This window comes from Ammospiza nelsoni, chromosome 6 (genome assembly GCF_027579445.1).
Source record: "Ammospiza nelsoni isolate bAmmNel1 chromosome 6, bAmmNel1.pri, whole genome shotgun sequence".
NCBI classification, from domain to species: Eukaryota; Metazoa; Chordata; class Aves; order Passeriformes; family Passerellidae; genus Ammospiza; species Ammospiza nelsoni.
Window position 1 is genome coordinate 5,698,004 of NC_080638.1, and position 72,089 is coordinate 5,770,092.

At 39.3% G+C, this 72,089-nt stretch overlaps 1 long non-coding RNA gene across 1 annotated transcript; it reads left to right on the forward strand.

The window, feature by feature from the left end:
- Positions 1-6,468: 6,468 nt before the first annotated feature.
- On the forward strand, positions 6,469-40,087 carry LOC132074923 (uncharacterized). Its single transcript, XR_009418673.1, has 3 exons — positions 6,469-6,535; positions 37,505-37,664; positions 38,674-40,087. It is a non-coding gene; the product is annotated as an uncharacterized LOC132074923 (long non-coding RNA).
- Positions 40,088-72,089: the final 32,002 nt, after the last annotated feature.

Sequence of the window (72,089 nt, forward strand, 5' to 3'; positions counted from 1 at the left end):
TTGAAATGTAACAGGCTTCCACTAGTACTGTCCCTTTTTGTTTCTCTCAGTTAATCCTTTAAAGTTGACAAGCTGAGGAAATAAAAGTAAAATATATTTAGATGTGCAGCCTGGCTCAACTTTAAGCTGGATAAAAAGGCCATTTGGTCTTCTGTGTGGTGGCACATGGAAACAGCTGCATAGATTGATAATATTGCTGGTACTGCACTTCCTGCTGTCACTTCTCCCTAAAGATGTCACAAATAAAATATCATGGGATGTCTTCCTAACACAATGAAAGGAAAAAATCCCTCAGTAAATCAGAGCTCTTAATGAAAGCAAAAAAAAAAACCTCAAAACCCATAGCATTTAGTTTTAAATGAAGTGAACAAGTTAGTACTCACACAATGTCTTGCAAACGCAGAATTTTCTTCCAGGTAACTCTAACCTGATGGTGGGTGGGAGCTGACATTTGGTATTACCCCAAACATGTGTTACTTTGTCTTCAGCTCGAGGGTCTCAAAGATCTGATGGTCAATCTGAAAAAATTAATGCCTAATTAAGTATCACAGCAAAAACAGTCTTGATTCAGTGAAATGAAAAAAAAATATTTCATAATCAGGTATCTATAGTAAAAGTTGGAAAAAATGCATTTTTGAAAACAATATGGAAGTGGTAAATGCTTTGTAAATCAGAAGAACTTTTAGATGCAGTATAGGTTAATTCCAGTAGTTGTGAATTTGTGACTGGCTCAGAGGTGGCACTGCTATAAAAAGCCACAGTGGCTAGAAAGATGATTTTTGCCCCGTGTTGCCCTTGCCCTCTCAGGCCACCCTGGCCATTTCACATGGGCTCTGCAAGTCCCTGGAAGCTCTGGTAGGGCAGGGAGCAAGCAAGAGGCAGCACTGCTGTGCCTGCTTGTGCTCCCTGAGGAAAAACTAAAGATTCTGCTCATCCCAGATGCTCTGCAGGGCTTTGGCACTGCACAAATGAACTCATAGGACATGCAGAGCACTGTGCTCTATGAGCAGTGGGAGTTGCCCCCTGGAAATCAGCACCACACTTGCTCATCAGCCCTGGGAAATGTCCCTTTGCAATTGAGGTCCTCTTGCCATGGATCAGTAGGAACAGAGACCCTGCCATGGACAAGCCCCATGCCAAAGACATGGTATTCACCACTGCACACCCAGGGCTGTCACTCAGGTGCCAAGAGCAGCCCCACAAGCACAGAGGTCAGTACCCACGTTGCAGTGAGATAGAAATATCATAAAGAAAGGCTTCATAATATCATGCCTGCTCTCCTTGTCAGGTTAGCCCTTTGCTAGTTCAGATGTGAAAGCAATCTTGGTGGGAGCAGTTCCATTAGCATAGCAATCTATTCCTGGGTAAAAAACAACTAGTACTTGTATAAACTGTTTTTACATAGTTAGATTGAAAAAAGAAAATTATGACTCACAAAGAACTTTTCCTGCCCTTCCACACTAGGAGTTTGAATGACCAGTCAATACAGTGTAACTTGTTACTAATCAATAAAGTAATTGGCAAGAAAGCTAGTAAACCATAGGAGTCACATGCGATGTCTGCAAAACTTAATAAAAATGAGTTATGTGACTAAAGAATAAGTGTTTTCCAACATGAAGAAAATGGAATAATTTATTCCAATACACCACACCAAGGGAACCAGTTGCGTCTGACAGCGGGAGATTTCCAGGAACAAAGCATTCAGGGTCCATGCCACCCAATTTCATTGAAAGGGTCTGGGGGGTTCTGCCTGTTTGGTGCGGGGAAGCCCTGGGGCTGGAAGATGACCCATGGGTCTTGCCCTTGGTGTGTGTCAGGTATTGGATGGCCCGGGGCCATTGGGAGTCCCTGAGCTGAGGAGGAGCTGGAGGGCAGGGCTGGCCTGGCTGGGATGCCCTGTGGCACCTGGGACATGCCAGCATAGGTGTCACAGTGGGGGCAGCTGGGCACAGAAGCAGCAGCAGCAGCAGGTGAGGCTGCCCCAGTGCAGCCCTGGCCTGAGGGCAGCGTGCTCGCAGCCAGGAGCCATGCTGAGCGCTGAGCCAGGCCAGGGCAGAAATCAGGGCAGAAACCAGAAACCAGAAGTGAATCCTGGAGATTCACTTCTCACAGGGCATCCAGGGGCCAGTCCCTGGTGGGAGAGCCTTTGGCAGGGCACACTGCTGCTGCTGCTGGGGCTGCTACTGGTGCTGCTGGGGCAGCTTCACAAGCCTGCCAGCCCAGCTGCCTGGGCCCTCTGTGCTGCCTTCACATCCCTGAGGCTCCTATCCCTGCTTCCCTTAGCAGTGCCCCCCTCCCTCTGTCCCTGCCATCCCCAGTGAATCTGCCATCTGCCATTGAGCCCTGCTGAGGCCATGCTTGCCTCGCCCTTCCTGCTGTGGGTTGTGCAGGGCCTGGTGCAGTGGCCGCAGCCAGCGGGCGAGGGGCTGGATGAGGCCGTGTGGGAGCGCATGGGGCAGCGGGCTGAGCAGGAGAAGGCTCGGCTGAGGCAGGAGCTGGAGCACCAAAGCCTGGAGCAGGGCCCTAGTGCCTGGGCAGCCCTGCTGGCCTGGCACTTCTGGGCTCTTGTGGCAATCCTTGTCCTGCTCCCAGCGCTGTGCTTTGGAGTGCAGGCATTTAGACACCATCCAGGCAACAGTGGTCTGAAGGACAGCTCTGGCAGCAACCTGGAGGAGGAAGAAGACAATGTTGTTGCAAACATAGAATGTATGTAAGGATGGAAACAGGGATGACTACAAGGATGGAAATGAAGGCGGCAGTGGTGTTGATGTAAAGGAAAAAGGCCATGGTGGAAACGAAGCAAAACAAGGCTCCAGTGATGCAAAGGAATACTTGAACAATGAAAAGAAGGGAGTGGAAGTGCTGCTGGAACTGATGAAGACAAACACAATGCAACTGAAGGAGACGAGGACCACAATGTTAATAATAACCATGGAGGCCTTTCAGCAGAGCACATCCAGTTGCCTGTTGTGGAGCTGGACAAAGGCTGCTTGGTGATTTGTGACGTGATGGCCAGACTGACAGACGTCTTAGGACAGGGCTTGTCACACAGCTTCTACCCAGTGCCACAAGAAGCCATTGGAGTGGGCAGTACCTTTGAAGGCTGGAGTCCCCATGCAGAAGACGTTGTGGACCAGGTGCTTGTACCCCTGAGTCCCCCTCCAGGACATGCCTTCCACCTGGAGCTGGACACTGCAGGCATGGCCCAGAGGAACTTCTGGGTGCGTGTGGAGCTGCTGTGCACCTGCAGCAGCGGGCAGCTGAGGGAGGACATGCTGGGTTTCCTCTACTACCCTGAGCAGGAGCCGAGAAGGGAACAGGAGCCCAGCCTCCTGCACACCCTGTGCACCGGCTCCTATCTGGATGTGGAAAAAACTGCCCAGTGGTTCTGTCGCTTTGTGAGGTTAGCCTGGATGCTGTTGCCTCAGTCCTGCCACTGGCGTTTAACGCTGCTGCCCTCCAGGCACTCCTGTCCAGTTCAGCTCAGCAAAGAGAAGGAAAGCCTCATGGCTGAGATGATCTTTGGGGTGCAGAGAGGAGACTCTGACATCTTTGTGGGCAGCCAGCCATCAGCAGTAGGCACGGCAAGCACCACGTGGGTTGAGACTTGTGCCGTGGCAGAGGCCAAATTCTTCAGGCACATTTCCAGGCGGGCCCCCCAGGACAGCTGCCACTGCAAGTGCCTGCAGCTGCTCAGCCACAGCCTGCTGGCTGTAGTTTTGTCCAGCTACACCTTGAAGACTGTGCTGATGCACCTGCTGAGCACCATGCCCCTGGCAGGCTGGCACAGCAGGGATTTCCCGTGGTGGATGATGGACATTGTGGAGTACCTGCTCTGCTCGCTGCAGGCAAAACAACTGCACCACTTTGTCATAGGCAATGAGAGGCTTCCTGGGGAGATCAGTTTGCCCTCAAACTTGCGGCTGGCTGAGCCTCCCAACCTCTTCCAGCAGCTGGCGAGTGATCCCGCTGCCCACGGGAAGGCTGTGCAGGAGTGCATTCACCTGCTGCATGGGCTCCAGCAGCTGCTGCTCTGCAACCACTGACGGAGATGCTGGAGCCCAGGGCTGTGCTTGTGGGGCCTCTGGACAGGGTCTGTGTACATTAACCGCTTGTACTTAGGGCCTCTACAGTGTATATTACCTTCCTATAGTTTTGTATTTCTTGTGTGTATTATTTCCACATAGGTAATGCATTTCTTATATATATCAATGTTCCTTATTTTGTGCTACATATATACGTACACTATCACAGAATCACAGAATCACAGAAGTTCAAGACTGGAAGAGACCTATAAGATCATCAAGTCCAGTCGATGTTCTAACTGTTCAACTAGATCATGGCAGCAAGTGCCACATCCAGTCTTTTTTTGAATTCTTCAAGGGATGATGACTCCACCACCTCACTGGGTAAATGATTCCAGTATCTGACCACTCTTACTGTGAAATATTTGCTTCTTAATTCTAACTTACATCTCGCTTGACGCAACTTGAGACTGTGTCCTCTTGTTCTATCTGTTATCGCCCGGAGAAAGAGACCGACCCCCAGCTCACCACAGCCACCCTTCAGGAAGTTGTAGAGAGCGATGAGGTCGCCCCTTAGTCTCCTTTTCTCCAGGCTGAACAACCCCAGCTCCCTCAGTCGCTCTTCGTATGGCTTGTGTTCCAAGCCCCTTATTAGTCTCGTTGCCCTCCTCTGGACACGCTCAAGTAAATCGATGTCCCTCCTAAAGTGAGGGGCCCAGAACTGGATACAATACTCCAAGTGAGGCCTCACCAGTGCCGACTACAGGGGAAGAATGACCTCTCTGCTCCTGCTGGCCACTCCATTTCTGATACTGGCCAGGATGGCATTGGCCCTCTTGGCCACCTGGGCACACTGCTGGCTCATATTTAATCGACTGTCCACCAGCACCCCCAGGTCCCTTTCCACCTGGGCACTATCCAGCCATTCCGTCCCCAGGTTATATCGGTACAGGGGGTTATTGTGGCCGAAGTGCAGTACTCGGCACTTGGACTTATTGAAGTTCATCCCGTTTGATTCTGCCCATGCATCTAACCTTTCCAAATCTCTCTGGAGAGCCCTACACCCCTCTAGCAGATCTACACTCTTTCCCAATTTAGTGTCATCAGCGAATTTACTAATAAAAGACTCTAAGCCCTCATCCATATCGTCAATAAAAATGTTGAACAAAACTGGCCCCAACACAGACCCCTGAGGGACACCACTGGTGACTGGTCGCCAGCTGGATGTGACACCATTCACCACCACTCTCTGGGCCCGGCCATCCAGCCAGTTCTGAACCCAGCAAAGGGTATTCCTATCCAGACCACGGCCAGCGAGTTTGTCCAGGAGTATGCTATGGGAAACAGTGTCGAAGGCCTTGCTGAAATCCAGAAAAACAACATCTACAGCCTTCCCTGCATCCATATAGCGGGGTTACCAGATCATAAAAGGTGATCAGGTTAGTCAGACATGATCTACCCCTCCTAAATCCGTGCTGGCTGGGTCTGATACCCTGGCTGTCCTGCAAATTTTGCATGATGGCACGTAATATAAACTGTTCCATTATTTTGCCAGGTATAGAGGTCAGGCTGACTGGTCTATAATTGCCAGGATCTTCCTTTGCACCCTTTTTGTGAATGGGTATCACATTGGCCAGCTTCCAGTCATCCGGAACCTCACCAGTGATCCATGACTGTTGGTAAATGATAGAGAGTGGCTTTGCAATCTCATTTGCCAGCTCTCTCATTACCCTAGGGTGGATCCCATCTGGTCCCATAGATTTATGAATATCCAAGGATTTCAATAGTTCTATAACAGCCTCCTCTTGGATAATGTGGGGGCCATTCTGTTCTCTAAAACCAACGACCAGCCTAGACGGACGGGAGTCTTGAGGGCAAGTCATCTTCCCATTAAAAACCGAGGCAAAATAGGCATTGAACACTTCTGCCTTCTCCTCGTCTGCAAATACTAACTTCCCACCTTTGTCCAGTAAGGAACAAAGGCTGGTCCTACCTTTCTTCCTACTATTAATATATTTATAAAAACATTTTTTATTATCCTTAACAACAGTCGCTATCCTGAGTTCAAACTGAGCTTTGGCCTCCCTAATTTTTTTCCTGCATACTCTAGCAGCCCTCTTGAATACTTCCTTGGAGACCTGACCCTTTTTCCAACTCTGATATGTCCTCTTTTTATTCCTAAGCTCCTCCAAGATCTCCTTTCCCAGCCAGGCTGGACGTTTGCCCCGGCTATACTATATATATACTACTACTATCTGTAGGGGGATACAATATAAGAAAATAAAGGTGGTGTAGAAAGTAATCTTAGCCCTAAGGAGTTGCAGCTGGGCTAATTATCAAAGATTAGGAACAGGCCTGACTTTAACAGGCCACAGCTGTACCCAATGAGAAGAAGAGTGTTATAAAAGAGTGGGGTGGCTGGCTGAGAAGGGAACTGGAGTGGCTTGGCTGCTTTGTGAAGAAGGAAGTGGCAGTGCTCTGAGGAGATGCCTATGAGAAACACCAAGAAGGTATGGAACTTTTGTGATAAGGAAACAGCTGTATGGAACCCCTGTAGTCATATGTCAACAAATATATATATATTGAGATCCTCTAGTTAGTGCATTCAGATTTCTCAACTTTTGTTTTTTTTTATTTCAGTAAACCAGGGTATTTCATTATCTGGATTGTGCAAGGTCTTCTTCAGTTCACCCAGACCTGTAGTCTGCACACTGACTGTTTTTCAATTTTATTTTTCTAGCTGCTTTAATTTGGTGGGTAAATATGTGTACAGAAATACTGACAATTAGCGATGAAGAAATGATACTTTTATTTATTGGGTCTCAAACCATCTTTGCTTTGGTATAGTTTAATCTGCACATGATCAGAACAGGGCTGTTTTATACAAGTGTGTGATACATAGGGCTCAATTATAGCTACTAATGGGATATATAAAGAATATTTTTGAGCTAATCTGTCTTTATTTCATTAACCCCAGTAATAGATTGCACAAGTTTGTTCATAGTGGGAGCTCAGACATACCAGCCTTTAAGGTCTTTGTGTAAATACAGAGTAAAATGACAAGGTAGAAATTCCTTATGTAGCTTTTGGTTATTAGATTCAAGCTCAGTAGCTTTTATAGATTTATGGATGTCACTGTAGATTTACAATGTGGAAAGATGATAACAAGGTCTAGAAATCTGATGTTCTATGGTGGGTTCAATATCTCAAAGGGATTAGCTGTAAGTTCTGATTTGAAGTAGTGAAGTAAATTAGATATATAATTTTCACTTATCATTCTGCATTGTTTTGTGTTGTGCTGTTTGTACAGAAGATATTTGACCTGGATAATGTATATTGCAACAACTCATGAATCTACTGCTGACACATATATATGTATATTTTATTTTCTGTGTATATATATAGTGTTTGTACAGACACTAACATAGAACACAAACTGGCTGTCTTGATAATAGTAAGGATAAAGTGTTATTAATGCCTTTTTCTTTGAGATAATCCTTAGTTTTGAGATATATTTGCATTGGAAGTTACTCTTTTATATATATTGGAGGCTTTGGTGTTTTCCCAAAGTGCCAAATATCTTAATTGTTTTTAATGAAATTAGGAAATAAGGTTTTCATTAGAGCACTAAATCCCAAGATAGCAGAGGCTATCATTTATTAGTTAATTATTTCCTATTGATTTCCTGGGATGGCAGGCTTTTTAAAAGGCTGTTCCTAATGTCATTTTTGTCTGTCATCCTTTGTGACTTGAGTTGATGTTTCCTTTTAAAGAGTAAAACAGGGTCTTTTTGGAATCTGCTCTTTTATACTGAATTAATCTGCCAGAGGCCTGTCACTCTCCCACTGAGGTAGCTGTTGACATTTACCAAAGCACAACAATGTTTAATTTAATATTTTGGTACTTTATCTCGTATTCCCAAGACAAAAGTTGGCCATTTCTCTCTCCTGATATGGCTGATGACAGCTAAGTTCAGACCCTCCTTTCATTCTTCAGCATTTGGGCTAATTGGGGTTATGTTATTTTAGGGCCTGATTTCAGGGCCCCTGTTTGTGAAGCCTTATGGTGTGAGTAAACCCTCTGAGATAAGCAAGGCTGGGTGCACACCAAGAGATGATGTGTGACATGCAAGGGAGAGCTGCAGCATGGAAAAGGCAGGATTTGGTTGTTCAAGTTTGTAACTGTACAAAGCAAAGAGAAAAATCCATTATAAAATCTCTCTAACTTGCAGGAAAGTCTGGAGGCGCCCAGAGAAACTTTTATTTAGTATTTCTGGCATCGTTCCCCTTTATTCATCCTGTAGGGGATGTGACTAAAACCTTAGGAAGGAATTTACACATCAGCTGAGTGTTTTTACACATCAGCTGGGCACAAAAAGAGAGGATTTGAACAACAAATGGGAGTTTGAAGCGATGCACTGACAAAAGTATAAGTTAAAAAATGACAGATCACTTGCATCTACCAGATAAATAGGGAAGGAGCTGGCATTACACTGCTCAAAGCTCAAATGCCTGAAAGAGAGTCAAGACAACCACAGAGGGTAAAGAGAAGGAACTTTGTAGTGAGGAAAGACTAAAATTGGGGAAAAGGCTGAGACAGCTATGGAAAAACCCCTATTGAATAGACTGATATGGTGACTGTATTGGTGGTTTCCAAATAGAAATTCATAGCACGTTATCAAGAAACAAGGAAAAAATCATGGGGGAAAAAAGTAATGGAAGTGTCTGAGTCCTTTGTCCATCCCTGTTGTGTGTTATCCCATCCCTGATAATTATACTGGTAGTAAAGTAATTCAAGTAGTAACACCTTACTTTTTGGAAGGAATAAAGGTCTTGAGAAATGGGTGGAAAGTTTACCAGCTTCTAGTGAAAGAAACCAATAGCTGCTGAAAAACATAGGAGAGGTGCCAGCTGGTGGGGAATGTTGTTTCTCTGTGGTGATGCTTCAAGGATGGTAACCCCTTCTCATTTGGGCAATTAAAACTGGAGCCAGTAATAAAGCAATGAAGTAGGACCAAGAAGAATGTGTTTTCTTAGCATAAACCTGTGGGGCTATTTTGTAAGAAATAGCTGTATCTGATTGTCTTAAAAAGGAAAAAGAAAAACCCCAAACTCATGTCTGGTAATACATTGGTGGACATTTTAATTAGATTTTATAATTAAAAATGAAATTTTTCAAGGTCCTTCACCTTTAAAAAACTTCGACTTTGGATTGAAGAAATTAACTTTTTTACCTTTAGAGATCAAATTGTTCTTTGGGCTTCGGGAAGGGAAGGATGATTTAAGATTTTTAGAGGCAGCTCAGTAGGGAACCACATTCTGACTCAATGAGCCACCACAAGTTAATCAGTACTTTTTTATTCTGTATTGTTTTCTCTTGCCTTTGCAAGTCTCATGCTGTTCTTGAAATGCCTGGGAATTAAAAGAACCAATTCACTCTCAGTACTTGGAAAAAAAAAAAAAAGATGGTATTTCACAGTGAGAGGAGCCTATATATCCTTCTTTTAAAACTTTTTTCATTCTTTTTTCTTTCAGTATTTTTTTTAACTGTTAAAACCCCCAGGAAAGAGAAATGCTTCCTGTGGAAATAAATGTCTTCCCGTTCCCTGCAGAGAAAATTATTAAGAACAAATTTACTCATAAAGTAATAAAATAAATAAAAAAGAAATTGCCACAAGCAAAAAGTGCTATTAATTCTGAGTTGCTTCAGGCAGAAAGCTGAAATAAACATTCTTAATACTTAAGAATGGCTTAGGACCTGAGCTATTGCTCCTTCTTTTAAAGGCTCAGAAATACCGTAAGAACAGTTACAGCTCTGCATGTGAGTTCTAGATACATTCAGCTGTTTGAGATGCTTACTGTTGGAAGTTTATCTCATTTTTTCTCTACTATTCTTGCCTTTCCACATTACTCCCTCCCTCCCCCAGCTCAGGCTGATGTAAGGAGAGCAGCAATTCTCATAGTACCTTGACACATACTTAGAATAAAAAAGCAAGGTTTGGGGAAGCTCAGAAAACCTAATTTTCCCATTCTTTACAGCACCTAGCCACACTTTATACATTTGCTAACAGCTCCTGAATCCCTATGACCACCCACCCTTAAGGGGAAAGAAACATGTAGGATTCAGAAATGCTCATGATTGAAAGGAACAACAAAAATCAGAGGGGCCACAAACAGAGATTTTTATTGGTAAATTACACCCTTGGCAAGGAAATTGGTGTATTAGTCCCTAGCTCCTGTGCAAGCACATGGCAGTGGGTTCTGGGTTATTGGTAAAAGGAGAGAGAAAAAGGAAGAGAGGTATTAAACGGGAGGGGGAGAGAGAAGAAGAGAGAGGAAAATGGAGAGAAGAATAGGAAGAGAGAGAGAAAGAGATCACCAGTGCAGGTTCCAGCTGAAGGGATGTCAGTCCTGATTTCAGCATCAATCCAGCTGTGCTGGCGTGGCTGAGGAGATGGCCAGGGTCTTGGGGGCCATGCCCAGGCTTGGCACATATTTGTGGACAGGTTTTTCACTTGCTGTGTAAATTAGTTTTCATGCACAGTCTGTTCTTTGAGGTCTTTCTGGAAATGGGTCAGAGGCTTTGGGGGTCTTAATCCTCCCCTCCAGTGCATGGCCACTTCTTGGCCTCATTCCTGCACTTGTGCTCTGCTGGGTTGTGCTGTTCTCCAGGAGCTACAAGGGTGGTGGGAATAAGTTTTCAAGGCTGATGGTCTAAAAACCAGGGTCTCTTTGGACACCTGTTAATTCTGGGCACAGTGATTCTGAGGAGCTCAGGAGCATTTCTCAGCTCATGGTGAGGATGCACCTCCACAGTCCACCCTGTGCATAAAGGCAGCTTCTCTGGGCCTCTACAAACCCATATCCCAGCTCCAACCTGTAATCAAGTGAATAATGATCTGAAAAATGAAGTTTTTCACTCAAGTGGGGTGAGGAGGAGATGAATTAATTTAAGATGCATTATTATGTTTTCTAGAAAAATATAGATATACAATGAAAATTATTTGTAATGTGTGTATTTGTATGCTAGTAGGAGCAAGTGCAGCGACAGAACAGTGGGACTGAAACTGGGGGATTATTTTCAGAAGACAGAGGCTGGACAAGCATAAAATAGCTTTCAGATGGTCCAACCAGTTTCTGTACAGTCTCTGCTTGTGTGCTATTGGTGAAATGATTGACTTTTCCCCCTCTCCTCAACCCCCATCTGGCTTTCACTGCATCACATTGACTTTGGGATGCACAAAACAGATTGAACAAAGCGAGTCATTAAGTTAATCCCTACAGGGTAGGAGTACAAGCAGCTCAATTCCTGAAACCTGACTGAGGCAAGAGGAAATAAATCAAAACAATCACACAAATGTTTTATTCCAGAACATGTGCCTAGGGAACTATCTGCTGGTGGTTGAAAGTCTTGTATTTTATAAAAAGGAAATCATGTAAGCCTGAGTCTTGACTAAATAAAAAACATGAGAATAAAAATCACTACCTGAAAAGTGGAAGGTAGTGATAGCTGAGATGTGTTTTCAGTGCCAGGCAACATTTTGAGGGGTTTGACATAGAATTATACAACCTGTCATTAAGATGATGAGGTGAGATAAGCTTTCATTAAAATTGGCACTTTAAGATATGATACAGCTTCTTCAGTAGTTTCCTATGCCAGTTAGGACGCCTGATGCCTTTGTTGTTTACAGTACCTGGAAGCCATGGAACTGTTTCAGCAGATTGTAAGCTTAAATTCTTCAGGAATAAAAGGGGACTTGTAAAATTCCTGAACTACCATACAAGATAACAACCAACTACACCCAAAAATCCTGTGAGATTTCTGGCATATTTTTATTTGATTTGGAAATTCTCCTGGTAATGACATTAATAGACCTTTTGTATTCATTGCCAATTCAGCTTTGGTTTCTTAGTTTGGTCTTCATTTTAACGTTACTGTTTGTGGGAAGGGTGTTCATGCAAAACGCATGGAGGATTCAGGAGCCCCAGTGCCTCAACTCTGATTTCAATTCATGGCATGAATGAGCTTTTAAAGACTTACAAAGCAGAGATTCCCAACTGAGTACAGTGTTTAAGGATTTCTTGGTGGTGGTGTGTGTGTGTGTTGGGTTTCTGGGTTTGTTTTTGTCAGTGCAGAGGGAGAGTTTTGCTGTAAATATGAAACCTGGGAGGAGTGATGGGACTGGTTTCCCCACCTGCTCTGCTGCAGATGTGCTCCCAGAGATCTGAAAGCTGCTTCATCACTAATTATGGGAGACCTCAGAGCACAACCCAGGGACAGCTTGGGGCCAGCACTTGAGTTCACATTTTTAATGCTGCATCTGCCTCTGCCTCCTCAGAGCTGATTTCACACTAATGTGGGAGGAAGGATGCTCACCGTTGTGATTCCTGCTGCTGGAAAGAATGAAAATAAACAATTTTGTGAGGAGATAGAAGTTACATGTGCGTGTGTATATATTTTTTGGTAAAACTGTGCTAGGCTCTGGTCTTTTTTCTCCTTTGAAAATCTGCACTACTCTTACTGATGCCACTCTTCTTTCTACAGTTTTCCAGAGATAACAACTTGAACCTCCAAAGACTTCTTTTTCACTCAACACCACACTGACTCTTGCCAGGATTTAGTCAGGAAAAGAACTTCCCTGAACAATTAGAATTTCAATATGCTACTGCCTCTTCTGAGATGCAGAAGGTAATTATTTGTGTCTAGATTGTATCAAGATGTACAGACCATGGAGAAAACTTGGGAAAATGGGCCCAAGCTCTGTTTATTCAGCTGTGCATTTTGGAGTCAACTGGACCTGGCTCTGCCCAAGGTGGGACAGCTCCTGCTGCCCTCTCACAGAAGTCACTCCTGCAGCCCCCACTGCCAAAACTTTGTCACATTAACTAAGTTTCTTTGCAAATAGTGCAGCCAGTTATATTTCTGTAGACAGAATTTTTCTCTTCCCATCAGCATCAGGCTGTGATGCTTTGTCATTACGATGACAGGACAAGAAGGGTTTGAGTCTCTGCAGAATTTGAGGATAGGTTGTTGCCAGAAACATCCTCTTCCTTTGTACAGCACAAAATCTCAAATCGAGCATGAAAAGAAAGGGAGTAACAAGTAGGTGACAAAGTGGGTAGCAGGTTTTGAGAAAGCAGTTTTCCTTGTCTGTTTTTGGACTGAGGTAAGGAGCTTTTTGTTGAGAAGAAATTAATTGTGAAATGAATACCCCTTAAAAAACCACAAACTTTATTGCTGTGGTTGGATGTTGCTTTTTGTTGTTTTGCGCAGCTTTTCCCCTTCATTTGTTTTTTAGAATTTCAAAGGTGGGTTGTTTCTTATTTAAAAAATCTTCTGCACTGTTGAATTGTTGGTAAGGAAGAATGAGGTTGCATCTGCATTGGAGTTGGCAAGATTTTTTTTTTTGGTGCTGTTTTGTTGAGGCCTGCAGATCATGATGACATAGAATTACTTAGACACATTTGTCCTCTTGAATGGGATGCTCACTGAGTGCTTCATTCTTGTTGCAGTTCTTTGTGGGGAAGAGGTCCACATTCTGCAGAAAATTCATCTATCTGTTCTCTTAAGCTTGCAAACCACTCAGTGAAATGAACTGGTTTTGCTCCAGTAATCCTGTGTTCTTTGAATAACATCTATTTTCAAGCTGCCATTCATGCTAGGAGAAAATGCATTGAATCAAACTTTTCTCATGAGAAAGCTCAGATTTTTATTTTTAAAGTTCAAATAAATGATGCTGCAGTTTTTAGGCCAGTACATATATGCAAGCCTTAGTGTTAGGAGAATTCCAAATGCCAGAGATGATTTTGTTGCTCTTTTTCCATGAGTTTTTAAATCATGGTACTGCTTAAATACAGTCCTTGAAGTTTTGGTTTGATTGAACCCAAACTGAGCTCTAAGGTAAGTTCATTTGCAGTCCACTTGAGAGCAAGGTATAAAAAGATCACATTTAGACAGAGTTTTTAAATTCAATTACAAGAGATGAGGATTTTATTGATAGTTTGGTAACAGCAGAACACAGAATGGCACAATATTTAGGAATGAAACCACTGTAAGTAACTGATCTGCCAAATAATTCTTTTTTATAAGCTGAAATGTAATTTCAATTCATGCTTTTGTGAGAAGCTGAAATGTAATTTCATTTAAGTATGGAGGTAGGATTGTATTGTTTTGATTTTAATTGGAGCTTGCCCTAGAAGGTTCCTTGCCTTTGATTAGACCATTCCTAGACCATTTTAGAAACTGATCTGTCAGGAATCAATTTTTACACTGCACTAATCAACTAATATGAAAGGTGATTCAGTAAAACACTGTGAATAACCTTGAAGAAATTGCAGCTGAGAACTTCGTAGCAAAGTATGTTCACTATCATTATCAGCTCTTGAAAAAAGCCTGAGATTAAACAGTGTTAAGAGTTAGAGAAAAAAAAATGAAGAAGCAGATAGTCCTTTTTTTTCTATAAATTGATGGCAGATTTGTCAACATTTGTCAGTTTGGATCTTTTCAATAAGTAGCTGCTATTCAGAATACACAAAGTTTAAAAAAAAATATTAGGGAATTTTTCACACAAATCACTGAGCTGAGTGAAGCAATAAAGTCTCTGTATATGGTTCCATCAGTGACATACTCAGGAATGAGCTGAAAAGTTATTTCTGTAATGCAAAGTGGTAGGCTTTTCATGTATTGTTGTTACCCAATATGCTGTGCATATATATGAGCTTATAGATAGTATGCAATAGGTAGAAACTTCATGGCATTTAACCCATCAAATCAGTATGAAGAGAAGATTGTCCAGTAAAACAATTTTGGTGGCTAAGGGGAGGTTACATCAGCAGAAATATGAATTGAGGAGTGGAATCTAGAGGAAACATTGGGACAGTTGCTTAAATCACGTCTTTACATCCTATGGCATTATATATTAACTGAGCTTTTTTGAAGCACATTTACAGTTCCAAAGTTTTACTTGTTCCTTTCCATTCAAGTGCATATGATCTCCATTTCTGCAAATTTGTTCCCCAAAAGCTTTCTTTTAGTTTTTCACTCGTTTTTCTGCTTGCCCTCTTTGCAGTACATCCTGGTTTCTTCCTCCTCTGTATTTGCTGACCTGATGCACACAGATCCTGAAAAATTGTGCTGCTAGATCACAACTGTGTGCTCACTGCCTAGCTCAGGGAAACATAGTGCTTCAAGGTCTGAAGCACAGCTCCCTCAAAGTGCAAATCTTTATTTACAGCTGTTTATTTACATCATATATGATGTATGGGGGTATTGTGTGCATGATCAGGCCAGGGGAACCATAGCTGGTGTATTTATTCTAATCTAAAAATATGACTCCAATTCCTCCTTGATTTACTCTGGCCTTGCTGAAGAGATTATGAAAGCACAAAGGACCTTATGTTTCTCACTCAGGAGAGAGATAATGCTCAGCATTATCTCAGAGCAGAAGTTTGCTGTGAAGGTACCACATGTGATATGACAAATGCTAGCAGTGCAGACAGGGCAGGTGGGATATGTGAAGTAGCTGGGGTGCTGGTCCTTCTGGGCTCACAGAACACCAGGATCCAGGCACCACCCCACCAGTTTATCAGTTCTGCACTTGGTCTCTCTGTAGGTGTGAGTTTCAGTGCTGGTTCCTGGCCTAGGGCTCCTCACAGCAACAGGAGCTGAAATCCTGAGAATGAAACCACGAATGGCAAGAAGCGGCTTTGGCTGAGCCTGTTACAAACTGAGTCACTTGAGTGCTACTCTGAGGCACTCAAGACTGAGGTGTTTGCTATTCTGGACAGATTGTGGGAATCCAGGGCTCTGTGTGGGTGACTTTTCCTCTAAACTAGCTTGTTGCAGCACTTGTCATTGATACAGAAAGACTGATATCTCCTGTGTTCTGGTGGCTCTTTGTGAGCTGAGTCCTTTGCTGTGGGGCAGCACAGGCTGCTCTGCCCTGTTACTCTTCTCAGGTATCATCCCCAGGGAAGAGCTGCCACCATCCCTTGTTCTGTGTATTTCCAGGTGTAGTGGGTCATGGCTGAGTGATGCCAAGGGCTCTGTTCCCTGGGTGGTCCCTTGCTTTTATCATGGATGCTTTCTGTGTGCTTTGGTCTCCCTTCCTCTCTTCTTTAACTGAGATAGTGACTTTTACCAGTCTGCTTATTCTTTGAATCTCATTTTTATCTTGACCTTGAATTAAACTCAAAGTTTTGTATAGCATTTGGCAGAAAGTTATGTGGAGTTTGCTTTTTTAAATTTTTTCTTTTTGCTACGTTTTAACTGAATTCACTGGGATCCTTTCAGACTTCAAACTTGGAGAGGTAAACTATATCAACTCTGAGAAGTATGGAGCCTCTCATGGTCACTGCATTTTATGCAGCTCCAAGTTTCAGCAGTTGGACTCAGATTTGTATATCACTAAATAAAGAGCTGGCCAAATTTACAGCAAATGTGAGCCAGTTTAGTTCTGTAGGCAAGGAGCTTATGCTGATTTATTCTAACAGAATAGCAGGACCCAGCATTGTTTATGGGGTATCAATGGACATAAAACACCTTATGGAAATATTGCTCAAGCTATGAAAACACTAAAGGTTACTTCAGACACTAGTATGAGCTGAAGTCTTTCACAAAACATTCTACAGAAAATAGGGTGAGATAAGGGGAAAAAAGTAAAACTAAAAATATAAAGGGGAAAAAACCCTATTAAATGAAGTCTGTTGCCTACAAAGGCATTTTTTTCCAGGGCATAGCTCAATGATTAAGTAATATTTAAACTCCAACTTGAGGCCTCACATGGAAACTAAGAATGCCTCTTGCTCAATCTCTGCCTTGCTCTTCATCCCTTCTATCAGGGATGAGAACTGTTTGAGGTTATTAATCATCTTAATCACATTGATCTTATTAATAAATATACAACCCTCAACCATATAAAAAGAAATAATTCAAATTTGGTTTCAAAAAACCTGATCAAAGGAGGATAAATGGAAGGGAACTGGATTTTAAAGAAAAAAGTTTACAATGCTTTGTTGTTTGATCCTGAAATCTAAATTGGAATTCTGTAAGCACCAGTGGAGTAGATGTGTGAAGGTTTTCTTTGAAGGAAAATCTATATTGGAGCCTTTAATTAATAGATGCTTGAATGGGACAAGTGGCTTATTTGTAAAACAGAGCATGGTCTGGCTGTTAGAAGTGCAGTCTCAAGTGTTTGTATCCATGTGGGCTGGAGATTTTGGAAAGGAGGGTTTTTCTTCTGCCTCTGCAGTGGGTGGGAGAAGATAGAACACCCACCCCTGCTCTGTTTGTGTGGTTGATTTTAGCTTCAGGGAAATTAGACATCTTTCCAGTTTACTTTTATAAATATCAAAAGAATTTGTAGTAAGTCGGATACAATCCAGAAATATTCAAGTGAACAGGAAATCTTCCTCCTTAAAAATGCCATAATTTAAAAAATAAAACCTATGTTTACACACAAAAATCCGAAAATGTTTTTAGATTATTTCTGCCATGCATGCTCAATCCAGGAATCCAATTGAGAGGCTTGTACCATGAATATTTTATTTCAACACATTTTTCTGAATTGATGAACAAACAGACAAACTGATTTGGCTTACATTTTATGATGATAGACAAATATGTTCACATTTTTAGTCCCTAAACCTTTAATAGCAGTCTAGCTAGTCTTTAATAATCCTTTACCTTTAAAAAATTCAAAACTTCACAAGAAAGTAGCTAAAAAGAATCCTTAAAATCAACTCTTCATTAAAAGTGGACATGAACACTTTCCCTTACCTGTTAAGGTGTAGCCTCTGTCCTTGGCAGCACTCCTTGGAATGTTTGTTTTTTCATGGATATGAATGAAATCATACAATTCCATGTGGATTTTCTTTCTGCAATTCTTTCCTTCAAGTCTCAGTTTAAAACCAAGCAAAAAATCTAAAAGGTGTAGGGTAGGACAAGAATTCTTATAATTCAACAAATTAGAAGTGGGGTCTTTTCTAGTTATATTTTTATGCCAGGTTTTGGTATGTGTGCTGGTGTAGTGTGATTGAATTGGATTTGTAAATGGGCAAAAGTCAGGCATGGTACAGGTACAAAAACTCTGCAAGTAACATCTCTTCCATGGGTGGCTTACACAATTCAGTCAGAGAGCAGTAATTCAGAATTCTGGTGATAAAGAACAAAAGCACTTTAACCTCCTCTTTGCAGAGAGATGAGAGGTGTGAATCCACTGACCTACAGCTACTGGAGAATTGTGGGCAGGAGGCAGCACACTGGCACTCTGTACTCATCTGCTTGCCTCCTTTTTAAGTTGCTTTGCATCCCTGGAAATGGACCACATGAGACTTGATGTTTTTGTGCCAAATGAGGATTCTCCTAATCTTGCAAGGGGTGGATAAACTTGCTTTAAGCTGATTTACTCCTGCAATGTGCTCAAAACAGATGGAGAGGATCAGTGCCTTGATATAAAGTCTCCTAATGAACACTGCCAGGCAAGGAACCCCCTGACACAAAGTCTGCAGAAGCTGCAGTGACACAAACCAGAGCAGTGAGTGCTCAGGACGATTTGTATACTGAGGCAGGTTTTTATCTCTGGTACTTCTCCTGCAGCTGTTGTAAAAACTGGGCAGAAGGTTCATTTTTCCCAATGTGTTTTAGTGCAGGAATGCTCTTGCAAGGTTGTCATCCTTAGTTTACCTGGTTTAGAGGGGTCTAAGAAAGACACTTGCTTTGGAACGTTCTAGACCAAGCCTGTCTGCAGTTAGGAAGTGTGAGGTAAGATCAGTTCAAGAGCTGTCATGTTCTGATTTGATTTGATTTCTTAATATGGTTTCTGCAGTGCATACATATAGCCTATCAAGTAATATAAATAAACATGCATTCCATTTTATACACAGCCAACTAATCATTTGAGGCACTTGCCTTTTATGCTTGATTTCACAAGTAAACTGCTTTATTTCCTATGATAAGACAACAGGGACATTGGCTAATATAATTTTTAAAGTAGTTTTCTTACAAAGATGCAGGTAAAAGATTTTTTTTTAAATTCTAGATTAATAATACAACATGATTAATTATCTTGACATCACACAGTTTGGTGTCCTCTAAAAAGAGAAGAGTCAACGCAGTGTCTAACTATGCTTCAGCAGGTGTATTAGAGCTGGAATTATATTCTCATTCTTATGCTATTGCACCTTAAGCTATTTGTGTGCAGTCTCAGACCTTCCAAAACAATATTTCAAATCAAATTAGCATTTGTGATGTTGGTCATTAACTGCAAATTAATAAAAAAGTTAGGAGGGGAAGACATTCAAGGACAATGTTGGTTTTTACATAGTTTTTCTGTCCTGTTCTTGCCCAGGGTTTTGCATTGCATCCTAGCTATTCTTGTTTCACACTCATGGCTTTTAGGTGATTATACACATGTTGTAAATTTAAATATTTCAAACACCCTTGCTTTTGGAGTCTCCCGGAAGATAGAACCTAAAACTGAACTTGTTACAGTGATGTTACGATTTTTTTATTTAAAGAAAACAATGGCAGCATTGATCTTTTGGGGACTTATTTTTTGTGTGTGTGTGCCCCCACCTCACATTTCTCCCTGTACTCCCCCGAGGGAGGATTAGTGCAAGATGTTGAGGACATTTCTTTTTTCTGTGGCACAATAGCCTGTTGTTCACATGCAGAAGAGATGCCTGTTAATGACAAGTGGAATATTTGTTTTCCCACCAAGGCTGACACACAGTTTCAAAGGTCAAGCACTGTCTGATGCTGCATTTACTGGCTTAAACTTTTCTTTTCCCACAGTGGATGAATTTGTGTAGCTGCCCCAGCTGCTTTTCCATTTGCTGCAATGTGTCTCTAGCAGTTCTCCAGATTCTTTGCTTTGCTCAAAGCTGAACACAGCACAAGCAGCTAATTAGTCTGTCCTAATAAATACAGCAGTGCTTTATGGGAGACTGGGGCAGACCTGGGCAAGCATGAGCAAATGCCTTGGCTTACAAGTTGATTTTTGCTCAAAGGCTCCAATTAAGTGTTTTGATCCTCACTTTGATTAACAGGTGAAAATGCAAAATGAGACCGAGCTGGGGAATTGTGAGTGGGAATTTTCCCCCTTTCTTATATTAGGTCAAGTATTTCCACAATCTATAATGTTTCTAGGACGTGCTCCAATTCAGGGACTTCAAGGAAAAGAATGTCCCATGGGAACAGCTGGGGGATGCTTTTCTGTACCAAAGACCAAATTTTGTGCTGTGTTTTGGAGTGGTTCCCTCCACAGAAAGCACAAGCTGCTGAAAGGAGACTTCTGTCCTTTTGCTGTCCCCCTCATTAAGCAGCAGGTTCTGGCTGAGCACTTTGCACATCAGTCACACAGGGCCTTTTTCCCTTTCTCCATAGCTGTGGCACCAGTGAGATAATGTCCTCTTGTATACAGGCAGGAAAAAACTTGGTGAAGCATAAAATCTGTTCTTTCCAAGCAGCTCACTTCTGATGGAAAGAACAGCTTCCAGTCTCACAGTAAGAGGACTAACTTGTCACTCACTGCAGCAATTTACCTGTTCCAAAAGGCACAGCAATTGTTTCCAAGCATGAAAGCAGCCACTGTTAAAAATAGTAACCAAAAGTGGGCAGAATTAAATTAACATTACTTAGGAATGAGTCACCCTGTTGGTTTTGAAGCTCTCATTGTTTAAAATTTTTGTCCAAAAAGCATCTAATTAGTGACCCAGAGGGGAAAAGGATGGTATTAAAATTAAAAATAAGGCTCAATCACAACTGTATTCAGAAGTACTTCAGGGTAAGATTTCAAGCAGCTAATGTCATGTCAGTGTGTTCCTTTATGCTTTTGAACAGTTCTTCAGTCAGGTGGTTGAGATTATGGTGTTTTTAAGAAAATAAATTATTTTTAGTTTAATTTGTTTTACTGCACATATTTTTGCCATTGAAATGGTGTGTCACTGACCCCCTTTTATAATATTGTTAGCTCAAGTGCAATAATTGCTTTTTCTTGCAGGCTGAGTGAGGCATCGACCTGTGAAGTATGAGTTAAAGTTCAAATTACGCAGCCTTTGTTCTTTACTTCAGACTATCTGCTCTGAATATATAACACAGCCAGCAAGACATCAAATAAGATGTATCAAAAATGTATTTTCCAGTTCTGAGGGTAGATCGGTATCTGGGCAGGAGACAAGTGCAGTATATCTTTTTAAAAAAAAAACCACCAGAACTTTACAGTGAGTTTTAGTGGTGTATCTTATTTTATAGCCTATTTCTTCTCTTTCTCTTTCTTAACCGATTAGCCCGAGTGTTAAATTGTACTAAGAGCAGTTAGAGGTTTTTGTTATGAAATAATATTGCTGCAGACTCCCCCTTAAAGCACCAGTTGATTTATCTGTATGGAGTATGTGGAAGTTCTTTCTGGTCAATAGGTTAAGACAGTAGAAAATAACAAGCAGGGCTCTCACAAGTACAGGGATGAACTATCACAAGGAAAGGTCAGCATTGTGTCTGCTCCAGCAGTGTGGCTTTTCCCATCTATATGAGTTCTATGCCTGTCATCAGAGCCAAGCGGTGCAGCTTAAACAAATGTCTAGCTGAGACTGGATATTAGAGGAAGGCTAGGAAGAAGGTAAATACTGTTTGTATTCTGACAATTCGTTGTGGTTTCCACAGCAGTTTAATAATGTAGGCAGCCCCTTATGTCTTTCCTCTCCCATTTCCAGTAGGATCAGCCAGGCCACTTTCTGGAATATTGTATTTAAAACACCCTAAAATAATCACATTACATATTCAGTAGCATCTTGATTTCCCTGAAGAGCAGAATATTGCCATCCCTAGCGCATTGATATGTTCCACATGTAATCAGATGTGTAGAGTAAGACACTGTTCCTCAGAGTCCAAAACTGTTCTGAAGGCAAAGCCTCTGCACCCACCCTTGTTAATATGCAAATCCTGCCCCTATGGAGTTGTTATTCTGGGCCATTCTTGGCTCCAAGCTTTTCCCAGTGCTGCTGAATGAAGATGATCTTTCTTCACTGTCCAAAGCTGTCCATCAGTGAATTCCTCTGTATCTAGGTAGAAACCTCCACTTCTGTTGAGGATCCTGGGAAATAGGATGCAAGGCTAAAACCCTTTTATGAAAATTAAGTGACCAAGCAGTGCAATACAGCCCTGTCTGTGAGACTGCCAACTACTGCCAGCTTTGGTCAACATTATTCTTTGCTCAGAGGTTCCTCAATGAGATCAGATTTTCTAAAACACTTTAGTCTTGTGCATATATAAGGAAGAAAGGAGGGAAAACATTTTTTAGGTGGTGCTGATGTGTTGTTATAGTAACTCCAAAAGTCTAGGAATCTGAGGCAAAACCCTTTAAACAGTTGGCCTCTTGCAATATCCCAATAGCCAAATGTTCCCACTGTGTTATTTCTACAGCACTATCTCCCTTGTTGGTGATACAGTGATTTATCCAGTTCTCTACACTTAGCACACATACTGGAGGTAAATTATAAATAGCTGTACTGGTCAGGCCAAAGATCATCTCAGCTGGTGTTGGTTATCCAGCCCCATCCAAACAGATGAGGCTAGGGAAGAATGGAAACATTGACCATGCTTTACCTGAGCCCTCTCCTTGTCTCCCAAATCCTCAGAGCCTTTCTCATCCAGGAATGGTTTCTATGTATTAAGACATCTTTGTTGGATTCTGTTCCAGGAACATGGTCACTGCTCTCTGAGCCTGTTAACTTTTAATATCTTATATTAGAGGAGAGGAATTAAATCAGAGGATGGGTTAGAACTGGCTATACTGGATGAAGTAATGTAGCTCTGTTCTTGTTTCAACCATTCTCTCACTAGGAGACTTTGGGAAATCATGTAATCTCTCTAAAGGTTTACAATACTTTCTTGTAAAATGTGACTAGTACTTACAAGTCTTGAAAGCATTTTCCTTCTCTGTACAAGGAGCAAACAAAATATTATCATTTTCCATCCTCACCCATGTCCTCTGTATCAAAGAAGCTCTGTGCAAAAAGCATAAGCATAAAAGGAGAAAATTTATTCCATTTAGACAAATTGCTGAGAAAGAATGCAAGAAAGACTCCTGTGAAGTGGCGTGCTTTTGAATTCCCTATTTTAAGTACCTAAATAACATTTCTACCCACACATTTGCGTCAGGTGTAGCCAAAGGTAAATTTGGAATTTCTGTACCCTTGTCACAAAGAATCCATAAGTTATGAAGTTGGTTCTTCTCAGGATGCCTAGATAATTTACTCCATCCTGGAGCAGAGATTTTTGAACTGTGGACAAAGGATATTTAAAGGCTGTTTTATGCTAATGACAATATCTTAGAGAATGAGGCTGAAATTGGCCCTGTGTTGACTCTGCAGGAAATAACTGCAGCAGTGCTGCTGTTGAGTGAGGGAGGCACCTGCAGGAATTCTGAACGACTCCTCCAGTACAGGCTCTGGACACAAGGATACAACTTCACAAGGAGTCTATGCAAACACTGAAATGCATTCTTTAGGGAGGTTGTGTGGTCTCCACCTCTGGAGTTTTTAGTGTTCCAACAGGATCGAGTGGTGGGCAGCCAGATCTGATCTCCTAGCTGACCTTACTCTGTGAGATCTCCTAAGGTCCTTTCTGACTTGGATTATCCTTTGATACTATTCCTCTTGGACAAGAGACAACCAGATCATATCTCTCACATCTTGAATAGTCTCTGTTACTGCATTTAAAATAGAGGGTCAACAGATTTTTCTCTGACAATTCTTTTAGTAAACAGTGACCCTGCACTCATTTAATGATAAATCTTGTCAATGGTGACCACTCTTAGGAAAGATTTCTAGGATTTAGTCTTGGAATGTCAGAGAGGCCTTCATCATAATAATGTAGAGTATCTTAAGTGAGTTGGAATTGCAGAAGTTATCTCCTCCTGTGTATTTTGATTTCCAGTTAAACTACACGCCTTGCTCAGAGTATTGATATTATGAACATTACTGCTCAGCATGTTAGTTTTTACTTTCCATTTCTGAGGGTTCACAGAATTTTGTTCAATTTATAGTTAGAACAATTTTTCATTTCTGCTACTGAGCTGGATTCTGTTCTCTGAGTAGTCAAATTGGTGTTAACAGATTCTTTGAATATTTCTAATCTGTTTTGATTCAAAACCAAAACAGATGAGCACAGCATACCTTAAGTGTCTATTGTCAATTTAAAATAACCAGGCTGTCTTCAGTGTAATCTCCTGTGGTAGTTTAACTGCTGGTGGGGGTTAATATCTCAATTTGCCAGGGCTGTCTCCAAAAGAGCTGTGCAGCTGTTTTGTGATGGGAAGGGCAGGATTCAGACTTCCACCTTAGAGGCCGAAATGCTGACAGTACTGTTCTCTCAGCTGCCATGGCAGAGTTCCTTTTCTTTTTCACAGTTTCTGGCTGCCTTCTTCCTCATGTTCCTCTGTGAAAATAGGACTACTCTTGTCTCTATTACAAGGAATTTTGGGAGGAGTTCTTAACCAGGCCTGCCCCAGACACTGCTGTAGTTTTCTCTCTTAATTTCTGAACAGGCACTAAGACACTGTTGGCACTGAAATTGTGAGAAGCAGTGACATCAAAATGAGATTTAGACTTGAAGCTCAATAACTTTGTAGAAACACAAAGGTTTGAAAACAATAGCTGAACATATTTGTATAGATGAAAAAGAGTTTGTTTGCATGCCTGCAGCTGATTGCTTTATTACCTGTGAGAACTTAGCCCTCTTCTTTCTAATAAGTATTGAAATCCCCATGACATTATTTCCATGGATTAATTCTTAGATATATTACAAAGGAGGGTAAAAAATAGCAAATATGTTATACAGGCATAAAAGACAGGATGGTCCACATTCCTAAGAGGCAGTAGGAAGTGACTTTCCCGTTGCACCTTTTTCCAAGAAGGTGTTCTTTGTGCAGAACATAGATTTAAGGAACACCCATTAGCCTGTTTTTCCAGGGAAAATGTACCCCATAACACAGCATGCTAATCAACAAGTTGCTAAATGTGAGTGCTAACACAGAAACAAGTCAGCCTAAAAAGGCTTTGAGATGGTTTTGCATGTGAGTAGAACACACTGCAAATGCTCTTTCAGAATCCTAATTTGTAGGGGGATAAAATATAAGAAAATAAAGATAGTGTAGAAAGTAATCTTAGCCCTAAGGAGTTGCAGCTGGGCTAATTATCAAAATTAGGAGCAGGCCTGACTTTAACAGGCCACAGCTGTAAGCAATGAGAAGAGTGCTATAAAAGAGTGGGGTGGCTGGGTGAGAGGGGAACTGGAGTCAGTTGGCTGCTCTGTGAAGGAGAAAGAGTCAGTGCTCTGAGGAGATGGCCATGAGAAACACCAAGAAGGTATGGAACTTTTGTGATAAGGAGACAGCAGTATAGAAGCTCTGCAATAAGATGACAACACTAATTGACTTTCCCTGATACAAGCACATTAACTGATGGGGGATATGTTTTCTAACACAATGTCTTTTCCTGGAGGCAGAATTAACAAATCCAAAATCTCACCGATGTTGCACTGTTTTTCATAGGGAACTGTTTCAAGAAAATAACACTGACTAAAATGAGGAGGAATCAGAATGGTCTGTCTTTTGCAGTAGTCCTTGAATTATCATTTTGAAAGATTAGTTGTTAAATGTAGAATGACTCTATCTTAAAAAGTAATCCAAACTGTGATCATACTTGCCCTTTCAGGAACTGATATTATAGGAATATTTGAGGATTGATATTTATCATGTTGCTGGCAGTTTTAGGTGGGGTAACAGGGTGAAAGAACATGCTTTCATGACTTCTGGGAAGGTTCTTTTCCCTGTGTGTTTTCAAGGATTTTTTTCAATTTCAGTGTTTTCAGAATACTGTTTTATGTACACAAGTCCTTCTAGGCTGTGAAAAGCTTTATGGGTTTACAAGACATTAGAGGCAAGTGAGCTCTCTTAAGATATAGACTTCCAAATGTGGAACAACAACAACAAGAAAAAAAATGAACCCAAAATCTTCTTAGAAAGCCTCCTTGTTCTTTTGAACTTTAAGTAGTGCTCATACTCTAATCACTCTGACAATATGAAGATAGCTGGTAACTGAAAGCCTTCCAGATGCATAATGTACGTTTACATAAGAATCTCAAAGCTTTTAGTTCAAAACAGTTATATTATAAAACAACTTTTAGTCATTTCAAGAAACACCCTTACAGCATTGACTTTTAGTGATTCTGAATCTCAGCTGACATTTGTTTCATATGGACAAACTGGCAATTTATCCTCTCTGTTCTTGTTTTGTTGTTGGAATAGGTCACAACATCCTACCCTTTTAAATGGATAAATGGTATGGCCTGGTTTGTTGTTTTTTCCTCCTGGATGTCCTAAAGAGAATGGCTTGAATTCAGTGATGTCAAACATCATTTGTACACATTAAACCACTTCTTGTCACGTTTTCATCTAGAGGAAGCCAGCCAAGGAGGAAAGTTGTCTTGTAGTAGGAACACTACTGACAAAGAGGAGAGTCTGTTTCCCAGGCCACTTTCACACACAGGATCTGTCTCTGAATGTCTGTCCTCCTCCTTTGTGCTCCTTCCTTTCACAGATGCATATTAGCAAGGAGAAGAATTTGACTGCAAATTATTTGCTTTGCCTTTTTCTCACTGTTTTATCCCCATCCTATATAACTGTCACATGAAGTGTCCAACACTAGCTTTGTGTCTTTCCACTGGAGTAAATCCCAAGCTCTTTAATCAAAACTCTTTGCTATCATTATAATAACCCTTTAAATCACCTAGTATCAATTTGAGTTATTGATTAAGAAGAAAAAAATTTCTATTTTATGGCTTTTCCACCCCAACCCATGCTATGTGGACAAATTATTTTGCAAATTGGCAAAAAATAAAATGAGTCAATATTTTTCTTCAAAAATGCATTTTGTTTTTCCTAGCATCTTATACTAACAATGTGCTTCAAGTTTTTTAGTGGTTGTAAAATTTGCTTTGTGATGAATTTAGCGATTATATTCATCTGTGTAACAACACTTCAGAGATGCTATTTAAAAACTGGAAGGTAAAATGCACTTTTATAGGTAGAAAGTTTAAGGGTTTTTTATGTGTCAGCATTGTAGGCTGACTTCCAAGGAAGGATAGTTAGAATAGTGTCTTGTCAACAGATCAAGTACATCACTGAAATAAGTGTTCTTTGCTTTAAACCATCTGATCTGGATTAATTATCCATTGCAGCATCAAATCAAATAAAACACCCGTGTTATTTTGCCAGTCTGGGCAGAATGAAATGTGATTGTTGCCCAGGGACAGCATAACCTCAAGACTAAATACATAAACTAAAGAACTGACAATGGGCTTTGTTACTTGAGTTTGCATTTTATAAGGAATAAAACGCTGAGGACCATGTTACCTCTAAGAGGACTATTCCAAGCTCTGAGTGCAACTCTGAAATTTGATACTTCCATTGCTGTCTGATACTTTTTTATTCAAAGAACTACCCGAGAAGAATACTCTAATTGACTATATTATACTTCTTAGAATGACAGCATGAATAAAATATAATCAAAATTGAGTTTGAAACAGTCATGCAAGCATTACTTTATGAGAGTTTTCTCTCCAAGGTGTCTGGCAGATCGATCATTCTGCCTTGTTTAAAAAAATCAACAACAAAGTAACAATAACAAACCCCCCAACACTGCCATTATTATGACTGAAATTGTATGCCCTACTAGTCAGTCACCCAGCAAATGAGTAGCAAGCCTTTTGCTTATCCCATCAGACAGTAGCTTAACAGATACTTCAGTAGTGGGAGGTAAAGGTTACATGGGCAGCTGAGTTTCAATTTACATTTTTAATAACGAGCTGTGCCTATAAATGTGGCTGGATTCCTTTTTTATTTTTTTTCTCTCTCAGAGGAATTATCTTTTTGTCTGAGTTATGTATAGTGAGGAACAAAGTGAAAATACGTAAATACTTGTCTTTTCCAGGTCTTCAGACTTCCACATGTGCTTCATTTTAAGTACAATTTGTTATTAATAACATTATTTTAAAATGCAATTATGGGCAATAAAATTAATCACGGACTTAACTTTGAAGGTCACTGACTTTGACTCCCAATTGTTTTTAATGGCTTTGGGTGTGTGTTAAGATTGTCCCCAAAGTGGCAGCTCTGGAGGCTGTTCCCTGTCCGTGTGTCCAGAGTTACAGAGCTGGGTGAGGTGTTCCTACCTCCTGCCCAATTTGTTGCTGCCTCTCGAAGGAGAGAGATAGTGGTCACTCTCCCTGGAATTAAATCAGGGCTAATGGAGTTATTAATTCATCCTTCAGAACAGGTATTTCTCCTAATTGCTGTGCACCATGACAGAAAATGAACTTCTGGATAAGTAAGAGCAGACATTTCAAACCTTGGCTAGCCCTGTCCTAACTCTGCTGATAGAAATATCAGTGGGAGCTTCTACATCAAATTCTAAAGCAATACAAATGTTAAGTGCTTTGGAATAATAAAGAGTAGTTATGTACAACTGTAATATTATATAAAATATTGTTTGAACTGTTTTAAGGAAGCAAATTGAACAGAAGGGGTATGTGCACAGTGCCCTTAACATGGGTCTGTTTTATGTGAGAGGAAAAAAATCACAAACAGAATAAATCAAATGTAAGGCTCTGCTTTTAACTAGAGCTCTCATTAATTCTCAGCATATCATTCTGAATGTTGAATAAATTTCCACTTTTAGAGGACATAGTAGAGATGTTAAAATGAAGTTTGTCCATGAGGGAGATTCATACTTTTCTTTACTCTTAGAAGCTGTGACTTTGTAGACTTCCTAACAAAGATGAACATGCTGTTTAAAAAAAAAGAAAAAGCAAACAAAAACCCCAAGAAGTTTTTTGGAAGCCCTGTTGCTGGAACAGCAGCATTTTCAAGCAATGTGTGAGATGGACAATTACATGAGTCATGCCTGAAAGCAGTGGGAGGATCAGGTTATTTGGGGTTACACTTCTGGGCAGGTAGAGAGCTCTCCCACTATTGTTAGCATTTACGCTCTTTTCTGTTACATTTTTTGCTTCCTGTGGATTTAAGGTTCCTTTTTACCCGAAGAACAAGTGCAGGCTGTGTGTGGAGGGCATCCTTGGCTGGCTGCCTGGCGCCCACCCCGCTGCTCTGTTACCCTCCTCCTCAGCAGAGCAACTGGGGAGAAAAGATGGGGGAATGTGGGAATCCTTAAAATCAGAGGGTTTTGGGAAAGCTGCAAAAGGCAGGCCTCAGAGACAGCAGAACTGTGATTAGAGCTAAGCAGTAGCTATAAGATTGGTCAGCGGAAAAATTATGTAATAAGTAGAAAAGTAAGGACAAATAGAACAATGGTCTGTGTATTAATACTTGTCTAGAATAACTCCCTAAGCTACAGAAAAGTTTATCTTGTGAGATATTAGGAAGTTCTAATCTTAATAATGGAGCTCTGTGCATTGTGTTTTAAGGCTTACAAACAGGTATTGTAGTCAAAATAAGCAAGCATTGTTTTAACCAAAGATACCTGTGTGTAAAGTGGTTGGATGCAACTGCTGTCGATATGCTTTTGCTTTGTGTGATTGGGCAAAAAACTTCTAAAGTGAGTTGTAACATTAAGTTCTTGGTCTGCTGCCTGGGATATGAGCTGATGGCATCTTCCCATTGTCATAACCATGTAATAAGGCTGATGCTGGAAAATAAAGCAGCTCAAGGCACGTTCCCAGCAGTCCGGTCCTGTTTGTGATTTGTACGCAGCCCCCAGCTGGTGATACGGGAAAAGCTTCTAGCTCATATTAAGGCCAGGGAGAGGATGCACCCATTCCTGTAGAGGGCAAAACCGGCTCAGCTTGGCTAGGTTAAGCTATTTCCAATGAAAATGGATTTGTACAGCAAGGTAAAAAATTAAAGCGCTAATTCCGAGCAGTGAGGGGATGAGGAGTGGCAGCTCCTCCTTCAGGCTCTCCCAGTGCTGGCCGCAGGGACAGTCACGCTCAGTCACGCCTTGTCCCTTCTCCTCCGATGTCACAGCCACTTGTCCCTCACCTCGGGTGCCCATTTTTAAGTGGTTTTTATTTGTTTTCTGGTTGGTATTTTTTCCCTCCGAGGTGCTGCCAGCTGAGCCCACAGGGCCAGGCCGTGCCTCCCCTCACACGGGCGTGGCCTAGCATGGGGCGTGGTTATAAAAACACGGCAATCCTCTGTACACCTTCTAATTGAGACCTTTCAAAGACAAAAAAAGAAAAAATAAAAAAAGAAAAGGAAAATGATCTTTTCATATCACATATTCCTATTCACTATTTTAGGCCTTATCTCTTAAAAGTGCTGAAATTAACAGCTTTTCCTACGAAAGGGAGCAATTGCTTGTGCTCCCTGTTTTCTGTCTGCGCTGAGGCTGCAGGGAAAAAGCTGTGATATTTTATGATTTAGATATTAATCCTAATCTTAATATCAATCTTAATCTTATCAGTCTCTGGGATTGCTGTGTTTCTGATAGAATTGATGAGGCCTCGGTGTGCATCACCTCTCCCTCCTCGTGACAGAAACAATATTGGGATATCCACAGAAAACCAACATTCTTGTTGGGTGCTTCCTTTTTCATCTTCAAAAAACTGAAGCAAACACTAAACAATCAAATAAAAAACCCAGAAACAAATACATCATTTAAATATGTATGCTACTCACCTCACTCCCTCCCAGAATTTTGGGATATCTTAGCTTTCATATAGTATGGGCGGGAAAAAAAACTATCAGTGTTCATCTTGACTTTACCTGAAAATGCATTTACTTTATTTATATTTCGCTAACCAGTTTCAAGTTTTCATTAGACACAGGGAAAAAATTCTCTGTTTTTCCATAGCAACATTTGTTCCTAAGTCATTTACTTGATCAAAAAAAGTTCCTTCTCCTTAGTCTCATAGAAAATTCTGTAAACAGGGTGTTCTGTGGAGCAATATTTATCTATGAATTGCACTTACATCAACAAAATCAATATCTGCTGGAAATGCCTTGCAGATAGCTGCGGCAATGTCAATCATTTGAAAGAATCTTTTTATAGAAGGCTTCTCAGACTGTCTTCTTGAACTTTCCTTTGAATTTTTGCATAAAATAAATTAGTTCTTCCATCAGTAAATTAGAAGATTGAAGCGAGTAGCTGTTCAAATCAACATGTTGTTATCATTAGGCACTTCAGATCCATATTAAAATGTGGATATATTAGCTGTCTTTCCTCCTCATTCCCTCACACCTAATCATAAAGCTGTCTTAGGTGCATGATTTGCAGCTGAGCTGTAAAAAGGGCATCAGTCTCTTCAGGCTGCCAGGAAGGCACAGCTTCAGGTAGTTACTCTGGCCATGGGGTGATTGAACTAAGAGGTGGAAAAAGGCCTAATGAAATAATGTTCTGGTCAGACAAAGCAGCTCAGGAAAAAAAGTGTTTCCTTTTGTTCTGGGTGTTGTTTAATCTTCTGGCACTTAGCTTGCATAGAGCTTTGTACGGTTTAGCTTTGATCAGCTTCAAATGTGAAAGAAAAATCTGTGTGTTGGTTTCATGTCTCTCTCAGGGTGCTTTCCTGGTGTGCCTGGAATGAGGTGTTCTCAACCTAATTTGAATCTGTTTTCCCTGTATTTGAATCCGTCTATTCTTAACATCTTTTCTCCTTTCATGCATTGATATCTGTGGCATGAAGAACCATTTTTTAGAGTTATTGCTAAAAGAGAGTTTGAGAGTGTTTAAGGCAAGGCAAGAGTTCTTAACTACTTTGAACTTAGTAAGATTTAACTGTGATGTTTTTGTGTCAGCTGTGATTGCTAATGTGTCCTGGTTTTGGTTAAAAAGCCACTGTCAATGGGTAATTGTTTTTTAACAAGCCAATCACATGTATTTATACATATAGAGAGAGATCACCTCTTGTCTTTGTAAATACATTATTAAAATATCCAGTGTCTTGTATCCTTGAGCCCAAATAGGAAAAGTAACAGACAAGGAAAAGACTTGAGGCTCCCATTTACCAGTTGCTCATAGATAACTGCTTTCATGCTTCCCTATTATGTATAGACCTTCTCAAATCCCCAGGACCAAATACCCTTTTCTTGCTATTAAATATTCAGAAACTTCCAGGGAACACTTGGGTGCTAACAGGAATGTCAGAAGTACAAGTACAGCTGAAATAGCCTCTTGTAAAGTGTTTCATTGCAAGTGCTTTAGGAGTGGTCACACAAATGCTTCTGCAAGCCTGTCAGGGTGGCAGCGTACAGAGGAATAGATGCTGTTATCCCAGGGAAGACAAGAGAAATTATTTCCTTCAAAACTTTCCTTGTTTTGCTTGGAGGGAGCAGTTCAGGACAAACAAGTGATTTGGGGACGTGATCAAGTTCCAAGGCTGGGAGTTTGATTTAATATGTTGTCTTTTCTCAAAACACCAAGGGAATGCATGCTATTAGAATGCACAAAGGAAGAAAGCTTGCAGAAAGGAAGCACTAAAAGCTTGCAGTTTGTGAGATAAGCAAGTTTCATCTTTGAGTATCTCTATAAACTTTGTGAAGAGAAACCACAGACCACTTCAGGAGTAGTACAAGAGAGAAGAAAAGAATGATGAAGTAGATAATTCTTAATACATAAATATGGTGAAACAGCTGTTTAGACACACTTTAATAAATAGAGTAGAGCAGATAAAAAGGAAATTGTGCTATTTTGTCACTGACTGGAGCTAGATGTGATATAGAGATATTTCAACCCAGTCTCATCAAGGTTGATACAAATGTGTATTGAAACTGACTTGCTGATATAAAGAAGCACTGAAATCAGTATGTTTCTGAAAGAAATTGAAGTCACTGATAATGGTTAAAAAAACCCCCAAAACATAACAGCTCTACATTGGAAAATGAGTAATTTTTAGCCAAGTGTGTTTTTCAAATGTTTATAAAAGAAGGTTGTGTGAAGAATTTTCTCTTTTTTTGTGCTTCCTGGGTGGTTGGTGCAGCTGTGTATGAATGAAAGTTACTTCAAGCCACTTCAGCTACAGAAAGGAAAAGCCCCAGAAGGCAGCAGTGTCTTTAAGTGGTGTAAAGCTCTGTGTGACTCTGAAAGCTATCTGTAAGGATGTATAAGATGCTGCATGTTAGGTTGTATACTGGTGAAATTACTTTTTTATCTCTGTGCCTGTATCTCAGGGCTTATTCAGAGACTTTTGGCCACAGTTTGTGGTTTTTCCTCCTAAGTAGCTACGGAATGACTGACCAAAAACTGCTGAAGTCACCAAAAAAACTTATTTAAAGTTGTGCTCAAGTGAGCCAGGTCTTTTAAAATCTTGAGTTGAAGCTGATGTCATGGAACCTAAATAGTTCACAGAAAAATTTTCAAACTTCTTGCTTTTTAGAACTGTAATCTAGATACTAAACCCTTTTAAAAATCTTTTTCTTATCCTTTTCCTCAAGGGCCCTTCATTCTGAAGTGTGCTCCACTGGCTGATTTTAATGCATTTAGGTATGAGAACCAATTCATTTTCTCTCTGCAAGGTAATGATTAAAAAAAAAAAGAGATAATTATACCAGCTGCAATCACAACCCAAAAAGCAAAAAAAAAACAACCTAATAGGAATTACATTTATCAAGACCTTAAGGAGAGAATATGATTGTCCCAATAACTGCTTATGACTGGTAGAAAATGTGGAAATATTTATCTAGTCTTTAGGTTTGCTTGTGTGTTGCTCTCAGTAGAACATTGTGTACAATCTGTGGGCTTTTTAGAAGTTTTATCAGTTCCTTTATTGTGGGAGCAGCTCAGGAAAGCAATGCCACATGTGCCTCTCCCACAGCTGTAGGAATGTCCCTCTCTCAGTAACACCTGCAGGAGCTCTGGCACCCACATGTGTGTGTGACACAACAAACCGGTGAGGCCCAAGTACTCCAGAGCAGCACTCTGCATTTGGGAGGTTAGTGAGGAATGCTGGTTGCAGTTCTCCATGTTTGGATGATTGGAGGAATGTGATTTGCCTTTCATAAACAGCTGGCTGGGATTAGGTACTTGGCTTATTGTCAAGTGCTAAAGTTTTTGCCTGTAAACTCTTATGACCCATCTTAAAACAAGAAAATTCCTGTAGAAGGAAAGTATGGTAATGTTTTCTGGAAAAGCAAATTTTACCAAGTTCTCTTCAGCTTTTGATAGCTCTGACTGAGAATCTGCTGCTTTTTTCAACCTATATGAACCTAGAAGGCCAGGAAATAAGAGTTTTTAAAAGATACTGGGCTAGATCTTGCCTCTTGGGTACAAAATGGAACAAGGACGTGCTGTTTGTCTACCGTGGTAACACTTGGAGCCAAAGCCTTGGCTTAACTTGTGTTATTTCACAGCTGGATGAAAGAATACATTAAAAAAGATTCAAACCAAGATTTGGAGCACTGTGCTTCTTTTAGGGTAGCACAGGTCTAGGTGACTGTGTGGGACACCAGTAAAAAAAAAAAAACAACAACTCTTGCCAAACTTGACTGTTCTCAGATTCTTAGCCATTATTGGTGTTGTTCAGCCCGTGGTGGTTGTGCAAGCAATGGCTTTGCACCAAAGCCAGCTCTGATTGAGGCAATAACTGGCTAGGGATTCATCCTGCTCTGCTGTTAGGAGTTCTAAATCATGACACAGATTTGGTCTGGGAGCCTGTAAGATGCTGTAAAGCAAGGAGAGGGGTGGATTGGAATGACAAGTTAGAAGATGTATCCTACAAGGGATAGATAGCCATTATAAATCAGTTAATAGTAGAGAAGCACAGTAGATGTTGTCTGAACTCTTCTTTGTTAAAATAAATGGAAACGTTGTGATCAGATCCAAGGAAGAACAAGAATAAACACTCTTGAAAGCCCTGTCCCTTGATGCCAGTTCCTTATCTACTTGGCATTGTTTAAATCTGTTGATGCACTTATGAATTACCTCAGGAGCTGGCTCTTCTGTTTTAATCCAATAAACAGTTGGACTGAAGTTTTCAAAGCAGATCATTGATTAAAACTGATGGGAAAAGGGTTTCTAAATTATCTGTGTGTTTTGAAAAAAAATTAGTCTTTGGGTGTTAATCTGCCTTTAATCTGTCCTTAATCAAGCAGAATTCTCACAGGGATTTTGTTTGAGTGAAACTATGCAGTTTGATCTTTTGGCAAGGAGGTTTTGCAGGAAACTGGTTGCTGCAAGCAGAATTTGTGCAAGAACACTTCCAAAGTACATGAGAATGGCACCTTTTCCCAGTTATAAGTAGCTCCATTCCTTTTGCTGATTGAGTTGGTGGTGTTTTGGTAAGCAAGAATGTACAAACAGGTAATCTGAAATGCAAGCAAAATGGAAATAATTGCTTCAGTTGACATTCTACATGTTTCTAGTTGACGTTTCTTATTTCACAAAAATTTTTCTTCTTTCATGTGTCATAATTTTAACTTTCAGTGACTGCTTCTTACAAAATGGAGACAATGTTTGCAGGGTGGTGAACATAACATAATTGTGTGTGCTCTGCTTCTGTTTCTGAGGAGACATTCTCAGAAACATGAGTGCTGTGATCCCCTGTCTAAGCACCATCATTAGTGGTATATTCATCTGAATCTAAACTCCAAAATTCTGTGTGTCTATATATTTTTGCAAAGATATTTGTGACTCAAACCAACATGCAGCTCTACTGTTAAGAAAATCCAATTTACAGGCTTGAAAGAAAGTAATGTTTTGCATTTTCTTTTTGGCAGTTCAAATGATACCTTATTTATTTTGAAGTGAGCCAGAGCTACTCTTCAGATTTATGTTATGTAAAACTGTTAGAAAATTACATATATCAAGGAAAAAAAAGAAAGGCAAGATGTTCTGCTGTGATTTAAATTCTGTAAGACAAGAAACTCCAATTTTTTCCTTTTTTTCAGTAAAATAGTGATGATGGGGGCAACATCCCACTCTTGAAGTCTGGAGAAAGTGTATAGGGACACTGTATCACATAATGCAGTGCTGCACTTGAAGTAGGCCTAAAGCTTTTGTTATTTAAAGCGCAGGGAAATTGCAATCTTGTAAATTCCAATACCAAAACCTTCCAGAGATGTCCATCTTTCCTTACAGCTCCTGTGCACCTGTTGGGGTTATTTTGCATCAATACTCCTGGAGCCAGACTCTAATTTTGCAAATGCTTTGAACTGCAGTAAACCTCGCTTCTGTTTAGAAATTATTCTCAGTAAAAGGTACTTCTGAGAAGTGTCCACTGCCCTTTTGGATTCCTTCAGGACATTGAATGAGGGAAATCTCAGAAAAGTAGTAGAAAAAGAGTGGGAAACACTTGATTAAACAATGAAGTCTGTGCACGTGTAGCTCCCCTACAAAACTGTCTTTGCTCACACAAGCATATCTTTTATTTCTATAAGAATTACTTGGTTTGGTGGTGATTTATCTGGGGAATTACCCAAACAAATGTCTGGTGGGAAAGGGAAGAGCCAGGTGGCATTTGTCATGAGATACTTTTAAATTTTTCCTGCTGACAACAGTGACAAAGGTCTGTATCACACTTAGAATTTCCAGGGTTCTCCTGACCTGTGGCATGATCCTGTCATACTCCTTGTTATGCCTTATCTGGCAAATCAATGATAAAATCCTGTCACAGGATGGGGGCTAGATTCAGCAGAATTCATCTCCGTTTTTACCAAGCACCAAAGTTGAGTTTTGATCAAGAGGTATTGAGGAAATTCATGCATTATTTATGTCTGTCTGTGTGGAGGATGATTTTCACAATGTATTTGTGTACAGGAGTCAAAATGATTAATGGAAACAGAGCAGTCACTTTATAAGGAAGAGACAAGGCTGGGGAAAAAGGCAGCTAGGAGATAATAAGGCTGAAAGTTGATATGATCAGTGTTCACAAAATCATGAAGGTCATGGGTAGAATGAATACAGAGTTATTTCCCTATCCTGCAGTGTTTCAGCTGCAGTGGATTGATGAAACTGTTAGGAGTTTGGTTTAAAGCTTAGGAGAAAGCACTTGGAATTCTGAGATTTATTGCCAAAGGAAGATGTGGAGGCAGATTCAAATCCGTGGCCAACAAGTCCACACAAAGACACTGAGAGAATAGGCAAGGGTGTTCTTTCCAATATCTTTCACCTAATAAAATACCAGTGGAACATCCCAACAGGGATATACTTGTGTTCCTGCATTTTTAATCTTCTGTATATTAAAACTATACCTGTAGATAGACCCTAGGATTTGAAGGGAGATTTTCATTTCAGCTGGATTAATGCTTTGTTATTTCAGGAGTAGAATAATAGGAAGGTCTTTCAAGAGGGGTGGTTTCAATCTGAAAGTGCAGCAGAAATCCACCATTCAGTAATTCTTCAGCATATTGTATGTGGATCAACAAAGCAATGCTAAGAAATTCTGAGGTAAATTTTTGGTGAATCTAAATAGGACAGTGTGTTGGCATGGTAATCCTACCATCTTGCTGCTTTACTTTTGCTGTCCCCAAACAGGATATTTGAAATACAAAGTACCTTGCAGCTGAGCTAGATGGCGTGTTCTGGCGGCTGGAGCAGGGGGTATTATCTTGGAACAGACATTTTTGCATAATCAAACAGGAACTGTGTGTGTTTGGCAGCAGAACAATCGTGGAGGAGACATCTCAGTGTCAAGGTGAGCTTGTAACAAACACCTGCCCCTGTGGGACCATGAGCTGTTGTGTGACTGCAACAGGAAAATTTCAGTGTTCTCACATGTCCGTGCCACTTCATAAAAAGGGTTAGTGTCTGACTGAGTCTCATAATGGACATTTGTCTCTGGATGCCCTGAAATGGTGACAGCTCTGGAACAAGTGTCCTGGAGGGGGCTCTCAAGATAGCAGAGATTAGATTCACAAAAGCGCTTTATGTTTTAATACTTAATATCTGATTTTGTTAGTTTTCTAGACAATGCATCCTTAGAGTTTGACAGGTCTTATCAAAGTTTCTGTAGTGTTTTCTTCTCTGACTTTAACCTAACCTCTGTAAAAGTGAGGGCCTGTCCAGTCTTGGAAAACTTAAAGCAAACCTGATCAGCTTGTCATACTCCTCTGCTTTTCTTTTCTGTGCTGTACTTTTATCTATCCCTAAGGCATCCTAATTTACAACTCTTTTTTTACTAGGCTATTAAAGAGATTTTGTGCAGTGACTTTGGTTTATTATCTGATGCTCTGAAACACTGGGTCAGATAGAACAGCACTGCATCAACTGGAAATTGATTTGAGGCAGAGTTTTTTGGGTTGTTTCTTTTAGGTTGGTTTTTTTTTCCCCTGATTTGAAATCTGTCTGATAAATCAAGCAGTTGTTTTTTGTGGCCTTGCCACATGGTAAAGTGTGCAGATGAGGGGAAAATTGCAGTTTCTTGGGATTCACTGTATGCCATGAACTTGGGTTTTCTTGTTGTTTCCTTTTATAACAAAAGAGGTGGTCCTGTGGCATCAAAATGTGTTAAGAATCAGGAATTCATGACGAAAGAAAAAGGTGGTTAAATTGCAGTTGCAAATATATTTTTAATTGAATTTTTAGGCTTTCATTAATGTGAAAACCAGAGATGATCCCTTGTTGTGGGAGATTTTAATGAACTTTATTTATGGAATGCATGAACAGCCTAAAGTTTTTTTCCTTTATCTGCCATTTTCTCATAGGGTTTAAGAAACTTCTGGTTCTCTAGCTTTGATCAGCTGCAGCTGTAATATTTTTCAGCTGTGACAGAAAGATTTCTGACCTTGAATCAGTGATTCTGGCTGCAAGTAAAACCTGAATGGATGGCTTGGACCAGAGAACAATTGACAGCTGTAGCACAAATCTGAGTCTGCTGAACGTTGAATCTCTTGTGGTTGAGATCTCAGGCTGCAAAAAGCAGACAGTCCATCTGAAGTCTCATATTTTTTCCTGGTGAAGGATTTCTGAGAATGAAGTGGGAAGTTTTTTAGAAAAAACATTAAAAGGAACTAAATTCCGTAATGAGGTAATGGATAGGGTAATAAGGGGATAAATTCTTAAGTATCTGATTTTTTTTATAGGAAAAACTCTGGTTTCTAACGAAGAAAATTGTAATAGTCAGAAATAGAAGAGAATGCATGAGCTCTCTCACAAAGCAGAGAAAGGGTATAAAATACTGTTCTGGACACACTGGCAAAGATATCTCTGTGTCTTAGAAACATCCAAGAGTTTAAGATTATGAGAAGAAATGTGTACGGTGAGAAGACCCACAATTGTGGCTGAAGATGTGTTCTTACACCCCTCCATTCCTGAAGTCTTTCATGAGATGGAATGAGGGTGTAATTTCTCTGACTATTCTGTAGCACCTCTATTAATAGCATTTTTAAATTTTCAGTAATTGCTGTCTAGTTTTTCTCAGCTGATACACTGTCTAGCTAAATAAGAGCTTGAATGGGTGGGTCACCATAAAAGAGGAGTAGTTCATGTATGGAGAACTTTCTGAACTTTCTGTGGCAGCAGGAGCATTGGGCACTGCTGGCTCCAGGCTTCCAGAAGCCATTCCTGAGCAACAAAGAAAACTTGTTTGGTTAAAAGGAACGTGTTGTACATGTCACTCAGTTATAAAATGAAAAAAAGAGTTGTCAACAACTTGGATCCTTGTGTGTTACAGTTATTTCCCACGAAGAAATGATGTTTCAAATAACCTGGTACTTCAGGCTCGAGTGCCTTGTAAAAGCAGAAATATTGCCTGTGGCTGCATTATGATGTTGAAAATTTTGTGGTTCTGTGATTGCCAGTCCCATTAGAGGCTCTGTAGAGATCAATAAGTGCTATGAAAAGTCATGTTTTTGTGCTGGAAAACAGATGCTCTATAGACAATTAGAAAAAAGTGAAGCCTTTTTAATTTTTAAAACAGAAAAGATTTATAACAAGACATATATTTGGTTTTATACATTTGAATTAAATAATTCATTTACTTTTATTGAGATTTAAGTAGTCAAGTATTATGTGTGCTCTCTAGCCATTATTCTTTTTTGTTCTTTGCACCTTTCATATTATTGCATTGAAGCATTCTGCTGCCCAGTGTCCTGCCAATAAAGCTTTGTGTCAAAATTCCATTTGTGTTTTAAGGTAATCATTGCCTGGGGGAGGTTTTGACTGAAAGAGTCAGTGAGACTTTCTTTCTGTCCTGCTCTGCATGGACTAACAAGAGTATGAAAAGATTAAGCATGGCTCCAGTGGCAGGTCATTCCTGGAATTAGGTTGGGATTTCTTGCTTCAGCATTAATTTGACATTTTATTAACTGTGATTCATACCAACTGCTCAGAGTCACTGGAACCAGGAGGATGGAGCCCTTACCCTAGAGCTCAGTAAAGATTTAGTGATTACATGTATGACAAAGATACTTCCAAGAGGAGTAAGAGCACCTCTGTGTCTTCTGGGAAAATGATAGGACCTCCTTCCTTGAGACACTCAAAATTCACAGAATCACAGAATAGTTGGGGTTGGAAGGGATCTCTAGTCTAACCCAAAATTTAATGAGACAAGACTGTAATAAGCAAGCTGACTTGTCCTTCATGTTATCCTTAATTTATTGTTGAAGTTATCCCTGCTCTGAGGAGGAGATAACAATAAGCAAAAGCATAAATTCCGCTGTGAATTTGTAATTTCATAATAATTTCATAAAAATCTCATCAACATCTGTGAGGTTTCTGTTTTGCTGCTTCTTGGGAGTTCCCTCCATAGGAACTAAAAATCCTCCCAGCCCTTGTGTTTACAGACTACTAATCCAAGTCTGGATGCTATTTTGCTGTTCATGGGAGCAAGTACCAAAATACTTTTGTGTATCCTAAATGCTTGAACACGTGACTTTTAGAAGAGCAAACAGTATTTATGTCCTTTCCTGATGTTTCAGAGGAATAGCTTGTATGATTAAAGGTAAATCCTGTAGCATGTGGACCTATTTTCAAAATTAAACAGATTTGTGAATAAAAAGAAGAGTTTGGACATACAGCCCTGAAAAAATAAAGCCCTGAAGCAAAGCAATCCATTATGAAATCCTTCAATAAAAATATTCCTTTGATATTAATTTTTATGGAAATATTGGTTAAAGTTGCATGTACTTTCCAGAAAGGTAGGATACGATTTTATGTTAGTTGTTAAACAGGTCATTAATATTCAGTGCCAAAGTCATTATTTTCCAGCAAGTAATGTAATTCCAAGCTGTCCAGAGAGGAGTGAGTCTGTGGTACACATGCTGAGAAATGTGGGTATTTGTTAAGGTATTGGGTGTTCCTGGGCACTGAGAATCCGTCATCCTGAGAATGTTCTCTTCTAGTGCATTTTAATGAGCGCTGCTGAAGCTTTGAATGGTCTGTCAGCACTTTTATTAGGCATCTTATTATTAAGGAGTTTATAGCTTGGCTGTAAAGCCCTTGCTGTAGGCTAAAAGTAGTTAAATAATACTTTCAGAGGGCTGTTTTGTGCCAAATTTAATCCAGGTAGCTTTAGGCATTTTTCCATGTCTGTATCAGAAGGCACTATTCAAGTTCTGATTGAAATCTTTTGAAGTAGGGCAGGGCAAAATACAAATGGCCTAGACCTGCAGCTTCACTCACAGGAGGCAGTAAGACAGCCTAGTGCAGCAGAATGTATTTTTCATGGAATAACCATATCCAGGGACTGCAGCAGTGGGACCCAGTGCTTCAGGGTGAATGATAAAGTCCTTATTGAAACAGAATCCTGGTTTGCCTGGGTAGGGTCTTCAGAACTGGAGTACCCTGAGGCAGGCTGTGAAAGCTCTAAATGACTCCTTCTGACAGAAATAGGTGACATTGTTTCAAATAAAAACTATTCATTTGAGATGCTCTTGAAATGTCCTGTTACTTTTTTTCTGGGTAGTACCCAGAGAACAGCTCAGCAGTGTAGGGAGCTTGCAGGACTCTGTTTTCCCTTTGTTCATGGAACAAATGCTCTCATTTTGTACACCAGCAATCACAGTTTGCTGGGGCTGTTCTGCCAAGTTAAAGCAAAGAATTGTCAGGAGGAGGTGACAAAAAGTACTGCATCGTTTTATTTTCACTTCAAGACCTTGGACATGGAAGTGTACTCTTAAAACTTAACAAAGCTTGTTGTCAGAGAAGTTGCATAAGCTTGTTGCTAAAGAATCTAAGCTTAACAGATTTTAAAAAAATGATAAAATATAATATGTTCTGTGAAAACCTACTGAGTGCTTGTTTTATTTCAGTACAACACGAGGGGACAGATTGCCACATGGAGTACATGTTGCTTTAGTGATTCTCACAAAGTCTTTTTATCAGCTGACGGTCACAGGCAAGTTCCTGAGGGTGAAAATATTTCCCCATGTTCTTGTCAGCAATGCTATGTCTGGAGAAACTTTTCAGAACTGATTGGCAGTGCCTTCCTCCCTAACCAGCATGCTGTGGAAATCTCTGGTTGGTTAGGAGAGCTCTGTCATGCAGCAATGTCACCCTGGCCACGAGTTCCAGTCTGTGCAGGCTTGTGGTGTCAGTGGACACAGCTCTGGAGCAACTTGAAATAGAAGTTGGTAAAGGTAGACAGGTTTTATCAAGAAATTGGTGGTTGTTTGGGGTTCTCTGGGTTTTTTGGGTTTTTTTTTTTTTGTTTGGGTTTTTTTTTTTTTTTGTTTTTTTTTCTTTTTTTTGTTTTTTTTTTTCCTTAATATTTGGTCCCTGAAAGCATGGAATTCAAGGAAGAAAATCAGAACCAAAGGAGTACTTCCTCTGTACATCTTTCATTTACCTTTCATCTTCATTGCTTCACCTGTGTCCCAGCAAAGGCAGCTGCCAGTTCCAAGACAAACCATCTCCTGGTAAATAGTTTCAGGGAGCTTCTGTGAGAATCCAACTGCAGTGGAACATGAATTATACAGAAATCCAACCTGTGCAATTTCCGGCTGAAAGCTGATTTGTAAGTTTTTGCAGGTTAAAGAATTGTTTTTAGAATTAGCAGGGAGTGAATATTAAAGGTGAAACCCAAGCACCTCTGAACACAGTCAGGAACTTGATTCTGAAAATGTGGATGTGATTAATTGCATCAGGCTGTTAAGCATTACAGCTGTGCTAAATGTTGGACAATGAGAGTATCAACCTCTTCAGTTCTTCCCCTTTATTACAGTGGAGAATCCTCTCTGGTAGCTTTCAATTTGAACCACAGGTTATTCCTGTTGTTGAGTTTTCATCAGACCTATGGAAAAAGGAAAAAGATAAAGGGCTCTAAAAGATTATTCAGTAGTCTTTCTTCTCAATAAAAACTAGGTAGATGATGTTCAAAATCTCTCAAAATTTCTCAGACTTTGAGAGCACCGTCAGAGTAAAGGAACTGTCAATTGCAATTTAAAATATACCTTTCCTCCTGTCCTGCTAAAGAAACTTGTTTTTCCAATATCCAAGGTAGCTGCACTTGCCTTCAAGTGTTTGCTTTGGTATATTCCTGCACAGAAAATCTAATATGTGGTTGCTGAGCTGCATAGTTTACGAGAGCTCATCTGCAATGTGGAAAGTTTTTCACTGTATTGATTTGTGGAAACAGGACTGGGTTTTTTGTCCTTCAGTATTTAATTTGGTTTTGGTACCCTTTTCATGAAGGGTTATTTTTGCCATGCATAAAGTGGATTGCTTTGTTCTGTACATATTTAAGGTTTCAATTAATTATCCAACAGAACAAACATGAAGAGGCATAGATACTTCAGGTACAGACAGCTGGAGCTAAAAGGTATTTACATCGCAGGATGTGATTCAGTCTACAGCATTAATCTCTGTTCTATAACTAGAAACATTTTTTCAACTTGAGGAAATACTCTTATTTTTGAGCCTTTTTAATGCTTTTGTGTCTTTGAAGGAAACTGGTCAACAGTTTTGGAAATGTAAGGGCTGGAGGAGGGAGCATAGACTGGCATAGAGGATGGTCATGTTTTCTGTGCTTCCTTAGGCAATCAAGCTCAAAATGAGCAGGGAAGTCTGTACTTACACTGAGTTTGATTATATATTTCAAAGCCCAACTTTGTGTGGAAGTGCTTTGATGAATTTTTAAACAGTCTCACAGAAATTCCGGAAAAACATTTGTACTGCTTGTGACTTCAAAAAAGTATTACTCAATTAAGGTACTTTTTCTTCAGTTAGTAGTTTTTTGCTTGGGTTTTTGGAAATCCAAATGCTAACTTTTCATAATTACATCCTTGTTTCAGATGTGATGATTGAGCATAAGCAAATTAGAGTAGAGGTTTAAAGAATATGTATATTTATAGAATATGTATATAAAGTCCACTGGGATAAAAGAAATATGGCTGTAGTTTTAAATAAATTATTGAGGCACAGGATGAACACCTTATCTACATCACTGCAGATCCTTATCAAGTCTATCTCGCTTTTATGAATGTGCAGAAACAAATCCTGTGCCTGAGAGACATTCTCCAGGTGGGGTGATGTGAGGACAGAAGCAAAAAATTACATTCTCTTAGATAAATACCCCAGTGGCTGCTAAGGACTAGTCAGAGGAAATCAGGAAGAAAATAGATGAGATGACAAAAATAAAAGAAATATGCCCAAGAGAAGGTGTTTTAAGAGACAATTCAAAAGGGAAAGAGAGTGATGATGAGCTATATACAGGTTTTCCTACTTTCAGGTCATGACAATCCTGCCAGCATCTGCACTGCCTGTTTGAAAGGGTCTAATATTCATTTAGACTTCTGAACTTGTAGTATTTATTGTTAGTTTATACCTTACCTTTAACAACTGTAACTTTTCCAGTAGTCTGAAATATGTCAAACTATTGTTACATAAGCCCTGCAAACAGTGCTGATTAGACAGTGCCTCTTTTTCTAGCTCAGAAGCAGAAAAAAGCATTAGATTTATCCAACGTGACTTTTTGCATCTCACAGTCCATTACATTTCATCTGGATGCCCTGTTTTATAGATGAAGACTGCAGTAAACAAGTACATTAAGCCAATTAATCTGGGAGATATTACTTTGTACAACACACTGTGTAGCTGGGATCAAGATGCATTTACTGTCAAGCATCTGCAGCAGCCAAAAAAATGGAGTGATATATGCCTAGGTGGAATCAATTGCTGTTTGATAGATATTTCTGTTGCATTCCAGCTTCCCCTTAATCTAGGATCTTTAATAAAGAGGCTACCTGACAGCTGGAGATGTTCTTATTTTTATTGTTATCAACTAGGATTTCTTGAAACAATAATGGATGTCTCCAAAGGCAAGAGTAGTGATAATTCTATGAGTCTTTCTACTAGGCTTGTGGCTTCGAGTCTGTGCTTGTGCCTTTCATTGGTAAATCAAAAATTTCAAATATTTATTTTAAGTGGTTCTGTACCACTTTATTGTAAATCCCTTCTTCCTTTGGTCTTTATAACAATTGCAATTGGTCTTTTACTTGTGTTTACTGGAGTCAGATGGTGTTACAGCATTTTTCTCAACTTTTTTTTTCTCATCTTTTTCTCAACTTTGTGTTCTTTCAGCTTCCCTGATAACCCTCAAAGACCTGTCCTATGGTAAGGGATTTTCTGAGCTTCATTTTGAGATATTGCTCTTAGAGGGAAAAGGCAAACTCCCCAAAAATTAAAAAAAAAAGCTGAAAATGAATGCAAAATGCACCTGAAACCTTTCCTAAAAGATTGCAGGCACTATCAGCTGTAGTGTCAATGCCAGTGCAGGATGTGGCTGTCCAGTGAAACCACAAGGAAAATCATCAGGAGAAAGGAAACATGGCCTCAAGCTGCAGGCTCACATTTGCATCTTTCACGTTTGCACAATCTGCATTTGATTAAGGTTTGCTGGCAATAAGGCAGACCCTTAGTTCAGTTCTGTCTTTAAAATTTCATAGGTTATCCTTCCTGAAGGTTAAATAGAAATTACAACATGCTTGTTGTTTGTGAGTAGAAGAATTGCTTTCAGCAATTCTGAGTAAACTGAGAGAAAACAGGAAATGTCAAATAATTGGGTTAATGAGAAATTTGGCTTTCTATTTCTGCTGGTTTTAGAGTGCTCATAGCTTGACATGGTCTAATTCACAGGTTACACCACCCTCACACCTCCACAAGCTCTTGGATGTAGGGAGAAAGGGAATGCTGTGATAATACAATCCATCTCTGTGGCTTTGCATACTTCATGTTTCAAGAACTAGCTAAGAGAGGTGAACAGTGGTAACCTTAGTAAATAGCAGGTATTGAGCCATTCCCCTGTGCAAGAGCAGACATTTATTTATTTATTTATTTATATGACCATATTTTCCCTGCTGGTTGACTAGCAGGATGTTCTCAGCTTGTGGCACACTGAGTGAAATTTGGAAATGTGAAACTTTCTTAAACTGTCTTGGGTCCATGACTTTAATTTTTCAAGACTTTAAAGTACTTTTGACAACTGGCAGATAGCTCTACAATTTACCAGAAAAAGACCATCACAGTGTGAAGAGACATTTACGAGCATATTTTTTCATGCTAAAAATAAATCCAATTATCATTCTTTGTATCACAGCAGGCACTTCACAGAAAACTAATTTGTGAAAACAGAGAAAAGTATGCCCACCAAGGAATATATTTTAAAAATCAATATAGCAAGTAGAGGTGTATAACTTCACTGCATCTATTCTCTTTCGGTGTATGTTTTTATGTCCCCATTCTGTCAGTCTGCAGTTTTAAACAAACAGTTCCAAATGCCACTGATATTTTTGCTTAAAAGACAGAATCTGTAACCCTTCAGAGATTATATTAATAGCTGCAGCACTTTGCTGTACATGGTATTTCAGCATTTTCCTTACATGCACAATCTAGGAGCACTAAATCTGTAATCACTAACCTTTCTTTTCTTACTAAAAAGCACTCTTAAATTAAATGATGCATTATTAATAAGCATTCTTGAAAATGGAACCTAGGAAAGTTAATGCACTTTATATTCTATTACAAAGAATGAGTTGCACTGAATTTCTGTCCACCTGTTCTGGCATTACAGTGCTTCCCTGTTTATTGTTCACATGATTCATTTTAGCGTAGTTTTTTGCTGCCTTATAGCTTATTCCTTTGCAAAAATATTCACATAAGCAAAGGAATTCAAGGCCAGGCTGGATGGAGCCCTGAGCAAACTGGTCTATTTTTATTTCATAAACATATCCAGTAGGTATCTTTAGTTTTCAATTCATACATTAAAGCATAATAATCAAGTAAGATTATCATATCCAAAGATACTTTTCCAACCCTCTTTATTTTTGGGGGTGGGGAGCGTATTTTGAGGAAGGAGTGTTATGTAAACTTTCCATGTTCTTCAGTATTACCTGGATCTTTTAAAGCCACTGCTGGAGCTTTGTGGTGCCAAGCCAGAGGGAACTTAGGATATTTTAAATAATTTTCTCAAAGTTTGGACACAAATTATTTATCATCAAATCAGTACTTTAATATGGCATTGATTAGAAAGTGTCATTTGTGGAAATCTGTTATGAGTTTTGCATCTGCTTTCCTCTTCTGATGTTATGAAGGCATTGGCATGCATGATTTTAGGTTAGTTTCTTCTCAGATAGGAATAATGTCTCTCTAGTGAGCTGGTAATGAAAGGAGAACTGCTTGGAACATTTGCAATATATGCAGCCTCGTGGGAATGTATTTTGTACTTTGTAGACCTATCTGGGTAAATAAAATAATTGCCTCACCATGGCAAATGTCTCCTGAATTCCACAGCTCTCAGGAGCTACCAGTTTTTCATCTCAGATGGGTAACTGTCCTGAGTTTTGAAAAGCCTGCTTACCTGGACTTGAAGTCATGTGTTCAGCTCTCATTTTGCAGAATATATATTGTGTAATGCATACTATAGCATGCATCTCGTGGGCTCATTCAATGGCCATTGCACACAAAGAGGATACTGTAAGATAAAATCAGTTTATCTTGTAAATGAAGCACACTGATGCTTTTGGGGAGATAGAGGCATGAAGCATTTTTAAAATATCTTTAAAAAGAAAGCATAAAAGAAAATGAAAATGTTTTTTGCAGGGCTTTCATTTTGTTAAGGAACACAAACCTTGAGTTTGAAAAACCCACATATGCTTGGACGGCATTGAGATTGTCCTTGTGCATGGATTTTTGGAAATGGTACCAAAGGAAATGTTACATAGCTAAAGGATGATAAAAAGATTTTTCCGTTTACCTGTTCAGAGGAAACATATGTTGCTTTACTCCTTGGGTCTTTTCTCTAATATAAAAGTTCTGAATCCACATTATGCAGATTATCTTCCAGAAGCATTTATAAACAGAGCAGTGCTTGGTGGTAGAATGGATGATGTGGTGATTCAAGCTGTGGCTGGAGGTAATGGAAAATCCAGGTGTGCTAACAGTGCCAGAAAAGCTGGAGCAGATTTGCTGGAATTTTGTAGGCACTCCAAAACCCCTGCTGTATTCTAGGCACTGGCTTTGTTGACTGCCTAGTGGTGAGTCTGATTTGGAGGCATTAGACTTCCATATGTCACTAAATAATTCCATTTCCTGGGGGAAGCTCTTAGGAATTTGCCTCTGTGCTAAGGTTTATATTTTAAATTAGTTAACTTGCTGGTTTATATTTTAAATTAGTTAACTTACTGGTGCCTGGGATGATGGATTTCTGCCTCCTGGTTTCTAAATAAGCCTTTTCACATGCTTGTGTAATGTCTAGCAGCAGTAACAGGTATTATCCATAAGCAAACACCAAAGAACAGACCGGTGCATTTGTATTAGGCTTTAGCTTGGGAATTTTTCTTCCTGCTGTCATATCAGGAACTCTGGAGCTGAAAAGAAATTTTCTGTTTTGACCAAGAGACTTTGAGTTTTTTTCAACCAAATAAGCAAATCTTGGCACACCTTCAACCATTCATTTTTTTTAAGGCAGAATTTCAGATCAAGACAAGGGAAGGTGTCATGCCACATTCCCTTACCCCACAAAAGTTACAGTAGGCTGGGGCTAATGCTAATATTCCCCAGTACAAAAGCTGGCCTCTTCCTATTCTAAACACAAATTTAAGTCCTTAAACCTCCCTTTCCTGAGTACTCTAAACAAAATTATCTCAATTTTGAGAACATAAGTGGGCATAGGCTTAAGAGCTTTTAAAAGTCTCAGCTTGGCTTTACTGTAACATCTGAGACGTTTGCATAAGGCAGGAAGTGTTTATCTTTCCATCTCATCATGACTGCCCTTGTATTATATCTAGCAGCATTTTGCTCTAAATGTCCAGCTGTGTAAATTTGTTGCCTGAAAAAGAAAACTTCATATTTAATGATTCCACATTGAGCTTTTGAAAAGTAAATTATGTGATTGTTGTAATCTTTTCAACTTATGTCAGTTGATTTCTTTGATTAAACGACAAATAAGTTTCTTTTGTACAAAGCTATACATAGAGCTTCCACTTTCTACTTCCACAGTATCTTTCGGAACCTTTTGGTGCAATGATTAAAGACCTGCTTTGGAGTGGTTTTGATGCCTTTTGACACGTTTTTCCTTTTTCCTGTGGCTGTGCTATGCATTGCAATCTGTCAAGGATAAATACTTAGCCAGAATAATAGTGGATTTTATAGACATTATTCTGTAGGTGGTATAAAATACTTGAGCAATTTAAAGAAATCTTGAGGGGCAGTGTCATTTAAAATTCCATGAAACACGTCACTTAAGTTATAGAAGTCCCACATGCTTTCATTTGCCATTCTAGAGAAAAATTAAAAGAGTTGTCAGGCAAGATTTCCCAACTTAAAAAGCTCAGCAGAAACGGAAAGGGAGAAGTTAAAAGGGAGCAAACCTCTTGGGAGAGGTTGTCCAAACAGTGAGTGGGTGGTTGGTGCCTCTCAGGGAGGAGTCAAAGTACCACAGAATATTTGGGGTTGAAAAGGACCTTTAAAGACCATCTAGTCCAGCCCCCACCCCTCCTTTATCTCTTGGCTGTTTTCACCTTTACTGCCCCAAGGTAAGAAGAACAAACAAATAAAACAAAACATCAGAACCCAACAGTGATGTTTTTCTCTTTTATTTAGGGGGGAAAAAAAGGGCTTCTGTGCATAGAAAATGGCCAGGAATATTGAGCACTGTCATGTAACCATGACAGAAATTCAATATATGCTTTGCTATATCCTCCCAAGATAGCAGGAATGTGCAGGGTGGATGGGTGCACTCTCCCAGCTGTGTTTTGCGCAGAGGATGTTTATTTCTTTGGTGTTTGTATTTGGGCTGTAAGAGGAGCTCACAGTGCAAGGACAGTGCCAGAGGCAAAAGAAAAGAACTCGTGTGGTTGCAAGCAAACAACTCTAAGTTTATTCCTTTCCTTGAATCTTATCTTCTTAACAGAAGCCTAGTAGTTCTGACAACCAATACAGAGATTATTCCTAACAAGAGAGTACAAAAATCAACATAGATTATTTATAAGAATAAATAATAGATAAAGATAATAGATACTTAATTACAAGAACAAATAAATAATCTAACTATAGAGATTATTTTTAAGAATCAATATGGAGAGTATTTCTAGCAGCTAATACAGAGAATATAACAATCAATAAATATTCTTTGTATAAATCAATACAGGGACCATTTCTAACAGTCAGTACAGACACTGTAAAAACTACACAGAGTATTTCTAGCAACACAGAGACTATTTGTAAGAAAAAAACCAGAGTATAAAAACTCGAGAGGGTATTTCTAACCATCAGTGCAGAGACTATTTGTAACAAACAATACAGAGTATTTCTTACACCAATAGAGGGTATTTCTAACGAACAATAGAGTACATCATTATACAGATTAATTATAAGAGTCATTACAGAGTCTATTTAATCAATACAGTGATTATTTTTTAACAATAAATTCGGAGACTATTTCTAACAATTGATAGATACTAAATCTAACAATCAATACAAAAAGAAAACACTTATTAAAGCACAAAGCCTTAGTTAGTGGAATGAACTAATTTGAATGGGAAGTGGAGCAGGCTACCTGCAACTACCCAAAGATATCCTTGAGTTGGGCCCATGGAGAAGGAAATGGCCCTGAGCAGCACAATGAACTTGGTCAGGAAGGCCAGCTCCTTCCAGGGTTTTTCTTTATCTATTATTTATTATTATAAATAATCTATGTTGATTTTTGTACTCTCTTGATAGGAATAATCTCTGTATTGCTTGTCAGAACTATTAGGCTTCTGTTAAGATAGATTCAAGCAGAAGAATAAACTCAGAGTTGGTTGCTTACAACCACACAATTTCTTTTCTTTTGCCCAGGAGCCCCAGGTCAGGATGTTTCTGTTTTGACCAGAAGACTTTGTGTTTTTTTCAACCAAATAAGCAAATCTTGGCACACCTTCAGCCATTCATTTTTTTAAGGCAGAATTTCAGAGCAAACCAAGGGAAGGTGTCATGCCATGTTCCCTTACCCCACAAAAGTTCCTGTAGCCTGGGGGCTAATGCTAATATTTCCCCAGAGTCCTGTCCTGATTCTCTGCAGAGCACGAGCAGGGTAGGGATGGCCAAGCTGAGAGTACACCTTTATACAGATTAATTATAAGAGTCATTACAGAGCCTATTTAATCAATACAGTGACTATTTTTTAACAATAAATTTGGAGACTATTTCTAATAATCAATAGATACTAAATCTAACAATAAGAGTCTAACAATCCATACAAAAAGGAAACCCTTATTAAAGCACAAAGCCTTAGCTAGTGGAACAAACAAACTGAATGGGAATTGAAGCAGGCTACCTGCAACTACCCAAGCATATCCCTGAGTTGGGCTCGCGTGCTGCTGCCTTTTCTGTGCAGGTGTGGTGCAGGCTGTGCCCAAGCCTCCTGGGGGGCTTCCAGGGCTGCAGTTTCCCTCTCCAAGCACAGCTGGTGATGCCAAAGTCTCACACCTTGCACACTTTAATCCTCAGGAATTTTACCTTATTGTATTTGCAGGGTGCCCTGTGGCAGGAAGGAATGATGCATCTGACTCCATGTTCTCAGAAGGCTAATTTATTATTTTATGGTACTATATTATATTTAAAAAATACTATACTAAACTATACTAAAGAATACAGAAAAGATACTTACAGAAGGCTAAAAGGATAATGAAAACTTGTAACTCTTTCTAGAGCCCTGACACAGCTGGGCCGTAATTGGACAATGAGTCAAAACAACTCACAGCAGAATAAATGAAATAACATATGATAAATATATATATGATAAATATATATATGATAAATATATATATTTAGATATAAATGCAATAATAATAAATGAAATAAATAATGAAACTATCACCTGTTGGATAAGCAATCTCCAAACACATTCCACATGTGAGCACACAACACAGGAGAAGCAAATGAGATAAGAATTTGTCTTCCTTTTTCTCTGAGGCTTCTCAGCTTCCCAGGAGAAAATCCCAGGCCAAGGGATTTTTCAGAAAACATGAATGTGACATTTCTTCCCTGCCCATGGGAACAATTCAGTTTTTTCTGAGGGCTGCAGCAGCTGGTTGATGCCCACCACAGCCACCAGCACCAGGCACGTGTGCAGGATTCGTGCGCCTGTGGCTGATCTAGAGAGAGAAAGAAAGGAGGGAAGAGCCAAGAGTCACCTGTGTTTCCTCAGGAAGAGAAAGCGGCTCCTCTCTGGAAGAAAAGCTCTGGCATCCTTGCTAGCCCTGCAGAGAGGCTGGAGGCCAGAGGGGCAAGTTCCAAAGGCAGCTGCCCAAAGAAGGCTCCAGGAGCATGAGGGAAGGAGGAAAGTGTGGGGGACACAAGGGACACAAACCTGACCAGCTAGCTTTGAGGAGAGAGAAGCTCAGCATGGAGGATGACAGGAGAAGCCAAGCCCAGTGCCCCAAGCAGGAGGAGGAGAGGAAGGGCCCCGCAAGCTGGCTGCAGGCTGACAATGGAGACCTGGCCTAGATGTTCACAAATGGTCTGGGGAGAGGGAATACACAGCCCTGCTTTCCAGCTGATCCCACCACTGCCTTGGGCCAAGGCCTGATAGAATCCTGCTCAGCCAGAGCTGGCACTTGGAGGGCTGGCTATGAAGTCAAGGCCCTCTTCCCCTCCCAACACCCTTCCCTTGGCATGTTCTTGTTCCTGGTTTATTTGCATTAGCACCCTACAGACTGGCTTCCTTAGGTTTAACACCTGCGTTCACAGAGAGATGGCCTCCCCTCCTCACCTCTGTGTAGCTAAGGTGGGCAAAAGGAGAGAGCAAATTCTCTTGCTGCTCTGAAATAAAACAGCAAAATGAGCGACCCAAATTACCTGCTCCTCATCCTATATTGTGTCACAGCTGTGGAAGGGCAAAAGCAGCCAAGGAGAAATTCCACTCTAAGGTTAGGGTGAGTAGTACCTCCCTCCCACAGGCCTTTGCAGGAGTATATTAATATCATAAATTCTCTTGGCTTGTACAGTTGTTCCACCCCAGTTCAGCCCTCGTTCCCCACATAGAGATGTTCCCCACATAGAATGTTCTCCCCTCCCCTGATCCCATTGGTCCCAGTTTCCTGCAGTGTTCCACCCCTGCTGCCCTACAGGTTCCCCTGTTTGGCTGCCCCTCCTCTGCACCACTTTCACTGTTCCCATTGCCTCTGCCCCTCAGATCTGCCCCTTTTCCCCACAGAAAACCCTCAGTCCAAGTTCTTTTTTGTCCCTGGACTACCTTAGGTTATTGTCATGGACATATTTTATGAAAAACCCTTTAGGATCCTTCTTCTTGAGAAGCTTCATCTTCTCCATGTTTTGCTGCTTTGGAATGTGATCTGGAGAATTGCTTACCCAGCATGTGAATTGTTTTTACTTGATGACCAATGACAACCACCTGTGTGGAAGTTGTGAGCAGTCACAAGATTTTATTATCATTCCTTCTATTCCTTGCTAGCCTTCTGATGAAATCCTTTCTTCTATTCTTTTAGTATCGTTTTAATATATCATTTTCTTTTAATAAAATGTATATCATAAAATAATAAATCAACCTTTGGAAACATGGAGTCAAGATTCTCATCTCTTCCCATGTTGGGATTGCCTGCAAATCCAACAGAGTATCAGTAAACTTTCTAATGTTTTTCAGCAGTTGAAACTGAATTAGAATAGCAAGGAGAAGGAAGTTACCTCTGCTTTTCAGCCTTATCTCCACTCTGTGTTTGTAATGACTGCTGTAGATTTCAAGAATGCAAACTTTTTATTCATCACTGGTCTTTAACTGACTTACATTCAGAGATTAATGCAGTGATTTTTTTTTTTTTTTTTTGCTGTTTGATACTCGACTGTTATCAATGATCTAATTAAATCTTCTGTATTTGTTCTTTGTGTTGCATTAGAGGAACTCATTCATTTGTGGATTTTTGTTTGGTTTTGTTTGTTTATCAAATTGTGATAAAACTCTACAGACACATAGTACTACAGCATTTTAGCAAGTTACATCCTGTCATATATAGAAATTGTGTAACTATTAAATTGTAGCAAAAAAATTGCAGAATTAGAGCTGAATAAGGTAGGCATCCAAAATTAAGAAATACAGATTTGCTAATGATGGAAAGCCTCAACTGAAATTTCCAACAGGTTCTCTGGAAATGAGATCTAGCTTTAATTTTTTGAAGGAACCACTGTCAAATTTTCAATTTTGTGAACAATATTTGTGATTTTATTGTGATACTTTTGTGGGAAAAAATTCTTACTGCAAAATTTTATTTATCCAAAAATATTATTTACCATCAAAGCCTTTTTTTGCTGGATCCTAAAATGTACCATGGAAAACATACAGGTATTTTTATAGCAGTAATTAATCATACAATTGATATCAGGACCTGTCTAACATTTATTCTCCTATTCTAATAGCTTCTCTCCTCAATCTCCATCTCAGGTGGTGGAAAAAATTTTCTCTTCAACCATCATCAATGAGCTCTCTGTCACTAGGCTTAATCCACTATGTTTCTTCTTAAAATATTTTTTTTCTTTCTTTTCTTGTGTATTTCATGTCTTTTTACTCCCACATTATTGCCTTAATGTTTTTTTTTTTAATTTCTAGGTGACTGTTAGGAATTGTCTGCCATTAGACAACACCACACTTTCAATATTTAAAAACCACAAAAAACTTCCGATGCAAGTATTATTAACTAGTAATTAAAAGTAAATCTGTAGGTTGCTCATATTATTGTTTTGTAATAAATGGAGAAGTTGCTCCTTCCTTAGGTAGGGAACAGCTGGGTAAATTCAGTGTATAACCCTCCTCAAATGCTACTGAACACTAAAATTGGCCAAAAAAAAAATAAATTTGGAAGCTGTGTACCAGGTTAATTTGTGTCAAAGCATGACAACTGAGACACATCATCTCGTAGGAGTCTTGCACATCTTCTTTTGGAAATTTATAGATCCTGTGGAGGTGTTTTTGAGATTGGAATGAGGGAAGAAACAGGCATAAAAATAAAACATTTTTAGCAGTTCCCACTATATTGCTCTTGTCACTACTTGTTTTATTTATGAGCCTATTGGACCCAAATACATACTCACTCTTACCTGTGACAAACTGACAAGTGGGATATAAAAATGAAAAGTTTTTTCCCTTAGCTGGTGGCTAAGGAATCATTGATCTTCCCTAAACTAACATTAATCTTGGAAAGGCAGCAGGAGGCTTATAGGTCTTCCATGGACTTTGAAAGAGGTAAATTGGAAAACAAACAAACAAAACCCCTCTTTTGTCCATATTCCTTATTGTTGGGAATATTTTATGACACTGTAGTTGCCAGCTTGTCATAACTTATAGTTCATTAAAGTTTTATGCTTGGATCATAACTATACACTCTTTAAAATAATTAACTTAGGCAGTGCTCTACAACATAAATGATTGGAAAACTAAACTTCCTTTGCTGCCTGTGTCATTAATAGAAACTCTCAGGTGATGAACTCTTAGACAATCCTCTGAAATGTTCCATCTAACAATCATTAGTGAGAAATTCCTAAATAGCAACAGACAGGATCTTATTTTCTTGGCAGATCAGGTAATTCAAAAGACCACAAATGTACGTGGAGGAAATTATTTTTAGCTTTCTTAAATCAAAATATCAGGACTTGGGAGTGTGATATGCAGACATTTGGGGGTGTAGGTTGTGTGTTTTTATTGCCACGTCATCTAAATTCTTCTTCTGCATTTCCCATCCTAAGTTCTACAGGAAAATTTTATGTAACCTGTGATGGCTTTTTTGTTGCTGTGAAGAAGGACCTGAATTGGTAGAACTCAATTTGGATTCCAGCTAGGACACAGTCTTTTTGAAGAAACTGTTAGTATTTTAAATTTTATAAAATGAGTTTGTACATGGTTGATAATTCCTTATTACACAGTAAACACATGGACCTTGCTTTTAGCTCAAAACTCCCCTAGAACCTGGCAGCAGCAAATGCAAGAATTTTGTATCTTCTTGCCTCTACCATAAAAACAAGCCCCCTTTCCCAGCCCCTCAGTCTATCACATTGCCATAAACAGACTTTCCAGTTTAGCAACTTTCTTTCTCTCTGGTTAGATAAACGTGTAGGAAGAAACAACTTGTTCTTGTGCAGCTTGAGAACAATTTCTGAATGCTGATGTTTTTGTCTGGCAGATCAATGAAACATCTTACTGCCATTTATCTGCTCTTTCCTGTCCAATAATGCCTGTGCATGTAAAGGGGGTTTTTCACCAAATATCTGTGCTCTTCCCTCTTTCTGGAGGCATTCACCAGCCTGTCATCATTGCTACAACACATGGACAGCTCCTGAGAAAAATCTGGACATGCTAGCTGGTGTTAGAAGAGTGAAAAAGGACTGACAGTGAATAAAATGTCTTTCACTGTCCATCTTTGGCCCTGCTTTTTGCAAATGTTGTCCATTTGGTTGTACCTTCACCTCCATCACTGAAGTCTTGCTGATCTTTTATAAATATCCCTTTTTGATATACTTTCAGGTTCTGAAATTCACCATTTACTAAGACTAGGCTATCTTTGTTATTTTTGAGCACCAGTTCAGAATGGGAATTGGTTTTCTTTTAGTGGCAGCCTTTATTCAGATGGAGGGGGTGTCTCAAAACCCCCCTGAAGCTTTGCTACATCGAGGTGCTGTGGTTCTGGATCCAAGGGAACCAAAGCCTGAACCATTCCTGAGCTTAGCTTTGCAATTGGAATAAAGCAGCTTTTGGAGAAATTCAGGTTCCCCAATTTACCCTGTTTTAGGCAGACACAGAACCTCACAAATTCTTGAAGGGAGGTTGAAGCAAGGTGAAGCCTGGGCACCTCTCCTGGGTAACGAGAAACTGGACAGGAGGAAATGGTCTCAAGTTGTGCCAGGGAAGGCTGGAATTGAGGATTAGGAAAAATTTGGGTCAGGCATTGGGAGATGGTGGAGTCACTGTCCCTGGAGGGCTTTGTGACACCTGGGGATGTGGTTTACTTGGGATTTGGCAGTGCTGGATTAATGATTGGACTTGATGATGTTAGAAGAGTTTTCCAACCTTTTTTATTTCACATTTGAATTTTCCATTTTTCTCATCTCTCAGGCTATTCTGGTGATTAAATCGTACATTATGATGAGTTCAAATTAAGAGTTTAAATGTTTTCAATGTTTGCATGATTATACAGTAAATAATAGATAAAACAATGTATAGAATGTATGCTGTAAGGTACCAAGTCGTCTAATCCTCATTATGAATGTAGTATGTTTAGCCATATAGTAATGACATGACTGGATAAAGAAAGAAAAGTTTATAATGACAGCATGGTTTTCCATAATGAACAGAGCTCCAAATAACTCTGGAAATGTATATATTATTAGCTGCCATTGTTCATACATGAACAAAATATTTTATTGCTAGGGGAATGAAATTCTTTTGACTTACTAATTTGGAGGAAAATGTTGAGAGTTGATAGGATTTTCTTTCAATTATGAAGCACATATAATATTACAAATGTGAACTGTGACTTCTATAGGGAAAGAAAGATGAAAAGATCAGTTTTGCATGGCTGGAAATTTACTTGATACTAAAACTTAACGGATGAAGACACTTATAACAGTATGATTTCACATCTTTTATTCATGTACAATTTTACCAAAGTATTCCTATCAGCCTGCTATTTTCATTTCCCATATATTTACATATACTTTCTCAAATAATGTAAAAATCTCTGGAAAAGAAAAAGATTGCTAAATTATTTTTTTGAGAGCAAGAAAATCAAAGTGGAAGAAAAGAGCATCAAAAGTTCAGCTCTGGTATAAAATATCAAAGAAATTTCTGGTATAAAATATCAAAGAAATTAAAAGCTGGGGCGGCTGCTAGGTTTTGGCTCTGTATTTTTTATGTCTTTGTATTTCAGATCACTTATCTTGGAGAACCTTTGATTCTCAGTGAGTTAAGAGCAGAACCTCTCTCCATATACCTCATTATGGACACATAGATTCCTATTTCTAAATATTTGAATATTTTGCACTCCTAGGACTATCTGTTAATGAACAGACTGTACAAGAAGAGCAAACCAGCACCTCACGGCAGCACATTGGTCAAAGGAAAAGAATCAATTACATATTCTGTGCTGGGAATGTCCCTTCATGGTGCTCTTTTGAAAGGGAGGAGAGGCAAAGTTAATTTACTGAATAATATGTTGCAAGTGGGAGAGGACAGAACTAATCATTTAAAGGAGAAAAAAACCCTAAATTGCATTCATGTGGTCACTTTGAGGGCCTGAGAAGGGAGAGCAAAGCATCACAGAGTTATTTGTCATTGTGCAGAGACACAAACACACCTGGCAGAGAAAAACAATAGCAGTGAGTGATCTTTGCCTTGGGGCACACAAGCACCTGATGTCCCTCACCTGGTGACTTCTGGTGGGGCAGGATGAGGCCAGGGGCTCAGAAAGAGCCCAGGAGATGGTTTTCTTTCAGAAATAAAATGTTTCTATCTGCAGCCTGCAGTGAACATCCTAAGAACATCCTAATAATCCTTCACTGCCTGAAGAAGGAGGTGTGTGGTTCTGAGGTGCTAAATGAATGTTGGACCAGGGTTATTTTGAGTTCTATAAATAACTGGTGAAAGGCACAGGTGTTGGAGAGGAAGTTTGGTGTAATTAACAGATCAGCAAATGTCTGTGTTCAAAAAGGAAGGGTGTTCTGTGGGAAAGGTTTGATTTTTACAACCATTTTTATACCCTGGGAAGGAGGTGGAGATGGGTGGAACAAGGTGCTCATATATTAAAATAGACCTGCAATCCCATAATGATCCCTTTGGTTCAGATATTCTCAGGAAAATAAAAAAAAAGTGGAGAAAAGGAGGAAGTAGCTCAGTGTGCAAATATGGAATAAACCTGTCTCAGACATCCTTACCAATGACAGTCATGAGTGGAACATGATGTATGGCTTGATGACCCTTTCTTACTTCTAGTTTTTAGTCTGAGTACTTCTTGTGCACCACTTTTGACTTTTTGAAGAACAAAAAGAATATCTGATTGTTGATGAGCATAAAATATTGTGCTGGACTTAGAGAAAGGTTAATGGGTTAATGTGTTACAGTGTTAAGCACTCTGAAATTGTTCAGTTATATATAAACCACACAGCATAATAAGTGTGAGTTGTCATGCCACATGTCAATTCTCACTTCCCAGGCTGTGGCTGGGATTTTGTATGAGTACAGCTGATTATTTTGAAATAATAATTGTCTATTTTGGAATATTGTAAAACAAGATTTTCAAGGGGGAAAAACAAAAGCTCTTTAATGGATGAATTGCGAAACTTTTCTGGCTCCACCTGTGTTTCTTGGATGCTTTGGAAACAAATTTATAATGATGAGAGGAATATTTGGGATAGTATATGTTGGAATTCAGCAGTTGTATATCAATGAGATCCAGGGAAGACAAAACAGGTCCCTAAGGTGACTTAGGGTGAGTCTGAAAGCTGAAAGAGTTTGGCTGCCTCACTGTGTGATAGTTCTGTCACAGATGAGTTAGTAAAGTAACCTTGAGCTTATTGACGTTCTTTAAATGGTCTAGGTCATTAGAGCTCAGCTGGTAGTCCCACTGTTGTTTGCATCAAGTTCAATTGCTTGCTTTTATAAATATATTTCTTTTATTTTAAGGCATTTATTTGTGGCCCCTTTTTTTTACATGATTGTTTTCCAGGCATGCTACTCACAAATTGGTACAAAGGTAGGTCAGATTTTGGCCTAACTAAACATGAGAGATTCTTTTATCAATAACTTAAAAAGAACAAAGCACTCAACGTCTTTAAAAATTGCAGAAAAACATTCCTTTACATGATGTCATAATTTAAAACAAAATGAGAAATTAATGCTAATTATTAGTGTCGCATTCTGTGGGACTTCTGATTGCAAAAGTTTATGTTAAACATTTCCAAGAAACTCATGGAATGAGCTGCCCTAGTTTGTCTTGGCTTTCTGTAATATTTTTGCAGGAGACTTAGACAGTAATCAAATCCACATCTGCTTTGTCTCAGAGAAAATAGTGATTTCTCTTCTAAACAACGCTAATAGTTATGAGATATTATTTTCATAGCTGTAAGGTCATCTAACCATGGGCCAGGCATTGTGCCATGTGCTGGGCAGGCAGAACAAAGCCTTTGTTCCACAAACAGAGAACCTGAGGGTGGGTGGAAGAGAAATCCATATAAGCAGGTCTGTGTCGTGGTTTTAACCCCAGCCCCATGGAGCCACTGGCTCACTCCCCCACCAGTGCCACTGGGGAGAGAATTGGGAGGGTGAAAGCTGCAAAACTTGTGGGTTGACATAAGGACAGTTTAATAGGGCAAGCAAAAGCCACACATACAGAAGGAAAGGAAAAAAAATGGAATGAATTCCCTGCTTCCCAAGGGCAGGCAGGAGTTCAGCCTTCTCCAGGACAGCAGGGCTCCATCACAGGGAATGGTGGCTTGGGAAGATGAACACCATCACCCCAAATGTCCCCTTTTCCTCATTCTTCCCCCCACTTTATCCACTGCCCATGATTCCACATGGTCTGGAATGTCCCTGTGGTCAGTGGGTCCCCTGTCCTGGCTGTGTCCCCTCCCAGGCACCCCCAGCTCCCTCACCATGGGGCTCACAGAAAGCAGAGAAGGCCTTGGCTCTGTGCAACAACCACAACAAAACCATCTCTGTGTGACCAGCCCTGTGTTCAGCACAAATCCAAACACAGCCCAACAGCAGCCACTGCAAAGAAAATTAACTCTACTCCAGCTGAAACCAGCTCAGCCCAATATCACAGAGCAAGGGCAAGAATTGAGGAGGAGAGAAAATGAGAGACCCTTCTGTGTTGTATGGTGGAAGCGAAAGAAAGCGAGCAGAAGCAAAGGAACCAGAACATTTAATCAATTCTTGTTTTGAATAAGCAAAATTCTGTTTGGGGTGATAAGGTGCATTTGAAAAGGTGGTTTTAGAAGAGACCTTGTGGGTGTGGAGTCTGATTAAACTGGGTGAGGCAGAACAACTCAATTCAAGGAGCTGAGGGACAACCACACAGCCAACATTTGTTAGAGGTAGAGATGCTGAACCTTGATGAGTACAGGTTGTGATAACCTGGACTTGCTGTCTCCAGGTCTTCTGGCTTCCTGCTAGCTTGAAGTGTGAGTTTTATGAGCCACCACAATCTGCCCAGCTCAGGGAAACTCCTTCCTGTAAAGAGGAAGAAAGATGGAGAGAGCTCAGTTTGTAATCACTGACAGCAATACAGGAGAATAAGAGAGAATAAGAGCTACAGAGTTTCAGAAAAGGTAGGAGAAATGGGAGAGGAATTAAAAACTGAAAATGACACCAGATTGTACAGAAAGTTACAGTTTCACCCCCTGGCATGAAGCAAGAGGAAATTGCTGCAAATTATGAATTAAATGAGACAACAATGTATATCAGCTAATGGATTTCATAAAAGGGGCTGAATTTATTTTAGAAATTGTTTTTAAAGTAGGTTATCGGATCTGAAATGTGCAGCTTTGTTTATTCAGTTATTTTGTACAGCTATTTTCCAGAATGCCCAGGTGTGAATTCCTTTTCTTGCTCTTTTTTTCTCTTTTAGTTACAGAGATGATTACAAAGGCTTTTGAAAAGTTTGCTTCCTCCACAAAATATTTAAAGTTCATTTCCATCCTTTTGAATACAAGATTAATTTTTTCCTGCAGTAAGACATTATATTGAATATAATTGAATTCTTATAGCTTACTGCATGGCTTGCTTGTGAATGTTGATGAGTAACCAATTTTTCCTTCTACAAATTCATACATAATAAAGTAGTTGTGATTTCTTTGGGCTTCTAGAGATGGAAACCCCAGTTCCATCCATGTGTCGTGTGAGTTAACATTGTTACTCATCCTTTCAGCAGGAAAATCAAGCTACTCTTGTAAAATCCAAAGACCACCCAGTCCAGCCCTCACTTCTTTCTCTCTCGGCTGTTCTCAGCCTTGCTGTCCCAAGGTGAGGAAAATAAACAAATACTAAAGCATCAAAACCTAATAATGGTGTTTCTCTTTTGATCTGGGGAAAAAAGGGCTCCTGTACACTAACTTATCCATGGATAGTGGTCAGGAATATAATTCCAGGAATATAATTCCATGCTAGTTTAAAATACTCAAATAAAACAGCCCAAAGACATGGAGCTGCTCTGCTACATCCTCCCCAGAGAGCAGAAATTTGCAGGGGTGGTTTTGAGGGACAGAATGAGCCCTTTAAACTACTGCTGCAAGTCTTCTCAAGAAGGCTTTGCTTTATAACTGCAGCTCCTTTTGGATTAATCACCTTGTCTTGCAAATGCCTTAATACTGCTTCCAGAAGGGTCTTCTCCATAATCTTCACAGGAGTGAGGTCTAGATTTCCCCAGGTATTTCTTTCTTCCCTTGGTAAAAAGAGGAGTTTCTGGCCTGTTTTGCGTGATCTCTTGGGCACCAGGATGGAGAGTCCTTGTGCTCCTAAGGAAAGTGCTCCTAAAATGTGGCCAGCTCAGGTCAGCTCTGCTTGCTCTAAGGAGAGCTTCCCTGGAGATCTCATCCATTTGAACAACTACAAGTTCACCCTTCCAAAATTCAGGGTCCTGATTTTGCTCTTTGCCAATCTGTGTTCCTTAAGAACAGGAACTCAGCCAGGCCATGGTCACCACAGCCCCACAGCCCAGGCTGCCTCAAGTCCTCTGAAAAGCTTTTCCATGCTGCTGGACACCACATCCAGCCATGCTTCTACTCCCTTTGCTTTGTCTTATACCTGACACTTGGTCTTGTTCTCCTGGACAGCTGTACTTCTTTCCCAGGAGATATCTGGGTGGTTGAAATCCCATGTCAGGATGAGAGAAAAAAAGAATTGCTGAGCCAGTCTCACTGGATAACCAAGGAGGCAAAAGGTGTGTTAGTTATAAGGGGTTTTTATGGCTTAGAGCAAAGGATAAACCCACCCCAAACAAGAAGATGTTTTTACCAAGCAGAAAGAGAGCACAGACAAACAAGTCAGCAAATGTTGCAAGTAGAAAAAAGGTCTTGGAATTTTCCACTGCAAGAAAACTGAAAAACAACTTCTAGCTTAAACTGTAATGTACTGGCTTTTAGTGACTGGAGAACAGTAACATGAATATGGTAATTACAGTAGTTATGATAGGCTAGAGATAAAAGTTAAGGTATGGATTGGTTCTACTCTATGAAGATGCTCAGCAAAGAAAAGTATATAATGCAATGTAACCTAAAGAAAAGTCTAGAATGCAATGTAACCAAAAGAAAAGTCTATAATGCATCGTAACCAAAAGAACAGTATATAATGCAGTGTAACCAAAACCAAAGGGTCTCAGGCCTGCCTGCAGCTGGAGCTGACAGCTGTGGGCACAGCTCTGTCACCCACCACCCTGGACTGCTCTAACCTCTTGGATGGAATAAACTGCATTTTGGAGGGCCCCTGGAGTCCCACATCTCTCATTCAGGCTCTTACATGGCTGCTCCTCCCAATCTATGCATTCCTTAACACCACCTGCAGCGCCTCCTTCCCAGCCTCTCCTAAAAACAGCAGGTTCAGAAGCAGAGTGTCATTTCAGCAGCTTCCAAAACAAGATTATGCAAACACACGGGGATGAGTTCACACCAGGTGACAGAGAATTCAGTGATGTTTTTTTCCCCTTGATCATGTGCATTGTCTAAATGTGAACTCCGGATTTGTTGTGGGCTGACATGCTCTTGATAAACAAATATTGGGATTTAATGAGTAAGCACGGGGTGCAGAATATCACAGGAGAAACAACATATGGGTTTCAAAATGGTTCTAATGGCCAGTGAAGCCTTTGCAGCATAGATGTAGTATCCTACACAAAGAGACTCTGTAGGTAGCAGGATAATGTTCTTTGATGGTCTAACAGTTTCTTCTCCTCAGGGATACCTCTTTTACCTTGTAAAAGAATCTTTGAAATGTTTGTATCAACCTATTTTCATATCCCTTGTCAGTTTTAGATGGTTCTTTTCAGTTTAGTTAAATGAATTTCACTTTTGACATATACTCAGAAGTGTAGTTCTACTCCATAAAAATGACACTATTGAGTCCTATATTTACTTTACTTCAGCAACTAAATGTCAAGTATATTTACTGTTGAAAGTGTTGCTTGATAAATCCCATATCTGAAAACTCAGGCTAGATTGTAGTGCTGCATATTTTTTTGTTCTTTTTTTTATCCATTTTCACTGATGCTGGAAAAGTTCTGCAAGGGAAATTATGCTGCTGGACTTGCAGAAGTACAGATAACCAGAACTCATTGGATAACTGTTCTGGTGATGCCCAAGAAGGCAAATAAATCTATTTTCTTGCTCTTGTCCTGGAAAACATAACATAATCTAACATAACAGGTGCTGAAGCTGGCTGGCCACAAATTTGCTGCTGCTGATGCTTGTGTTGCTTTGATTAAAGAATGAAAATAGTTACAATAATTAATCACCTTTTCAGAAATTATATGTTCAAAGAAACATTTCTAAGCATGCTGCATCTGCTAATAATTAAACCAAAATATTTTCCTTAGTGGTTATTGTAATGTGTTGTAATAAGAGCAGATGTTTTTTAATGAACATACTGTGTTTTAAAGGGTTTGAAAACAAAGCCATGCAAGAATTATTGGTAGTTGATAGTTTTTTTAAAAGGCTTTGTTCACTGGGATTTTATAGCATGCTTCCTACTGACATGGATGATTTTTGTTTGAGTGAGCTTCACTGTTCGTGGTTTCTCAAATTTCACTTCATTTCTCATCAACAAAGCCTGATTTTTTAAGAATCTGCAATCCAGGCATTTCCTGATCATTTATCTTCCTATGTGTTAAAAGTCTGTGTCATTATAGAGCAGCAGTTGTCTTGCTGGTGTCAATCTGAATTTTAGACTGGAACCTTTTTCAGAGTGTGTGACATTTTAATGCCTTAGTCTTCATCTGTCAGATTATTTTGGTTCTTTGTACCATGAAATATTCCTTTTAAATCATTCACTTTGTTAGGGAAAATCTATCTGTCAATGACTGGCTTTAAAAAAACCTGGCTCTTACCTAAGGAATAGCATATCTGAAACCTGGAAAGGTTTATCTGAAAGTAGGTAAACACAGCTGCATGATGAAGTTTTAAATCAGCATCTTAATCTAAGAAGCTGATCTTGCTGCTTTTCTGGCAAAAACTGTCCTGAGGCTGCCCAAAAAAATGGATTTCAGTGCATGGCTTATGAACATGCTGAAGTGGGATTTACCTATTTGATGAACTTTCTGATTTCAGTGCTCCTCAAGTCAGGCTGACTGTAGTGGGAGTGATCCTGGTGTCTCCAAAAAGTTGATGTATATTTTTCCACATGTCTGGAAGTTGTGCTGAAATAGAGCTTGAGTGTATCAGAAGGTGAATCTTGTAGATAAAAATCAGGCTGTTTAGGTGAAGGTCTGTCTTGCCCAAATAACCAGAAATTTGGGAATGTGTCTGAGGGTTTGGTGTTTTTTAATTTGCTTTGATTATTCAAGTAAAAAGTTATAAATAGGTATTGATTTCGTGTGATCCCTCGTGCCACTAGTTATTTGATATTTTCTATATTTATCCTTCTTGGGGTCCAAGGAAGAGATGGAAACTGTGTTCAGCAACTTGTGAAGCTCAGTATAATTTCTGGACCCATATCCCCTTACCAAAAATCCTGAGAGAGTAATTTGTGGTTTGGACAGGTAATTGAAACAAGCTATTCAAACAGGGTAGCAACTCTGACTGTGAACAATCCTGGGTGGATTTTAGGATATAAGTGAAATGTTCACCCATAAAAGGTGCTAGATTGTTTTATATATTTATTTAAAAATATCTAGGGTGATGTAACACTAGATGCTGTGAAGGAAGACACCTATAGTGTTTGGCAGTGTATTCCCTAATTTCTGCTTCTGTATTCATTGGCTTTTTTTGTGTTGCATGTGGAAAATGGGCCTCTAAGGGAAGGGGGTTGGGATGGAAAATGTCACTCAATGACACAGGAAATACCAAGTGGTAGCCAGACAGACATTAAATACTTAATTCCTGTCTTAGAAATTGTTAGATAAGATTTACACAACCTATAAACAAATGAGACTTTTTGTGTTAGGAGTGGATACTGTTTGCCACAGGGCTGGAGGGATCACCAGGGTCACTGGGGAGTGGAGAGAGGGCTTTTCAGAACAGAGCATTCCCTGAGGTTTCAGCTGCTTCTTTCCCACACAACTGCTACCCCATCTTAATTTTTTTTCCCCTACCATTCAGTCTTGACTGATTGATTTCAGCCAAACTGAGAAAGATGCTGCTGTTGAAAATATTCAGTAAAATCCTCACAGCAGCCAATTTATGCTGGACGCTGATTCTTGTACTTGTAGGGGCTGAGTTCTGCCAGCACAGAAATGTGTCCTGAAAAGGCAGAATTTTGTGTAGTTTATGATCTTGGTCTTGACTTTTCTAGGTAGGAGTTGCTCTTCTTGCTTCTGTTGGTAGCTATGAATTAAGAATTAGTATATTCCTACAGGTATATAATAAAATACACAAGAAATGCTGTGCAGGGTGTCCAGTCAATGTTTTTGCAGAGTCTTTGACATTTTGCAGCTTTGCATATCAGTTCATTAGAGATTAGAGCTCATTAGCACTTTTCACTCACTTAAAGCATGAAGGGGCATGAAAATGGAAATGTAGAGCAGGCTGTGGATTGTTGTCATAATTCTTTTAACTCTGGGAGCTCTTTCTCCCAGATTCAGTGCTGTTCACAGTAAAACAAAAGTGGTTCCTCTCCTGTATGAGCTTCAAATTTCCTTCTGAATAAACATTTTGCAGATTTTATTTGACTAGTGTGTTTCGCACTTCAGCATCATCAGCTGCTTCTTTATTTACAATATTTTTGGCAACACTTTGGGTTTGAACTTGACCCCCATGTTTGGATGTTCAGGTGGAGATTTGAACAACAGTAAATTTTTCTCTGTATTTATTACTTGTAAACCTTAAAGATTTTTCTTTTAGAACAGGCTGTGAACAACCACAGGAGACCATTCCCCAGTTGTTCTATATTTGTTCCAAGGCATACCTGGTTGGAAGGAGCCTTTGGTAAAGCTACTCCACACAATCACTGTGTGATTAATAAGGTTTGAGTTTTGGATTCTGTGCTTCCTTTTGGATGGTCCATCCACACAAACCTTTCAGTCTGCTGTATGTAAACAATCTGTTTTTTCTCTGAATTATCTGGAATATTTTAAAGTACCTACTGGAAAACTTTGTTCCATTTACAGGCAGTACTTACAAACCCAAAGGCTTTCCCTACAATTTCTCACTGAGGGAAAACATGGACAATAGGCTTCATTACAAACTGAATGTATTTTTATTTAATCTAAACAGGATCCTATTTAGAAGCCAGAGAATGGATGAATGAGGTTGCCCTGTAATTGAAGCATGTGAAATGAATACAATTAACTTTTTCCTTTCATGCCTTTCCCCATTTCTAATTTTCTGTCAGTGTGGCTGAAATACAGAGATTAAACTGTATATCCTGTGTGGGGAATTATCTGATTTTCCTGCAGGAATATTTTTAGGTAAATGTTGGTGTTACTTCAGTGGGAAAGTTCCTCAGAAATCAGGCAAATGGAAGCAAACTTTTTTCTCTCATTCTTAAAATTAAATCAGCTTTAAGCAGATACCCAACTTTTTTTTTTTTTTTTTTTTTTTTAAGTCAATGTGCTCGAGGTTGCTTTTGGTAAACTTACAGAACTGCTTATGAAGGTTAAGAAGGCAAATCCTGCTGTAATTTTAATTACTTCATATTGCAGCTCCTTCCCAGGACACTTGACTGCAGTGAGTTGTGCTACATAGGATGTTAAACTGCAGTTGGCACACAGGAAAATGATGCACATTACACCACCCATGGTTTTAATGCCACATAAAAAATGACATTATGGGTCTCACAGAGTTTAGGAGGGCAGCAGCCAGTTGTTTTACAGTACCAAATCCTGATCCTGTTAGAACCACTTCCATGAGCTTGGTTCATTCCAAAATTGTGAAATTTGGTAACTGCTCAACTACAGAACAATAGCAGAAGTATTTTCAGATTTCACAAAATTTCAAACAAACCTCGAAACTACAAAATAATAACCCAACACCAAATAAAACACCATCCCCACTGAAAAAAAAAAAAAAAATCACCCTCAAAAACTCTTCAGTCCTTCAAAGGCTTTTAAACAGATCAGTGATGTTGTATTTAAGGCAGAAAATGGAGTTAGCCATCTTCTCCTGCAGGCAAGGTGGGGATAACTTCACAGAGCTGAAATACAGGCTCACCTGGGAAGGTGAGGAAAAGGTGCCATAACAATTCTTTGTGGCCTACGCAGGTGACGAACAAAATCCCTGCCTTAACAAAAGCTTGAAATAAACACAAATTTCAACAAATGAGCAGTTCTGCAGGTAAAAATAAACAAATTTCAACAAATGAGCAGTTCTGCAGGTTAAAAAAACAGGGCAAATATTTCTTATTGGTAGCAAATGTGGTTGCATATATGCTGTAGCAAATGACTGTTCCCAGTGCAAATATTTCTTGCAAAAAAATCACTTAATATCTCATTTTCCTCTCTGATTTTATGCCTTTCTTATTATTTTCCTCTTGTTAATTTGCAGTAGATTTAGCTGAGCTCTCCTGCTTCAGAAGCAGAGGTAGATTGGCATCGGTAGACTGGCAGCAGTTGGAAAAGCTTCAAAAGCAAATGCTCAATTATTCTGAATGTGAATGGCTCCCATGTGATTTGGAAAACTAGTTACATCAAAGTTTGTAAGGGAAAAAAAAAATCTATTAAGAATTTGAAACTTAGCAGAACTTTTCCACTGTGATGAACAACTAGAGTTATTTGGTTTTTTAATGTACAAATTAATAGTGACTATGAAATTTTCTTCTAATTCAAGATCAATATGCAAAAGTGCAGCATCAGGACTTGTGTTATGAATTTACCCAAACACAAAATATTTTACGAGAGTTCAAATGTTAAATGAAATTTTGTTTTTCTTTTTTTACAGCTGGGAGAGCTCTGTAGAAATATTTCTACAGTTGCCAAGGTTTCTAAGACTCCTCTAGTTTCTTAGGAAATTTAAGTCTTGAAGATTTCTAAGCTTAAATTTCCAAATTTTCTTTAGTCTTTTTAGGGACTCTTGTGTAATGTTATATTATGGGATTTCTAACAATTATAAACAAATGTAAAAATTAGAATTTTTGGGGGGTGATGGTTTTTCATTTGTTTTCCAAATTTTACCAAACTTATCACACTTATGGCAGTTATGATATTTTTTGTAGTGTTGTGAGGTGGAAAAGAGTTACTGGTATTGCTGTGGTTTTGCAAATTCTTTCTCTTTTAAGGCTGGAGTTTTCATAAACAGAAAATACAGGTTTCTGTGGAGTAAAAACTAGAAAGAATCTTTCAGTGAGACGTGAATTGCAGCCCATTGTCAGAGACTGATGGTGAAATTTTTAGGGATGTGGGGAAAAAAGCCAGTGAAGCCTGTATGAATTAATTTGGAGTAATTAATGATAATACAAGTTCTGTTTGCTGTAGACTTTGTAAACAGAATTTTGCTTTACAGTCATATTAAATATAAATTGATGATTGTAATTTAATTTTCAGAAAGTCCAATAAAAGTTAATTTTTGGTATTAAATTATTTCAGCACTTGTTTATATTTTTGTTTACAGGCAAAAGTTTTTAAGTCTTTGACATACATGGAATATAAGTGGAAAATATATGATATTTATGCCTTTTAAACAAGGAAGTGGTTTCAGTTCTTTACCATTTCCTAAGTTTATGGTTCTCCCTTTTCTTTGTTGTGTTTGCTGATTATTCTTTTTGTACAAAGATTGTCGAAATTGGAGAAAAATATAAGAATTTGGAGGCAATGTATCAATAGTGGTTATGAAAGTTTGACCAAGAAACATAAGCAAAATATGTCTGTTGTATATGTTTTATGTTTTAACATTAATTTTACTGCAGGTACTATTGGTCTTTTAGGTTGAATAATTCACAAGCAGATATGAAAGGTTCTAGTATTGGCTAAAAAAGTGTGTTAACTGTCAATGAAGTTCTAAATATCTTTTCTGTTTAGGTGAGTACAAAGAGCAAAACCAGGAAAAATGGGTGTTAATTTTTAAATGAGTAATTTTGTCTAATGTAATTTCTGTTCCATACGAATAGTTGAATAACTTGGGTTGTTTGAGCTAAAGTGCTTCAGAAAATGAGTGTGAAATGTAACTGTGGTCTGAGAAAATACATAAAAACTCAGAAGGGAAGAAAAGAAAAAAAGAACTAGTTTGGATCTGCAATACTTTTTCTGCATCATCTTATTTTCAGCTGGCATCAGCCTCTCCAAAAAGGTAAATCCTAAATCCCCTGAGTGGAGGCTGTGATTAGTGATAAGCAAATGCCAGCAGGTGTTATGAACTCTATTATTACTTGCTTCAACTCCTGAACCATTTCCCAGCATTCTAAGGCTTTTATCAAACTGACAGGTTGCCTGAAAATTAGGAAATTTAGGAGGGCTTTTAAGAGATGCAGGGCTAAAAAGAAGGAAAGTCTTATAGTCATATACCAGGACGTATATGAGCATTTGTGGAGCAGCCTTGGATAAAAAACTTCTTGGGAAAGGGCATTGAAATGCAATAAAAAATGGGCAGTTACCTTTCACAAGCACTTTTTCGATTTTTAACCACTGGAATAGAAAAATAACAGCACTTCCAAAAGTTTTCCTGTTCTTTTTAAAAGATCTTATTTCTGCCTCTTCAGTGTAAGAAAATACTGGAAATTGCATTTTTTCCTTTGGAAGACTTTTGAGAAGAATTTTGCTTTAAAATTTTTTTGGTAGTTGTATTTGGTTTTTTGGAGAGGAAAATTGTGATTTTTCACTTGTGCTGGGTGTCCTTAGCATACCCTTCTGTAATGACCTTTCTTTTGCTATTTCCCTTTCTAGGCTGCACAACTTGCTGACCCTTTGTGTTTCTAGGGTCAGACTATTCTGTGGAAACTTTCATTTCATGTTTTCATGTTTCATTTCATGTTTTGGTCTAGAGTTGATGTTTCCTTCTTAAAGAATAACTGAATAAAGCAAGGGAGGGGCTCCACCATCATTTCTATGATCACATTTTAGTGCATTTTAAGCTATACTGGTCAAGTGCAACATTTTTTAATCACCAAGTCACTTTAATTTGAGTTGGCTTTTATTATCATTGTTAATGTGAGAAGGCTGTGTGAGTAAAGCTCTATTCCTTTAAAGCCGATTAACAAAATAATAAAGTCTCCCTTCTGTTTCACAGAAAATGTGTTGCTCAGAGTAAATTATCTGAGTGAACTCATATTAACAAAATGAGAATCAAATCAGCTCATTTGCTAGGCATCTACGGGGAATAAACAATTTTTTTGAGCTTTTAGGCCATGTAGAATTTTTTTCATTACTTTTTATTTTTTGGTGCACACTACTAATTTCAAGTTTCAGTCATAGCTGTCAGGATCAAAACAAAGTGAAACTCTTTAAGATTTTGCTTCCCTTTCGATTGGAAAGACCAAGAAATCTCTTAGGTCCTGTTCTTGTCACAATCTAAGACCTTCTGTTCAAAATATTTGAAGGATGTGAAGGGCTGTGTAGTGTTTCCATGACTAGAA